Source organism: Oncorhynchus clarkii, chromosome 28, assembly GCF_045791955.1.
Source record: "Oncorhynchus clarkii lewisi isolate Uvic-CL-2024 chromosome 28, UVic_Ocla_1.0, whole genome shotgun sequence".
Taxonomy (NCBI): Eukaryota; Metazoa; Chordata; class Actinopteri; order Salmoniformes; family Salmonidae; genus Oncorhynchus; species Oncorhynchus clarkii.
The window spans coordinates 7,577,387-7,627,901 of record NC_092174.1 but is presented as its reverse complement, the minus strand read 5'-3'; the positions used below and the strand labels follow the sequence as shown (position 1 = coordinate 7,627,901).

General features: G+C 43.0%; 2 protein-coding genes across 5 annotated transcripts; both read left to right on the top strand.

Moving 5' to 3' along the window:
• The first annotated feature begins 25,186 nt into the window (after window positions 1-25,186).
• LOC139386683 (probable flap endonuclease 1 homolog) lies at window positions 25,187-32,311 on the top strand. Of its 2 annotated transcripts, none has more exons than XM_071132487.1 (11): window positions 25,187-25,375; window positions 25,704-25,779; window positions 26,098-26,200; window positions 27,562-27,616; window positions 27,706-27,767; window positions 27,904-28,040; window positions 29,931-29,991; window positions 30,195-30,326; window positions 30,613-30,758; window positions 31,023-31,167; window positions 31,592-32,311. In XM_071132487.1, the coding sequence occupies exons 1-11, from the start codon at window positions 25,294-25,296 to the stop codon at window positions 31,646-31,648; spliced, it is 1,056 nt and encodes a 351-aa protein (XP_070988588.1). In that variant the 5' UTR covers window positions 25,187-25,293; the 3' UTR covers window positions 31,649-32,311. The 2 variants fall into 2 exon arrangements, with proteins under 2 accessions (XP_070988588.1, XP_070988589.1); XM_071132488.1 differs by having other exon boundaries at window positions 25,704-25,972; window positions 31,592-32,306.
• Window positions 32,312-32,384: 73 nt separating this feature from the next.
• On the top strand, window positions 32,385-44,777 carry LOC139386681 (arf-GAP domain and FG repeat-containing protein 1-like). Of its 3 annotated transcripts, none has more exons than XM_071132485.1 (12): window positions 32,385-32,712; window positions 34,683-34,776; window positions 35,136-35,251; window positions 35,551-35,692; window positions 39,987-40,143; window positions 40,498-40,605; window positions 40,769-40,913; window positions 41,067-41,152; window positions 41,246-41,314; window positions 41,593-41,754; window positions 43,157-43,254; window positions 43,551-44,777. In XM_071132485.1, the coding sequence occupies exons 1-12, from the start codon at window positions 32,546-32,548 to the stop codon at window positions 43,608-43,610; spliced, it is 1,404 nt and encodes a 467-aa protein (XP_070988586.1). In that variant the 5' UTR covers window positions 32,385-32,545; the 3' UTR covers window positions 43,611-44,777. The 3 variants fall into 3 exon arrangements, with proteins under 3 accessions (XP_070988586.1, XP_070988585.1, XP_070988587.1); XM_071132484.1 differs by having other exon boundaries at window positions 41,246-41,332; XM_071132486.1 differs by lacking the exon at window positions 40,498-40,605 and having other exon boundaries at window positions 41,246-41,332; window positions 43,551-43,698.
• Window positions 44,778-50,515: the final 5,738 nt, after the last annotated feature.

The window sequence follows — 50,515 nt, the reverse complement described above, 5'->3', positions numbered from 1 at the left end:
GGACAATAAAAGGCCACTCTAGGGAGTATGAAACTGGCAGGTTGACTGCAGGAATGTCCACCAGAGCTGTTGCCAGAGAATTTCATGTTAATTTCTCTTGGAAGTACCATAAGCCGCCTCCAACTTAGTTTTAGAGAATTTGGAAGTACGTCCAACCGGCCTCAACCGCAGACCACGTGTAACCTTGCCAGCCCAGGACCTCCACATCCCGCTTCTTCATCTGCGAGACCAGCCACCTGGATAGCTGATGAAACTCTAGGTTTGCACAAGCAAAGAATTTCTGCATAAACTGTTTTGAACTCTTCTCAGGGAAGCTCCTCTGCATGCTCGTGGTTCTCACCGACTTCAGTAGAAAAATACTCCCCTTGGATGGCCACTGACACGCTGGAGAAGTGTACCCTTCATGGATGAATCCTGGTTTTAACTGTACCAGGCTGAATGGCTGTTACGGATTTCTTCCTGGGAAGGAGAGGAGGACCAAAATGCACCGTGGTTATGGTTGAACATCTTTAATAAAGATGATAACGTGAACAATATACATATACAAAACAAGAAACCGTGAAAAACCGAAACAGTCCTAACTGGTGCAAAACACAGACACAGGAAACAATCACCCACGAAATACCCAAAGAATATGGCTGCCTAAATATGGTTCCCAATCAGAGACAACGATAAACACCTGCCTCTGATTGAGAACCACTCTAGGCAACCATAGACTTACCTAGAATACAACACTGAACACAACCCCATCAATCTACAAAATCCCTAGACAAGCCAAACACATAATCACCCATGTCACACCCTGGCCTAACCACAAATAATAAAGAACACACAGAATACTAAGGCCAGGGCGTGACACTACCCCCCCCCCCCCCCCCCCCCCCCCCCCCCCCCCCAAAGGTGCGGACTCCCGGCAGCACACCTAAACCCATAGGGGAGGGTCTGGGTGGGCGTCTGTCCACGGTGGCGGCTCTGGCGCGGGACGTGGACCCCACTCCAACATAGTCTTAGTCCGCTTACTTAGCGTCCTTTTAGTGGCGACCCTCACCATCGACTTTGGCCTAGTAACCCTAACAAAGGGCCCCATTGGACTGAGGGGCAGCTCCGGACTGAGGGACAGCTCGGGACTGAGGGGTAGCTCGGGACTGAGGGGTAGCTCGGGACTGAGGGGTAGCTCGGGACTAAGAGATAGCTTAGGACTAAGAGATAGCTCAGGACTAAGAGATAGCCGTCAACCTGCCTGAGCTCTGGCAGATCCTGGCTGAATGGCGGCTCTGGCAGATCCTGGCTGACTGGCGGCTCTGGCAGATCCTGGCTGACTGGCGGCTCTGGCAGATCCTGGCTGACTGGCGGCTCTGGCAGATCCTGGCTGACTGGCGGCTCTGGCAGATCCTGGCTGACTGGCGGCTCTGGAAGATCCTGGCTGACTGGCGGCTCTGGCGGATCCTGGCTGACTGGCGGCTCTGGCGGATCCTGGTTGACTGGCGGCTCTGGCGGATCCTGGCTGACTGGCGGATCTGGCAGATCCTGGCTGACTGGCGGATCTGGCGGATCCTGGCTGACTGGCATCTCTGGCGGATCCTGGCTGACTGGCGGATCCTGGCTGAATGGCGGATCCTGGCTGAATGGCGGCTCTGGAAGATCCTGGCTGACTGGCGACTCTGGCTGCTCCATGCTGACTGGCGGCTCTGGCTAATCCATGCTGACTGGCGGCTCTGGCTGCTCCATGCTGACTGGCGGCTCTGGCTAATCCATGCTGACTGGCGGCTCTGGCTGCTCCATGCTGACTGGCGGCTCTGGCGGCTCTTGACAGACGGGAGACTCTGGCGGCTCTTGACAGACGGGAGACTCTGGCGGCTCTTGACAGACGGGAGACTCTGGCGGCTCTTGACAGACGGGAGACTCTGGTGGCTCTTGACAGACGGGAGACTCTGGCGGCTCTTGACAGACGGGAGACTCTGGCGGCTCTTGACAGACGAGAGACTCTGGCGGCTCTTGACAGACGGGAGACTCTGGCGGCTCTTGACAGACGGGAGACTCTGGCGGCTCTTGACAGACGGGAGACTCTGGCGGCTCTTGACAGACGGGAGACTCTGGCGGCTCTTGACAGCCGGGAGACTCTGGCGGCTCTTGACAGCCGGGAGACTCTGGCGGCTCTTGACAGACGGGAGACTCTGGCGGCTCTTGACAGACGGGAGACTCTGGCGGCTCTTGACAGACGGGAGACTCTGGCGGCTCTTGACAGATGGGAGACTCTGGCGGCTCTTGACAGATGGGAGACTCTGGCGGCTCTTGACAGACGGGAGACTCTGGCGGCTCATGACAGACGGGAGACTCTGGCGGCTCATGACAGACGGGAGACTCTGGCGGCTCATGACAGACAGGCAGCTCAGGCGGCGCTGGGCAGATGAGCAGCTCAGGCGACGCTGGAGAGGAGAAAGGCTCTGGCAGCGCTGGACAGGCGAAGCGGACTGTAGGCCTGGTGCGTGGTGCTGGCACTGGTGGTACTGGGCCGAGGACACGCACAGGAAGCCTGGTGCGGGGAGCTGCCACCGGAGGGCTGATGCGTGGAGGTGGTACTGGATAGACCGGACCGTGCAGGCGCACTGGAGCTCTTGAGCACCGAGCCTGCCCAACCTTACCTGGTTGAATGCTCCCGGTCGCCCTGCCAGTGCGGCGAGGTGGAATAGCCCGCACTGGGCTGTGCAGGCGAACCGGGGACACCATGCGTAAGGCTGGTGCCATGTACACCGGCCCAAGGAGACGCACTGGAGGCCAGATGCGTAGAGCCGGCTTCATGGCACCTGGCTCAATGCCCACTCTAGCCCGGCCGATACGAGGAGCTGGTATGTACCGCACCGGGCTATGCACCCGTACTGGGGACACCGTGCGCTCCACAGCATAACACGGTGCCTGCCCGGTCTCTCTAGCCCCCCGGTAAGCACAGGATGTTGGCGCAGGTCTCCTACCTGGTTTCGCCATACTCCCTGTGTGCCCCCCCCCAATAGATTTTTGGGGCTGACTCTCGGGCTTCCATCCACGCCGCCGTGCTGCCTCCTCATGCCAGCGCCTCTCCGCCTTCGCTGCCTCCAGCTCTTCTTTGGGGTGGTGATATTCTCCTGGCTGTGCCCAGGGTCCTTTACCGTCCAATTCGTCCTCCCATGTCCATTCCTCTTTGCGCTGCTCCTGCTGCCGCTGCCTGTCACCACGCCGCTTGGTCCTGTTGTGGTGAGTGATTCTGTTACGGATTTCTTCCTGGGAAGGAGAGGAGGACCAAAATGCAGCGTGGTTATGGTTAAACATCTTTAATAAAGATGATAACGTGAACAATATACATATACAAAACAATAAAACGTGAAAAACCGAAACAGTCCTAACTGGTGCAAAACACAGACACAGTAAACAATCACCCACGAAATACCCAAAGAATATGGCTGCCTAAATATGGTTCCCAATCAGAAACAACGATAAACACCTGCCTCTGATTGAGAACCACTCTAGGCAACCATAGACTTACCTAGAATACTACACTGAACACAACCCCATCAATCTACAAAACCCCTAGACAAGCCAAACACATAATCACCCATGTCACACCCTGGCCTAACCACAAATAATAAAGAAAACACAGAATACTAAGGCCAGGGTGTGACAATGGCATTGTGTGGGCGAGCAGATTGCTGATGTCAACGTTGTGAACAGAGTGCCCCATGGTGGCGGAGGGGTGATGGTATGGGCAGGCATAAACTACGGACAACGAACACAATTGCATTTTATTGATTGCAATTTTCACAGAGATCACGTGATGAGATCCTGAAGCCTGCTGTCGTGCCATTCATCCACGACCATCAGGTCATATTTCAGCATGATAATGCACAGCCCCAAGAATCTGTACACAATTCCTGGCAGCTGAAAATGTCACAGTTCTTCCATGGCCTGCATACTTACCAGACATATCACCCATTGAGCATGTTTGGAATGCTCTGGATTGATATCCAGCATCTTTGCACAGCCATTGAAGAGGACAGCATTCTACAGGCCACAATTAACAACTGATCATCTCTATGAAAAGGAGATGTTTCGAGTTGAACGAGAGAAATTGTGATCCCAACAGATAATTACTGGATGTCTGATCCACCCTCCTACCTTTTTTTATTCTTTATTTGTGACCAACAGATAACAGATTTGTGACCAACAGACCAACAAAAATTTCATTTTTGTATTTTTATTTAACCTTTACTTAATTAGGCAAGTCAGTTGAGAACAAATTCTTATTTTACAATGAAGGCCTACCCTGGCCAAACCTTCCCCTAACCCAGACGACGCTGGGCCAATTGTGCACCGCCCTATGGGATTAGAGCCTAATTAATTTATTACAATTGACTGATTTCCTTAAATGAACTGTAACTCAGTAAAATCTTTGAAATTGTTGCGTTTATATTTTTGTTCAGTGTAAATGAGAAGTCACACCAACTCTATTTTTGTAAGTTATGATAACAAATGAACTGTTTTTAATATCTGTGTTTTTGCATGTATGTTGAGTGACTGATTGATTAATCTTGTGGTACACAAAGCTAAATAACATACATTTTTCTAACCTAATCCAATCTTTTTTTCTTTAAAAAAAATGTTACCCCCTTTTCTCCCCAATTTCGTGGTATCCAATTATCAGTAGTTACTATCTTGTCTCATCGCTACACCTCCCGTACGGGCTCGGGAGAGACGAAGGTCGAAAGCCATGCGTCCTCCGAAACACAACCCAACCAAGCCACACTGCTTCTTAACACAGCGCGCATCCAAACCAGAAGCCAGCCGCATCGATGTGTCGGAGGAAACACTGTGCACCTGGCGACCTGGTTAGCATGCACTGTGTCCGGCCTGCCACAGGAGTCGCTAGTGCGTGATGAGACAAGGATATCCCTACCGGGCCAAGTCCTCCCTAACCCGGACGATGCTAGGCCAATTGTGCGTCACCCACGGACCTCCCGGTCGCGGCCGGCTGTGACAGAACCTGGGCGCGAACCCAGAGTCTCTGGTGGCACAGCTAGCACTGCGATGCAGTGCCATAGACCACTGCACCACCCGGGAGGCCCCTAATCCAATCTTTTAGTTAGAATTTTTGCACCCAAGAAACAAAGAGATCGTCTGTTGGATCTGACAATTAATCTTGATGGTTGTACAGTCAGCTCAAATAAAACTGTGAAGGACCTCGGCGTTACTCTGGACCCTGAGCTCTCTCTTGACGAACATATCAAGAATCTTTTAAGGACAGCTTTTTTCAATCTTGGTAACATTGCAAAAATCTGAAACTTTCTGTCCAAAAATTATTCAGAAAAATGTATCCATGCTTTTGTCACTTCTTGATTAGACTACTGCAATGCTCTACTTTCCAGCAACCGGATAAAGCACTAAATAAACTGCTAGAATCTTGACTAGAACCCCAAAATGTATCACATTACTCCAGTGTTAGCCTCTCTACATTGGCTTCCTGTTAAGGCTAGTGCTGATTTCAAGGTTTTCCTGCTACCTACAAAGCATTACATTGGCTTGCTCCTACCAATCTTTCCGATTTGATGCTGCCCTATATACCTACACATACACTATGGTCACAAGACACAGGCGTCCTTACTGTCCCTAGAATTTCTAAGCAAACAGCTGGAGGCAGGGCTTTCTCCTATAGAGCTCAATTTTTATGGAATGGTCTGCCTATCTATGTGAGAGATGCAGACTCGGTCTCAACCTTTAAGTCTTTATTGAAGACTCATCTCTTCAGTAGGTCCTATGATTGAGTGTAGTCTGGCCCAGGGGTGTGAAGGTGAACGGAAAGGCACTGGAGCGACGAACCGCCCTTGCTGTCTCTGCCTGGCCGGTTCTCCTCTCTCCACTGGGATTCTCTGCCTCTAACCCTATTACGGGGGCTGAGTCACTGGCTTACTGGTGCTCTTCCATGCCATCCCTAGGAGGGGTGAGTCACTTGAGTGGGTTGAGTCAGTGATGTGATCTTCCTGTCCAACTTATACTTACTAAGTGCCTGACTTAATATGATTATTTCATGTTCACTTCACCATATTGATTTCATTTAACTTCATTTTTTTATGTATAGAGAAATCAAAATAACTAAGTGGATTTACATGAAAGAATGTACGTATACCTTACTCAGAAATGGGCATTTGCATTAATCATATGAAGGTAGTACTGCTCACTTCAGCTAATTAAGTTTCTTAACTTTTAAGGTAATCAGTTTCCTCAATGTTGGAGAAGCCAGAACTGATCCGGTTTTACAGTGTACTCATTCTTCAGATTTGTTTCCTACTGTTGTTAAAGTATTTGTCTTTCCAAATGTAGAGAAAGAGGAATAGATTGAAGAGAGACAACCAGATAGAGAAGAGAGGGATATTTGAGGGAAATGACCAAGTGAGGTCCCTGAAAACTTTGGAGCAAGAGGTGGAGATCACTTTGGCGAATGAAGTAGAATGGAGAGAGGATAAAAAGAGAGAGAGAGAGATAGAGGGAAAGAGTGAGGGAACACTACTCCAGCAGTTTATAGAACAGCTGTGGAAGGATCTGCTGGACGAATGGAGAACATCTGGAAAGAGAGCGCCAAATATGGTGAGAAAGGAGGATGAAACAAGACATGGCACAATAGACAGAATGGGTGACACCAAACAAGTTTCAGAGATTTCAGGCAACGCAGAGAGAGATTGAAAGAGATGAGGACATACACGCTTGATGAGCATGCGGAAGCCTATGAGATTCTGTCACTCTTCGGGATGGGATAACGAAAAACAAACAGACACTGGGTAACAGTGACATTCTAATCTACATAGAACATATTCTCAGGGGATGGTTGTAGAATAGTTTTAATCGGGGGGAAAAACTGACATTTAGAATTTTTACCAATCATAATTGTTCCATATTTTTATATTCGTGAAATTGCCATACAAAACTAACTATTGCAATCTGGAGGTAATCTTGTTTTCCTTTGAATTGCTCCTTTGATTATATTACAAATCTATTTTACTGCTTACTAATATTTTCAGGGACGTATTTATTACACCAATTCTGTTTTTCAACTGTTTAAGTAATGATTACACTGCAGTTTATTACATCCACCATATGATACATTTTATCCTTGAGATGAAAGACGTGTTATTTTACTGTTGCACACCTGGATTTAGCAAAACATGGCAAGTCATGTGATACCATTAGTCCATGATACCAGTAGTTTGCCATTACGACAATGGCTGAATGACGCTACCGCTATGGGGTAGCATTAACTGGCTAGCTAGCTAGTTGACACTGTCCGCTGCCTGTCTATGACAGGTCCATGGCATGAGACACTGTCCGCTGCCTGTCTATGACAGGTCCATGGCATGAGGCACATGAGTTTGGTTGATGAACAGCACACAGAGAAGATAAACACACCTTAACTTAATTTGATCATTTAGCTTATGAAATCTGCAGTTCAAGAAAGTAATTTATCAAAAGAGTAATTTCGTATTTAGCGAAACAATGTCGTTGTGAGAAAATGTCTGTTGCTAGATAACTACACTACACAACCAAAGGTATGTGGACACCTGCTTATCGAATATCTTATTCCAAATCATGGGCATTAATATGGAGTTGGTGCCCCCTTTGCTGCTATAACATCCTCCACTATTCTGGGAAGGCATTCCACTAGATGTTGCAACATTGCTGTGGGGACTTGGTTGAGGTCAGGGCTCTGTGCTGGTCAGTCAAGTTCTTCCACACCGATTTTGACAAACCATTTCTGTAGCTAAGTACAAGAAAAATCCTAGAGGAAAACCTGGTTCAGTCTGCTTTCCACCAGACACTGTGAGACAAATTCACCTTTCAGCAGAACAATAACCTAAAAGACAAGGCCAAATCTACACTGGAGTTGCTTACCAAGAAGACAGTGAAAGTTCCAAAGTGGCGAAGTTAAAGTTTTGACTTAAATCTACCTGACAATCTATAGCAAGACCTGAACATTTTTGTTTAGCAATGATCAACAATCAATCTGACAGAGCTTGAAGAATTTTGAAAATAATAAATTGGCAAATGTTGCACAATCCAGGTGCAGAAACTTAGAGACTTACCCAGAAAGACTAACAGCTGTAATCACTGCCAGAGGTGCTTATACAAATGAATGACTCAGGGGTGTGAATACTTATGTAAACTAGACATTTCTGTATTTCATGTTCAATACATTTGCAAAAGAAAATCTATTTAATCAATTTTGAATTCAGGCTGAAACAAAATGTGGAATAAGTCAAATGGTATAAATACTTTCTGAAGGCAACACAGACATCACAACTGCTACTACCAGACTCTTGCCAAAACTGCTAAATTTAAACATTTGACTGCCAATCCCCCCTTCCTTGATACATGTGTAAATATAGTTCTATAAATTATGCTTTTGTGTATTACACAAAAATGATGCTGACTCCCTTCCAGTGTGTTCTGTGTTATCAGCCAGCCCTGGCTCCGTGGTCCCCGAGCCAGACCGACGCTCCTGCGGTGGACAAGTGGTTTAGGCATGCAGAAGAGGTCTGGAACGATGCCCACGTGACGCTCCAGCGTCACCACCAGAAGGAGCGGGTGGATCGTCACCGCAGTGAGGCTCCTGGGATTCATCCTGGCAAATCATGGCTGTCTCTCCACTAAGAACCTCCTGCTGTCACGTCTACTCCCGCTCTGGCACGCAACGTCGCCGGTTTACTAACAATCGGTCCTGGCAAATGTTGATGATTGAATTACAGGAGAGTTGAGACCAAATCACGGACACTTGACAGATTGGATTTCAGTTGTAACAAAAGGCAGTTTAAATGAGTCAAAAGATATATCTTGTCCTGCAGTTTTACGTGCACGGACCTAGTTCATATAACTCATTAAGTGAGTCAGGTGAAAAAAGGGACCTAGACATTGGTCACAGCAGATTTTATACATGGAATATGTAGGTGGAGTCTTGTCGTGTTGGTCTTCTGACTGGTCCCGAAGGGTTGGAGGCGGACCTGCTCTAGCTCTAGCACAGCAGAGTCTTGTTCTGAGCACCCGACCAGTAGAAGGGGGTGAGATGTGTGTTTATACAAGGAGATATTTGTGTGTCTGGAAATCTGATACAGGAGAGCAGAGGGGGTCGTGAAAGAAGAGAACAGAGGGGGTCAGTTTTATGGCTGGGTGTATGTGTTCTTGCGATGGAATGTCTTTGTTTCCTGGGGTGGTAAGACAACAGAGCTGAGGGGGGTAGTTTTATTGCTGGGTGAGTGAGCTGGTTCCTGTTTTAGCAGGGGTAAGTAAGATGACTTGAGTCAGGCGGTTTGGCTTGGCGCTGTATAATATATGAGCTATGTGTATGAATGTTTACATATATATATATATGACACAACCCGTCTTGAAGCACATCTGGCAACCCTCGTTACGCACACCTGCGTCTCATCAGTCACAACTGGACTTCATTACTCACCCTTTATATTGTACTCTTCTGTTAGTAGTCGTCAGGTAGTATTGTGTGTTTCCATGTCAGATGCTTCTCTTGTATCCTTCTCTTGTATGTTCATTATTAAACTCACGAACTGCACTTGTTTCCTGACTCCCTGTGCCTACATTACAGTAACTGAAGGCAGTCTTCCTTTACTCAGGACACCCATGGAAACTCTTACCAACCATTCTTAAGAGTGAGTCTTATAGTTAGATGTGGAATAATGCACATGTATATGGAGTTGTACAGGTAACTGCCAAAATAATGGAAAGACTTGAGTAAACGAGTGATACAATGTATATTGAAAGCAGGTGCTTCCACACAGGTGTGGTTCCTGAGTTAATTAAGCAATTAACATCCCATCAAGTTTCAAGATGTATTAGTCATATGTACAGGATACACATGGTATACACCACCAACAAAATGCTTACTTGAAGGTTACTTCTCAACAATGCAATAAATATAAGAAATAAAAGACAAGGATGATGTATGAACATAAAGTAAATAAATGGCTTAGCAGAATAGAATAAACATGTTAGCAAAAATATAAAACAGAGGAAGGCACAATTTCTAGTGCAATATTTACACGTGTTTTAGGTAAGGGGGTATTGGGGGGCAAGTGTTTAAACTGTGCACTATTTAGCAATCATAATAAGCCTGGTAGCAGCAGTTTTGATGTGTATGCATCGCATGTATGTCTGTGTGTGTGCGTGCGTGAGTGAGTGCATGTGTGCTAGGTTGCGGAGAATCAGAGCAGGTGGTCAGTCCAGTTCAAGTGTTCAGCAGTCTGATGGCTTGTAGATAGAAACTGTCTCTGAGCCTGTTGGTGTCAGAGCTCATGCTCCGATACCGTCTGCTCGGCGGTAAGGGAGTGAACAGCTTGTGGCTGGGATGTGTGGGGTCCTTGATGATGCTACGGGCCTTCCTTAGGCACCGTTTTGAGTAGATGTCCTGGATGGGTGGGAGCACGGTGCCAGTGAGGTACTGGGCTGTCTTCACCACCCACAGAAAGGGCCTTGCGGTCATGGATGGAGCAATTCCCTTACCAGGCCGTGAGCAATCTATTCGGTTGCTCTCAATGGTGTAGCGGTAGTATTTGGAAAAGACCCGGGGTGGTATGTCGAATTTCTTCGGCCACCTTAGGAAGTAGAGACGCTATTGCGCCTCTATTGCGCCCTCTTGACGAGTGGTAGTGTTGTTGGTCCATGTCAAGTCCTCGGTGATGTGGACGCCAAGGATCTGAAAACTACTGACTCTCTACTGCAGTCTGGATTGGGGCATCGGGGCATGTTCCCTCCTCTGCTTCCTGAAGACAACAGTCAACTCCTTTGTTTTGCTGACGTTGAGGGAGAAGTTGCTGTCCTGGCACCACAATGCCAGTTCACATACCTCCTCCCTATGAGCTGACTCGTCATTGTGGGCCTACAACCGCGGTGCCGTCAGCAAACTTGATGGAGTTGGAGTCGCACAAAGCCACGCAGACCAGACACCCCTGGGGACCCCTGTGTTAAGAGACCGTGTGGAGGAGGTGATATTGCCAGTCCTCAAAGCCTGTGATCTGCCCATGAGGAAGTCCAGGATCTAGTTGCAGAGGGTGGTGTCCAGACACAGGGCTCTGAGCTTGGTGTCGAGCCTGGATGGCACAATAGTGTTGAATGCTCAACTGTAGTCAATGAACAGAATTCTCACATTGATGTTCCTCTTGTCCAGATGTGAATAGAGATCTGTTAGAGTGGTAGGTGAATTGGAGTGGGTCCAGTGTGCCTTGCATGCTGGCCTTAATGTGGGCCATAACCAGCCTCTCTAAGCACTTCATGATGACCGGGGTGAGTGTGACAGGGCGACAGTCATTTGGGCATGTCCCTTTGTTTTTCTTGGGCACTGGGACGATCGTGATCTCCTTGAAGCAGGTGGGTACTACAGCCTGGGGCAGGGACAGTTTGAAGATGTCAGAGAAGACGCCCACCAACTGGTCAGCACACACTCTGAGGACGCGGCCAGGGATGCCATCTGGGCCGGCGGTTTTGTGAGTATTCACTCTCCTGAGAGTTTTCCTCACTTCAGCCTCGGAGAGCGAAAGCACCTGGTTGTCCAGAGAGCAGTGAGAGTCTTCCTGGATGGCTCGGTATTATCTGCTTCAATGCAAGTATAGAATGTGTTAAGCTCATCTGGAGGGAGACTTCAGTGGGCACCACACAGCTGGATTTTCCTTTGTAGTCTGAGATAGTCTGTGTTGCGAGTCTAAATGATCAAACATCAATTTAAGTTTGAGTCTTTTTGCATCCCTAATGGCTTCACGGAGCTAGTACCTGCTTGCCTTGTACACGTTGCGCGACATCTGAGCTCATTCTGCTGACATTGAATGCTGCACTACGGCCTCTCAGCATGGTACGGATATCTCCATTCATCCAGGGTTTCCGATTCATGCCCACAGCCGTTTCCCTGCCACTCAATCACAACAAACAAACCTCTTGCAGGTTGAGTTCAATAACTACAGACAGATGTATGGTGAGATGCCGGAGGAAGCTATCAATAGGTCAGTAGCCTACAGAATAATATAAGAAGATATACAGTGCATTCAGGAAGTATTCAGACTCCTTAACTTTTTTCACATTTTGTTACATTACAGCCTTATTCTGAAATTGATTAAATAACAAAATGCCATCAATCTACACACAGTGCCCCATACCGACAAAGCGAAAAACGCTTTTAAGACATTTTTGCAAATTAATCAAAAAATCTAAGTATTCAGACTCTTTGTTATGATACTTGAAATTGAGCTCAGGTGAATCCTGTTTCCATTGATCATACTTGAAATGTTTCCACGCCTTGATTGGAGTCCACCTGTGGTAAATTAAATTGATTGGACATGATTTGGAAAGACACACACCTATCTATATAAGGCTCACAGTTGACAGTGCATGTCAGAGCAAAAATCAAGGCATGAGGTCGTAGGAATTGTCCGTAGAGCTCCCAGACAGGATTGTGTCGAGGCACAGATCTGGTGAAGGGTGCCAAACATTTTCTGCAGCATTGAAAGTCCACAAGAACTCCACCAATCAGGCCTTTATGGTAGATTGGCCAGATGGAAGCCACTTCTCAGTAAAAGGCACACGACAGCCCGCTTGGAGTTTGTCAAAAGGCACCTAAAGGACGATCAGACCATAAGAAACAAGATTCTCTAGTCTGATGAAACCAAGATTGAACTCTTTGCCCTGAATGTCAAGCGTCACACCTGGAGGAAACCTGGCACCATTCCTACGGTAAAGCGTGGTGGTGGCAGCATCATGCTGTGGGGATTTTTTTCAGCGGCAGGGACTGTGGGACTAGTCAGCATCAAGGGAAAGATGAATGGAGCAAAGTACTGAGAGATCCATAAAGAAAACCTACTCCAGAGCGCTCGGGACCTCATTCTGGGGCGAAGGTTCACCTTGCAACAGGACAATGACCCTACACACGTCCAAGACAACGCAGGATTGGCTTCGGGATAAGTCTCCCGATCGAACATCTCTGGAGAGACCTGAATATAGCGGTGCAACGACGCTCACCATCCAAACTGACCGAGCTTGAGAGGATCTGCAGAGAAGAATGGGAGAAACTCCCCAAATACAGGTGTGCCAAGTTTGTAGCATCATACCCAAGATGACTCGAGACTGTAATCGCTGCCAAAGGTGCTTCAACAAAGTGCTGCGTAAAGGGTCTGAATACTTATGTAAATGTGATATTTCTGTTTTTATTTTTAAATACAGTATATTTGCAAAAAAACAAACATGTTTTTTCTTTGTCATTATAGGGATTCTGTGTACGTTGATGAGGAATAAAAACAATGTAATCAATTTTAGAATAAGGCTGTAAAGTAACAAAATGTGGAATAAGTGAAGAGGTCTGAATACTTTCCAAATGCACCGTATCATTTATGTAGATATTTTAAACTAAGTGCTTTGATAACTTTCAAATGTATTAACAGGTTCATGTAGAATAAATAAACAACCCTCTCCATAATACCATAGAAGCGGAATATAACAATGTGCACCTTTCATTGTCATTCCCAACCAATACAGATACTGCACCATTCAGTATTTTGTCTTGTGGTAATGGGGCTTGTCCTATAGTAAAAGACAATACAAGTAAAAGTTGTCTAGTGGAAATGTTATGCTGAGTGCCAGATCTCTCTCCATTCAGAACCATCAGTATCAAGCCCGTCTGTCAGTCTGGGGACTTCATTACATAATCTTGCAAGTCTCCATGTCCTGGCTCCATACACGTTTCTGTTAACACATACACACAGTCATTGTTCTATTACCAATGGCAGTAAGGCTGGGTAATATCTGACACACAAGCATACAGTATAGTATGTTAAAGTTTGAACAGCTCAGACTAAAAGTATGCAACCAACTGTGTTTTGCTATGGCCCTGGGTTGGCTTGAGTTGGTTGCTGCTAGTTAGTGCACTGTTGCATCCAATATTTATTTGTGACCTAGACATGGGATGGACATCGGAGGCTAATGTGACTGTTGTCTGAATTACACTATCTTAGAGTGGCATGGAAATACGATGTCATTGCTAAAGTATGCAAATAATTAGTAGGAAACAACTTTGTCAAATTATGAAGTTGTCAAATTTACTTTAGAGAAATGGCAATGTTACCATTATTTTTTACTAGTAAAGTTTGTTGAAAATATCAAGCAATACTAATGCTATCTAGCTAAAATGTGGTGGTTCCTTCAATTTAAGTTAGCTGGCTAATGTTAGACTGCATCTAAAGTCAATCTGGCGACATCAGAATCATGACAAAAGGTTTTCCTACTAATTATTAGCCTTTTGAAATGGTATCATGTTTCCAAGCCAAATGCGAGTTGTATTGAGGTAGGATAATGTTAGCCAAAACTAGAACTACATACTGTAAATGTGCACACATTTGCCACCAACAGTAAGTCTTGAACCATTCAAGGTAGAGACACCAAACCAACTTTTCTTCAGGAAATTTACTTTTCTAGTTTTGTACATTTTATGCATTTATTGATATTCTATGTGATTTCTTAGCTGATCATGTATTTGTGCATTTATTTATCAATCAAACAGGGAGCGGGCACAATAAATCAAATCAAATCAGTAACAGATTATCATACTTTTCAGCCACCCATAATTGATTACAGCTAAATATTTACAGATAATCCATTGATATATTAACAGCTGAATAGAACGACTCGTGTGAAGGCCAAATTACAGAGGACGAAGGGTCCAGGGTTGGATAGCATACCAAACCTTTTTGATATACTCAGAGGACCGTTATTAGCATGTTTTAACCACTCCTATATAAATGGTAGATTTGTAGACATTCAACAAGAAAGTCTGATTTCATTATTACTGAAACAGGATCCAAGTGGTAAATATAAAGATCCAGTCCATTTAAAAAATTGGAGGCCTCTTACACATCAGTGTTGTGATGCAAAAATCATATCAAAATGCTTGGCGCATAGAATTAAAAAAGTATTGTTGGATATTATTCATCCTAATCAGACAGGTTTTTTAAATGGACTATATATTGGAGATAATATAAGACAAGTACTGGAAACAATAGAACACTATGAAATATCTGGGTAACCAGGCCTGGTTTTCATAGATGACTTTGAAGTATGATAAAGTATGACTGGAGTTTGTATATAAATGCCTTGAATATTTCAATTTTGGAGAATCTCTTATGAAAAGGGTTTAAGTTATGTTTAGTAACCCTAGATGTAAAATAGTAAATAATGGCTACTTCTCCGAAAATGTTAAACTCTCAAGAAGAGGAAAACAAGGTTGTCCCCTATCGGCACATCAATTTATTATTGCCATCGAAATGTTAGCTGTTAAAATCAGGTCCAACAATAATATTAAGGGATTAGAAATGCATGGCTTAAAAACAAAGGTGTCATTGTACATTGATGATTCATGTTTTATTTTAAATCCACAATTAGAATCCCTCCACAGCCTCATAGAGGATCTAGATACTTTTTCTAACCTCTCTGGATCAAAACCAAATTAAGATAACTGTACTATATTACATATTGGATCACAAACAAATGCAACTTTTATATTACCATGTAGTTGACCAATAAACTGGTCTGACAGGGGTGTGGATATATTCGGTATAAATATTATCTCAGACCAATAAGTTTTAATAGAAAGTCAGAAAAAAATAGATGAGCTATTGCTACCATGGAAAGGAAAATACCTGTCTATTTGCAGAAAAATCACCCTGATTAACTGTTTAGTCATCTCACAGTTTAACTATTTTCTTATGGTTTTGCCTACACCTAGCGACAGAGTTTTAAAAAATTATAAGGGCAAAAAATATTCAATTTTATTTGTAATGGCAGTCCAGACAAAATTAAAAGGGCATATTTGTATAATGAATATGAATTCAGAAGGCAGAAATGATTAAATATTAAAGCATTCGACCTCTCACTAAAGGCGTCAGTCATACACAAGTTATACTTAAACCCAAACTGGTTCTCCAGAAAATTAGTAAGAAGAATGTCTCACCCCATGTTCAAGAATGACCTTTTTACCACAATTCAGATTACAACCGCTGACTTTCGGTTATTTGAAAATGAAATCAATATCAAAATAAAACTATTTTTTTAACAAGCCAGAGAAAATTGGCTGCAATTTCAGTTTAATCCACCAGAAAATACAGACCAAAATAATACAACAAAAATTGTGGTTAAACTCAAACTAATTGATAAAAAAAAACGGTATTTTTCAATATTTAAAAAATGAAAAGGTATCATCTTTGTAAATTATATCATAAATAGGACTGGTGGGGTTACAGTTGAAGTCCGAAGTTTACATACACCTTAGCCAAATACATTTAAACTCAGTTTTTCACAATTCCTGACATTTAATCCTAGAAAAAATTCCCTGTCTTAGGTGAGTTAGGATCACCACTTCATTTTAAATGTCAGAATAATAGTAGAGAGAATGATTTATTTCACCTTTTATTTCTTTTATCACATTCCAAGTGGGTCAGAAAATTGCACACACTAGATTAGTATTTGGTAGCACTGCCTTTAAATTGTTTAACTTGGGTCAAATGTTTCGGGTAGCCTTCCACAAGCTTCCTACAATTAGTTGGGTGAATTTTGGCCCATTCCTCCCGACAGAGCTGGTGTAACTGAGTCAGTTTTGTAGGCCTAGTTTTACTGTGGATATAGACACTTTTGTACCTGTTTCCTCCAGCATCTTCACAAGGTCCTTTGCTGTTGTTCTGGGATTGATGTGCACTTTTCGCACCAAAGTACGTTCATCTCTAGGAGACAGAATGCGTCTCCTTCCAGAGCGGTATGACGGCTGTGTGGTCCCATGGTGTTTATACTTGCGTACAATTGTTTGTACAGATGAATGTGGTACCTTCAGGCATTTGGAAATTGCTCCCAAGGATGAACCAGACTTGTGGAGGCCTTCAATTTTTGGCTGATTTGGCTGATTTCTTTTGATTTTCCCATGATGTCAAGCAAAGAGGCACTGAGTTTGAAGGTAGGCCTTGAAATACATCCACAGGTACACCTCCAATTGACTCAGATGATGTCAATTAGCCTATCAGAAGCTTCTAAAGCCATGACATCATTTTCTGGAATTTTCCAAGCTGTTTAAAGGCACAGTCAACTTAGTGTATGTAAACTTCTGACCCACTGGAATTGTGATATAGTGAATTAATTATACGTGAAATAATCTGTCTGTAAACAATTGTTGTAAAAATTTGTTGTGTCATGCACAAAGTAGATGTCCTAACCGATTTGCCAAAACTATAGGTTGTTAACGAGAAATTTGTGGAGTGGTTTAAAAAGAAATTTATGTCTCCAACCTAAGTGTATGTAAACTTCCGACTTCAACTGTATGACAGCATTGCACACTCTTGGCATTCTCTCACCCAGCTTCATGAGGAATGCTTTTCCAACAGTCTTGAAGGAGTTGTTGGCTGCTTTTCCTTCACTCTGCAGTCCAACTCATCCCAAACCATCTCAATTGGGTTGAGGTTGGGGGATTGTGGAGGCCAGGTCATCTCATGCAGCACTCCATTACTCTCCTTGGTAAAATAGACCTTACAAATCAAATAAAATGTTAATGGTCACATACACATGGTTAGCAGATGTTAATGCGAGTGTAGCGAAATGCTTGTGCTTCTAGTTCTAACCATGCAGTAATATCTAACAAGTTATCTAACAATTTCACAACAACTACCTTATACACACAAGTGTAAAGGAATTAATAAGAATATGTACATAAAAATATATGGATGAGTGATGGCCGAACGGCATAAGCAAGTTGCAGATGGTATAGAGTACAGTATATACGTATGAGATTAGTTTTTTATTTATTTTATTTTACCCTTATTTAACTAGGCAAGTCAGTTAAGAACAAATTCTTATTTTCAATGACGGCCTAGGAACAGTGGGTTAACTGCCTGTTCAGGGGCAGAACGACAGATTTGTACCTTGTCAGCTCGGGCAATCGAACTTGCAACCTTTCGGTTACTAGTCCAATGCTCTAACCACTAGCATTGGGCTACCCTGCCGCCTGTAGGGTATGTAAACAAAGTGGCATAGTTTAAAGTGGCTAGTGATACATGTATTACATCAAAAATTGTATTATTAAGAGGCTAGAGATTTGAGTCAGTATGTTGGCACCAGCTACTCAATGTTAGTGATGGCTGTTTAACAGTCTGATGGCATTGAGATATAAGTTTTTTTTCAGTCTCTCGGTCCCAGGTTTGATGCATCTGTACTGACCTCGCCTTCTGGATGATAGTGGGGTGAACAGGCAGTGGCTCGGGTGGTTCTTGTCCTTGATTATATTTTTGGCCTTCCTATGACATTGGGTGGTGTAGGTGTCCTAGAGGGCAGGTAGTTTGCCCCAGGTGATGCGTTGTGCAGACCTCACTACCCTCTGGAGAGCCTTACGGTTGTGGGCGGAGCAGTTGCCGTACCAGGATGCTCTTGATTGTGCATCTGTAGAAGTTTGTGAGTGCTTTTGGTGACAAGCCAAATTTCTTCAGCCTCCTGAGGATGAAGAGGCGCTGCTGCGCCTTCTTCACGATGCTGTCTGTGTGGGTGGACCAATTCAGTTTTGTCTGTGATGTGTACGCCGAGGAACTTAAAACTTACTACCCTCTCCACTACTGTTCCATCGATGTGGATAGGGGGGGGGTGTTCCCTCTGCTGTTTCCTGAAGTCCACAATCATCTCCTTAGTTTTGTTGACGTTGAGTGTGAGGTTATTTTCCTGACACCACACTCCGAGGGCCCTCACCTCCTCCCTGTAGGCCGTCTCGTCGTTGTTGGTAATCAAGCCTACCACTGTTGTGTCGTCTGCAAACTTGATGATTGAGTTGGAGGCGTGCGTGGCCACACAGTCATGGGTGAAAAGGAAGTACAGTAGAGGGCTCAGAACGCACCCTTGTGGGGAGACCCAGGGTCTCGAGCTTGATGACGAGTTTGGAGGGTACTATGGCGTTAAATGCTGAGCTGTAGTCGATGAACAGCATTCTCACATAGGTATTCCTCTTGTCCAGATGGGATAGGGCAGTGTGCAGTGTGGTTGAGATTGCATCGTCTGTGGACCAGAAGTGAGTGCTACGGGGCGATAGTCATTTAATTCCGTTACTTTAGCTTTCTTGGTAACAGGAACAATGGTGCTCCTCTTGAAGCATGTGGGAACAGCAGACTGGGATAAGGATTGATTGAATATGTCCATAAACACAACAGCCAGCTTGTCTGCGCATGCTCTGAGGACGCTGCTAACGATGTCATCTGGACTGGCAGCCTTGCGAGGGTTAACACGTTTAAATGTTTTACTCACATTGGCTGCGTTGAAGGAGAGTCCGCAGGTTTTGGTAGCGGGCCGTGTCGGTGGCACTGTATTGTCCTCAAAGCGAGCAAAGAAGCTGTTTAGTTTGTCTGGGAGCAAGGCATCGGGGTCCGCAACGGGGCTGGTTTTCTTTTTGTAGTCGTGATTGACTGTAGACCCTGCCACATACCTCTCGTGTCTGAGCCATTGAATTGTGACTCTACTTTATCTCTATACTGACGCTTAGCTTGCTTGATTGCCTTGCAGAGAGAATAGCTACATTGTTTGTATTCGGTCATGTTTCCGGTTGTCTTTCCCTGAATAAAAGCAGTGGTTCACGCTTTCAGTTTTGCGTGAATGTTACCATCAATCCACAGTTTCCGGTTGGGGAAGGTTTTAATAGTCGCCGTGGTTACAACATCACTGATGCACTTGCTAATAAACTCACTCACCGAGGCAGCGTATTCATCAATGTTGTTGTTCGACGCTATCCGGAACATATCCCAGTCCACGTGATCGAAGCAATCTTGAAGCGTGGAATCAGATTGGTCGGACCAGCATTGAACAGACCTGAGCACAGGCGTTTCCTGTTTTAGTTTCGGTCTATAGGCTGGGAGCAACAAAATGGAGTCATGGTCAGATTTGTATGCCTTGCAGAAATTAGAGTAACAATGATCCAGGATTTTCCCAGCATTCCATATGCTGATAATATTTAGGGAGCCTTGTTTTCAGATTAGCCTTGTTAAAATCTCCAGCTACAATAAATGCAGCCTCGGGATATGTGGTTTCTTTCAGGGCTGTCAAGGTGTCTGCTTGGGGGGGATATACATGACTGTGATTATAATCGAAGATTATTCTCATGGTAGATAATGCGGTCGGCATTTGATTGTAAGGAATTCTAGGTCAGGTGAACAAAAGGACTTGAGTTCATGTATGTTGTTGTCACGCGGGACTAGGTGGGTGCAGGAATCAGACGCAGAGAGAGAGAGTAACTGAGTTGAAGTGCTTTACTTTTGCACACCAAAATAATAAGCCCAACAAAATACAGGGCGCAAGACACTATACAAGACAACCCACAAACCACAGGGTGTCAAGTAAAGAAAAGAAAATACACCACTACCTAACATGCACACACGTAACATTAAGACAATCCCGCACGAAACAAGGGCGGGTCAAACTACTACAAATAGGGAAGCTAATTAAACCAAAATACAAACAGGTGAAACTAATAAGACAAAACCAACAGACAAACGAAAAAGGGATCGGTAGCGGCTAGTAGAACGGCGACGACGACCGCCGAGCACCACCCGAACAGGCAGGGGAGCCAACTTCGGCGGAAGTCGTGACAGTTGTTATGATCACACCACGACTCGTGGGTGGCATACACCCGCGCCCTTCTTCTTACCAGAGTTATGTTTGTTTCTGTCGGCGAGATGCATGAAGAAACCAGGTGGCTGTACCGATCTGATAATGTATCCCGAGTGAGCCATGTTTCCATAAAACAGAGAATGTTGCAATCTCTGATGTCTCTCTGGAAGGCAACCCATGCTCAGATTTCATCTACCTTGTTGTCAAGAGACTGGACATTGGCGTACTCAGGAGCGGTGGGCGATGTGCCCGTCTACGGAGCCTGACCAGAAGACAGAAAAGGTCTGACCCTTCTGCGGCACCATTGTTTTGGGTCGCCTGCTGGGATCCAATACATTGTACTGAGTGGTGGACCAAACAGAGGATCCGCTTCGGGAAAGTCGTATTCCTGGTCATGATGTTGGTAAGTGGACGTTGCTCTTATATCCAATAGTTCCTCCTGGATGTATGTAATAAGACTTAATATTTCCTGGGGTAACAGTGTAAGAAATAATACATAAAAAAAAAAAAAATACTGCATAGTTTCCTAAGAACGCTAAGCGAGGCGGCCATCTCTGTCGACACCGGAGGTGTGTTTTTGTTCATTGTCCTGTTGAAAAACAAATGATAGTCCCAATAAGCGCGAACCAGATGGGATGGTGATTCGCTGCAGAATGCTATGGTAGCCATGCTGGTTAAGTGTGCCTTGAATTCTTATTAAATCACAGACAGTGTCACCAGCAAAGCACCCCCACACCATCACACCTCCTCCTCCATACTTCACGGTGGGAACCACACATGCAGAGATCACCCGTTCACCTACTCTGCATCTCACAAAGACAAGGCGGTTGGACCTGAAAACCTCAAATGTGGACTAATCAGACAAAGGACAGATTTCCACCGGTCTAATGTCCATTGCTTGTGTTTCTTGAACCAAGCAAGTCTCTTATTTTTATTGGTGTCCTAAAGCAATGGTTTATTTGCAGCAATTCGACCATGAAGGCCTGATTCATGCAGTCTCCTCTGAACAGTTCATGTTGAGATTCATCTGTAACATGAACTCTGTGAAGCATTTATTTGGGCTTCAATCTGATGTGCAGTTAACTCTAATGAACTTATCCTCTGCAGCAGAGGTCACTGGGTCTTCCTTTCCTGTGGCAGTCCTCATGAGAGACAGTTTCATCCTAGCGCTTGATGGTTTGTGCAACTGCAGTTGAAGAAACTTTCAAAGTTCTTGAAATGTTCCTGATTGACTGACCTTCATGTCTTAAAAACGTCTTAAGGCTTGGTGGGACCCTAGCGCCCCATCTCGACAACATCCGGTGAAATTGCAGAGGACAAAATTCAAAAAACAAAAATCGTAATATTAAACATTCATGAAAATACAAGTGTCATACATCATTTAAAAGCTTACCTTCTTGTTAATCCAGCTGCTTTGTCAGATTTTAAAAGGCTTTACGGCGAAAGCATACCATGCGATTATCTGAGGACAGCGCCCTACATACAAAAGCATTAAAAACATTTTCCAAACCAGCACAGGTGTCACAAAAGTCAGAAATAGCGATAACATAAATCACTTACCTTTGAAAATCTTCCTCTGTTTGCAATCCCAAGGGTCCCAGCTACACAACAAATGGTTGTTTTGTTCGATAAAGTCCTTCTTTATATCCCAAAAAAGTCAGTTTAGTTGGCGCGCTTGATTCAGCAATACACCCGTTCCACTAGTTCAACATGTATACAAAGGAATCCCAAAAGATACCAATAAACTTTGTCCAAACAAGTCAAACAACATTTCTGATCAATCCTCAGGTACCCTAATATGTAAATAAACTATACAATTTAAGACGGAATGTAATATGTTAAATAAATATAAATAGATAAATAACGATGTGTGCGCCCTCATACACGCACTCCACAAGACTCCAGTCAAAATGAGAGCCACCTTGAAAAACTACTAATTCATTTTTCAAAAATCAAGCCTGAAACACTTTCTAAAGACTGTTGACATCTAGTGGAAGCCATAGGAACTGCAATATGGGAGGATTTCCTTTGAATTTCCCATAAACAAGCATTTCAATGGGTGACCTCAAAAACAAAATTCTGGATGGATTATCCTCGGGTTTTCGCCTGCCATATCAGTTCTGAAATACTCACAGACATTATTTTAACAGTTTTAGAAACTTCACATTGTTTCATATCCAATACTACCAATTATATGCCTAACCCAGCTGGGCCTGAGTAACAGGCGGTTTACTTTGGGCACGTCAGTCATCCGAACTTCCGAATACTGCCTCTTAGCCTTTTTAAAGTAATGATGGACTGTCATTTCTCTTTGCTTATTTGAGCTGTTCTTGCCATAATATGGACTTTGTCTTTAACCAAATAGGGATTTCTTCTGTATGCCACCCCTACCTTGTCACAACATAACTGATTGGCTCAAACGCACTAAGAAGGAAAGAAATTCCACATATTAACTTTTAACAAGGCGCACCTGTTAATTGAAATACATTCCAGGTGACTCTCAACTCTTGAAGCTGGTTGAGAGAAAGCCAAGAGTGTGCAAAGTTGTCATAAAGGCAAAGAGTGGCTACTTTGAAGAATCTCAAATATATTTTGATTTGTTTAACACTTTTTTGGTTACAACATGATTCCATATTTGTTATTTCATAGTTTTTATGTCTTCACTACTATTCAACAATGTAGAAAATAGTAAAAATAAAGAAAAACCCTTGAATGAGTAGGTGCTTCCAAACTTTGTCTGGTACTGTATATCAAATCAAATCAAATTTGATTTGTCTCATGCGCCAAATACAACAGGTGTAGAACTTACAGTGAAATGTTTATTTACAAGCCCTAACCAACTATAAAATGTAAAAAAAATTAAATTAAATAAAAAAAATACTTGAAAAAAAGAAAGAAATGAAAGTAACAAATAATTAAAAGGAAGCAGTAAAATAACAATAGTGAGGCTATATACAGGGGGTACCGGTTCAGAGTAAATGTGCTGGGGCACAGGTTAGTTGAGGTAATTGAGGTAATATGTACATGTAGGTAGAGTTATTAAAATGACTATGCATAGATAATAACAGAGTAAAACATTTTGGCCATTAATTAGAACATAAAATTGATCAGAAATACAGTGTAGACATTGTTAATGTTGTAAATGACTATTGTAGTTGGAAACGGCTGATTTTTAACAGAATATCTACATAGGCGTACAGAGACCCATTATCAGCAACCATCACTCCTGTGTTCCAATGGCACGTTGTGTCAGCTAATCCAAGTTTATCATTTTAAAAGGCTAACTGATCATTTGAAAACCCTTTTGCAATTGTTAGAACAGCTGAAAACTGTTGTTATAATTAAAGAAGCAATAAACCTGGCCTTCTTTAGACTAGCTGAGTATCTGGAGCATCAGCATTTGTGGGTTCGATTACAGGCTCAAAATGCACAGAAACAAAGAACTTTCTTCTGAAACTCGTCAGTCTATTCTTGTCCTGGAAAATGAAGTCCAAGCAATTGCCAAGAAACTGAAGATCTCGTACAACGCTGTGTGACATTGGAACACAGGAGTGATGGTTGCTGATAATGGGTTTCTGTACGCCTATGTAGATATTCCATAAAAAAATCTGCCGTTTTTACAATAGTAATTTACAACATTAACAATGTCTACACTGTATTTCTGATCAATTTGATGTTATTTTAATTGACAAAAAAATGTTGCTTTTCTTTCAAAAAGGACATTTCTAAGTGACCCCAAACTTTTCAAGTTCATGAGGAAATCAGGAAATTGAAATAAATTCATTAGGCCCTACTCTATGAATTTCACATGACTGGGAACACAGATAAGCATCCCTTGGTCACAGATTCCTTTAAAAAAAATGAGTCTCATAATGGGCCTCAGGATCTCGTCACGTTATTTCTGTCCATTCAAATTGCCATCGATAAAATGCAATTGTGTTTGTTGTCCCGACTGCCACCAACATCAGCAAACCGCTCACCCACACGACACCATACACGTGGTCTGCGGTTGTGAGGCCGGTTGGACGTACTGCCAAATTCTCGACATTGTGGGCTTGTGTCTGGTGGACATTTATGCAGTCAGCATGCCAATTGCATGCTCCCTCAAAACTTGAGACATTTGTGGCATTGTGATGTGTGACAAAACAGCACATTTTAGAGTGGCCTTTTGTTGTCCCCAGGACAAGGTGCACCTGCGTAATATCATGCTGTTTAATCAGCTTCTTAATATGCCAGAACTGTCAGGTAGATGGATTCGTGTGGAAAAGGAGAAATGCTCACTAACAGGGATGTAAACATAAGCTTTTTGTGCATATGGAACATTTCTGGGATCGTATATTTCATATCAGGAAAGATGGGACCATACTTTACATGTTGCGTTTATATTTTTGTTCACTGTATATCAATGGATTGTTTGTAAATTGTTTACTGTAAGAAATTACGGGTGGCTTTTTAAGGTATAGTCTCTTACTGTGCTCTCTCCATTTGTTTGATCCCTCCTGCCCCTATTGGTAGATTCGTGTAGCAACAACAAAGCAGGCTTCCGGGTGCACAGCATCACCAAAACTGTGTATCTAATTTGTTGGCTTTATAACTAACTGTCAGACAAGCACAATGGGTATTACAAAACTGGCAGATTTGATTCGTAGCGATGCACCTGGTGCCATTTCTTACAAAGAGATCTGCGACTACACAGGTAAGTTTGCATGCTTAGCTACTTAAGGCTAACGTTAGCTAGCTAGCATGCAGTTTGCTACTAGTATCAACATTGACCTCCTTCGTATGCTCTTTATCTCATCCTAGCATGTATAATGTTATGGAGCATCAGTGTGCCCCACCCAATAATTGACATGACGTCTCCCCAACATTGACTCTACCAGACAGGGCAGGCATTATTCACGTTATCAAAGTAGCTTGGTCAAGTTTAATCCAGTACTAGAAATGGGCACAATTGGATGTTTCCTACTCATTGAGTTCACTCAAAGATTTTACAAATGCAGTCATTTGTTTTGTCTCAATTTTAGGAAAGGTCATTGCGTTGGACACCTCCATTGTTCTGAACCAGTTCCGCACTGCAGTACCAAATCTTCGGTTACTGGGGTGAGCTGTCATTTCTAACTTCTAAATTGAGAAGCTTACCCAACCGTTGGCATTGTTGACCGCACCTCAAATGTGGCTTCTTCCTCCTTCATCGGCACTGATCTAAAATCACAGGATAGGGGAAAGCAGATGGCGAATGTCTACCAGTTATTTACTGTCATCTGTCCAATTCTTTCCAGCCAATGCAGATGAAGTAAGTAGCTAGAGGAAGAGAGGGAGTCACTTTAGACTATTGGGATGTGTAGACCTGTGTAAACTAACTCTGAATTCTGGGCCATGTTTCTGTTTCTAACCCATGTTCCCATCCTTTCACTCTAGTCCCTTGACAGGTTTGTTCTTTCGAACGCTAACCTTCCTGGAGCATGACATCAAACCATTGTTTGTGTTCGATGGGAAGCCTCCTGGAGAGAAAAGGGCTGTGGTTAGTGGTGCTCTTAGAATTACAGCTGAGACCATAGATACCTACGGTGCCTTCAGAAAGTATTCATACCCCTTGACTTTTCCCCCATTTTGTTGTTAGAGCCTGAATTCAAAATGGATTAAATTGAGATTTGTTTGTCACTGGCCTACACACAATACCCCATAAGGTTAAAAAAAATGTTTTAAAAAAAATCCAAATTAATAAAAAATGAAAGCTGAAATGTCTTGTGATTACACTTTGGATGGTGTAGTCATCCCAGTCACTGCAAAGATACAGGCATCCTTCCTAGCTCAGTTGCCAGAAAATGCTCAGGGATTTCACCACGAGATCAATGGTGACTTTTAAACAGTTACAGAGTTTAATGGCTGTGTTAGAAGAAAACTTAGGATGGATCAACAACATTGTAGTTACTCTAAAATACTAACTTAATTGTCAGAGTGGGAAGCTCGGAATAAAAATATTCCAAAATATGCATCCTGTTTACGACAAGACACTAAAGTAATGCTGCAAAGAACGTGGCGAAGCAATTCACCTTTTGTCCTGTATAGAAGGTGTTGTGTTTGGGGCAAATCCAATACAGCACATTACTGAGTACCACTCTCCAAATTTTCAAAGATAATGGTGGCTGCATCATGTTATGGGTATGCTTGTAATCGTTAAGGACTGGGGAGTTTTTCAGGATAAAAAAACAAACTGAATGGAGCTAAGCACAGCCAACATCCTAGAGGAAAACCTGGTTTAGTCTGCTTTCCACCAGACACTGGGAGATTAATTCACCTTTCAGCAGGATAATAACCTACAACACCAGGCCAAATCTACACTGGAACTGCTTACCAAGAAGACAGTTAATGTTACTGAGTGGCCGAGTTACAATTTTGACTTAAATCTACTTAAATATATGGCATGACCTGAAAATGGTTGTCTAGCAATAATTACCAACCCATTTGATAGAGCTTGAAGAATTTTTTAAATAATAATGGCAAATGTTGCACAATTCAGGTGTGGAAAGTTCTGAGACGTACCCAGAAAGACTCACAGTTGTAATCACTGGTAAAGGTGCTTCTACAGAGTATTGACTCAGTGGTGTCATTTTCAAAAAATTTGCTGGCATTTCGAAAAACATGTTTTCCCTTTGTCATTATGGGGTATTGGGTGAGGAAAAAAATATATTTAATCAATTTCTGGCTGTGACAACAAAATGTGGAATAAGTCAAGGGCTATGAATACTTTCTGAAGGCACTGTACCTCAAAAAATTATACCCTCACAAGTAGTGCACTACACTAAATAGGGAATAGGGTACAATTTGCTACAGTCCATGTCAATACGATTTAATTTAATTGTATTCTCTGTTTTCTTTCAGTTGGAGAAGAGGGCACAGGTTGCAGGCTGGAGCTCCCCCAGTCATTCAGGAGCAGGTAAGAGAAACATTGGAATTCAATCACAGCGCATACCAGTTTTCCATCTTCCTGTATTTTACTTTTGACCTCTCTGTGGGCACCTGTAGTGTCCCCTCAGACACGGGACTGTCTCCACCTTCTGAAGCTTATGGGTGTGCCCATCATCCAGGTCAGTGTGCGAGTGCTCTATGTAGCATGCTAACCCTGAACACATACCCTAATTATACCAAGTTGTCTTGAACAAAAACCAACCACCATAACCATAACATATGAACCCTCTCCTTCCACTCTCTTGCTCTCTCCAGGCTCCAGGAGATGGCGAGGCACTATGTGCCCACCTGGTGAAACAGGGCACAGTAGACGCGGTAGCATCAGAAGACATGGACACTTTGCCCTTTGGTGGAAACATTCTGATCCGCCAGCTCAATGCCAAGAAAAACAGGTGAGAGTGCACCTTTGAGTCCATAACCATGTCTATACAGCCTGGTCTCATAGACTAGACGTAATATAGTAAATGTACTTCAGGGACACTCAAATTAGTATGATATGTTAGGTTTGGTATTTCTTTTACCTTTTTTTAACTAAGAAAGTAAGTAAATAACAAATTCTTATTTTCAATGATGGTCTAGGTACAGTGGGTTAACTGCCTTGTTCAGGGGCAGAAAGACAGATTTTTACCTTGTCAGCTCGGGGATTAGATCTTGCAACCTTTCTGCTACTAGTCCAACACTCTAACCACTAAGCTACCTGCCGCCCCAGTGGTTACATAAGACAATGATTTGGTATGGGTGAGTGTATAACATGAATGTCTAGCAACCCAAATAACACGAATGTCAAGAAACTACAAGGTTGCATGTTCGAATCTCATCACATTTTAGCTAATTATCAACGTTGTAACTACTTACTACTTTTTAGCTACTTTGCAACTACTTAGCATGCTAGCTAACAATTCCCCTAAACCTAACTTTAACCCTTTAACATCACTCATAAAAAGCTCAAGACACCAGCAGGATAGTGAAACGTTTGCCTGCCGACAGTACTTAGCACCTCTGAACAGGGGGTCTGCAGTCAATGTCTTTTTTATTCACACAGCAAAGACCTTGGAAGTCGTCAGGCCTTGTTAAAATACTCCAAACCAGAATGTGGCAGTTGCGTTGTTTGGCTTTGCATATCTGTGCATATTACTTATGGTCTACATTCCAAGCTGTCAAATCGAATAGGTCGCATACACATATTTAGAAGTTGTTATACATGTGTAGCGAATTGGATGGAGACATGGACACTGGCTAATGTTGCTATTTTATAGAAAGCCCTTGTTGATACTAACCAGATGACCACAGCTAGATAACTACCTAGCAAGATGACGAAGAAACAATTTAATTCACTCTCCATAATCCCATACTGTCAGTGCCAGCCCATAGCCAAATGTTTAGCTAGCTAGCTAAAGTTAGCATATTTGCTAGCTAGAGCAACATAGCCAGCTAAGGACACTGCACTAACTCAGTAGCTAACACAGGCAGCTGTTTAATGGAAACTAGCAAATCCATTGTGATTGAATTATAATGCCAATACTAGCTACAGTGGTTAGATAGTTTGGAGGAAGTGTTTAGTGTTGTGTGTATTGCATCTGTGCACTTAGCTAGCTACTATTCAATAGCCAACATTGCATATGAAGTGTTGGCTCCCCCACGTGGGGGTTCGTGCTCTCTGATTGGCTCAAAGTGAAGTAGTTGGCCACTGACACGAGCATTAGGGTCTGGGTCGCTACCGGGTCTGCAAGCAGCGAGTACTGCTTTTGTTCTAGCAAGAGAAGGAACACTCCCACTGTGATAAATACCTATCGGCACAGAGATTGTTGGTGTGTTTCATGCATAACATTGACCCTAACCTTAACCCCTAACACGTAGGTTAGCTAACGTTAGCCACCTAGCTAATGTTAGCCACAATAAATTGGAAAAAAAAACAACATATCATACGTTTTTGAGAATTCGTAGCATGATGTACTAATTGTGATTCACAACATATTGTACAAATTGCAATTCATAACATATCATATGAATTGTAATTTGTTACAAATCATACAAAATAGATAATGGACATCTACAAAGTAATACATATCATATGAAACATATCATACTAATTGAAGTGTACAGGATTTATGTTTCATATATTTACAGTTTGTTTATACTGCTGTGGTTTCCCCCAATAGAAAAGGTTTTAGGCCATGGTTACTTCTAAGCACTTTGTGGCAAAGTATTAGCAAAAAAAAAATGTTGTAATTGTAATGACCAGTTCTCTGGGTCTCTAAATCGAATGATTCTTCTCCTCGCAGCGAAGTCATTGAGTACTCTCTGCCCAAGCTGCTAGACATTTTGAAGATAACACATGATGAGGTAAGATACCTCCTCCACCCAAAGCATTTGTATTGAATGAGGCAAAGGCCTTCATTACATGTTCATAGGCATCATGTGTACAAGCATACTACATTCTTGTAAGGCATAAACATCATGTACCTTTCTCTCAAGTGTAATCTCTCAACTGTCTCTCAATCCTCAAAATGCTAACACCCCTTGTCTTTCCTCCTAATGTATGTCAGTTTGTGGACCTGTGTATCTTGTTGGGCTGTGACTACTGTGACAAAATCACAGGCCTTGGACCTAAGAGAGCTCTGACTCTGATCCAGCAGCACCGGAACATAGAGAACGTGGTGCTGAACATCAACAGAAAGGTACATGTTCCCTCCCTGACAACTGTTCATATTACTGCAATGCAATTGTCTTGGAGATTTTGGTTCCAATGTGTTTGCTGAAGTCTTATCTATAAGTCTGGATAAAATATACTAGTAAACCAAGAAAATATTAAATTATCTATGTCATTTGTTACCACTCCACATATGAATAACATATATGAACGAATGATTATTTCATTTTTCATCTCAGACCTCACCTTCTATGCTATGTTCCTGTCCATGTAATTAGACTAACACCCAACCCCTTTTCTCCCTCCTCCTTCAGACCCACCCTGTCCCACTGTTCTGGCAGTATCAGGATGCCCGCAAGCTGTTTTTGGATGCCCCCCTGACCGAGCTCCCGAACCTGGTCTGGACTGAGCCAGATGAGGAGGCCCTGGTCCACTTTCTGTGCCATGAGAAACACGTCAAGTACTGTTCTGGTCCTGTATGACCGACCACCTTTGGAATTAGACCAGGGGCCATATGTATCAAGCATCTCAGAGTAGGATCAGGTTCCCCTTGACCATGTAATCTTATTAATTGTGTTCGAAAAAGTCAAACTGAGGCGCTTGATATATGAGACCCCTGGTGTGCACAAATCGAGTCCTCTATATCTGCAGTGCATGGTTGTTTTATGTCCTTGCCCAGTAATCTAAAACGGAATTATTCCATATATGTGTGTGTGTTATGTAGGGAGCAAAGAGTACGAGGTCGAATGCAGAAGTTCAGTGAGAAGCGTGAACGCCTGAGGAAGGAGAGGGAGGAGGACAAGGCAGCAGGACAGAGCCGACAAACTCGCATGGAGGACTTCTTCCGTGTTACACGGAAAAGGCAACAGGTAATATAACCCCACTATGACACTTATGACACCTCACCATTTTATGGTGGGAGTACCTGCTAAACTCTATATCTCAAGGCCCAGAGCCTGGTATAGAGATGGCTATATATCAGACTTTATTAGCCTGTTCATTGATGCCAAATGTTTCATATCTACGGTATTTATGGCTTTGGAGATCCCCATACTGTATCAACCCTTTACATTGGTCCACTATATCCAATACAGCTAAGGTTAACTTGTCACATTGTTGTAACAATGTCACATTGTTGCCTTGCCTTGTTTGGCAATATAACATTTCATGATTACAGGTTAGCTAAAGCAGAAACAGACTGGAATCTAGACTAAAGGGATGTGACACTTAAATTAGCCTGTGTATTTCTGGTATGTATTCAGTTAGTGTGTTGTGCCTTATCTCCACTTGTAGCCGTCTGAAACTGGGGATTCCATTGGCACCAAAGAAAAGAGAGCGAGGCCAAAGTGACACTGCCCTCCGACGGAGTCTGGTGGTACTGCAAATGCATCCTTACCAACCAGCTGTCTGACAGTTAAAAGGATGTGCTTGTTCATGAGGGTCTACCTGAGAAAGGAGCTGTGCAGATCAACTGATCTATACATTTCATTAACTTCTTAACGATTGAGCATAAACCAATTCTTATTATGTAAAGATTTGTGACAGCAAGTACCTCGGGGTCGTGTTCATTAGGCACCACCTTGAAACAGGGGGCAGACTACCTGGGCATATCCAATAAGTAATGCTCATATTCGTTTTCTGTTTTAAAAACGTGCCCCTAATGAACATGACCAGGGCAACTCCTAGGGAGCAAGTAAACAGGATGAGCAGAGGCGGAGACTCATTGGCGAGAACAGTGCAACCACTGTCTGTGGGGCCTTGGCTTGCTTGTTCCCTCATCCAAAACAGGAGCCGATTGATTTCTATGGAGGAAGGTCAGATGGGCTCATGGCTTATTTGGTGGACACCTGCTACCCTCAACAGTGCCAAATTTGAGGCAAAGGACTTTCTTATCTTGATAAACATGATCATGTCAAAGTAGAGACCAAAATATGATAATCTCTTGTATCTGTGTTTTTACACAAGATGTCAGTATGATGGTATTTACTATTAAACTTGTATTCATCAATGTAATTTGTTGTCGAATTGCTGCCCACCAGATCTTCCCACCGGTAGGTGTCAGTCACTCTCCGGTTAGCTGTCTGGTACACCTCCTGTATGCCAACGAAGAAGGAACGTGTCCGTCCCACTAGACCTCTCAGCAAGGTGTCTGAACCACCACCGCTGTCGAGGCAAGCCTCCCCGAAGACATCCTCTCCCTAGGCCTCGATAAACTTCTCCCACCGTTAGTAGCCCTATTTCTCAACCATGGCGACGAGTGCGAAGCGAAAGCAAGAGGAGACGCATCTCAAGATGCTTCGGGAAATGACTAGCCAACCTCCGAATAGGAAGTGCTTTGATTGCGACCAGCGCGGCCCGACTTATGCCAACATGACAGTGGGTTCCTTCGTCTGTACCACCTGTTCTGGCATCTTGTAAGTACTGTGTTGATTCTATGGTTGTGTTTTTATGTGGGCTTGTTTTTAAAGCAAAATTACGCTCTTTATTATGTGTTTTGGTGGTTTAGCCTAACGTTGGCAAGCTCCCCAACACAGCAGGTAACGCTATCCGACGTTAGCTCGAGGCCATTGGTTGGGCTGGGTCGCAAGCCCATGCTTTGTTGTAAGGAGGGGTCTCAATTCCCAATCTTTAGAAGGTCAATATTCAGTTCCATACCTAGCTTGGCAACTAACTAAAGGATTGTTTGTGCCGAAAGTACTTGTCTGATAAAAGGCAAATATTTGACCAGTGTGTCAAAAAGGCACGTCACGGCACCGGCGAACCTATTTCCCAATCATCTCGTCTATACCGTAGGCGTAGTTTGGGACATCCGTTGCTCACGCCTATATGTGTATAGATCGAGCAGGGATGGGCAAGTCCTCGGGGGGCCTGATTGTTGACACACTTTTTGCTCCAGCTCCTGCTAAAACACCTTACTCCAATAATCAACTAGTCAAGGTATTCAGTTTAGAATGCAATTCCGTTTAATCATGTGTGTTAGTTATAGGGCTGGGGGGAAAGTGACACAAATCAGGCCCCCATGGATTGGCGTTTTCCATCCCTGAGATAGAGGAAGTGTATAAGTGCCAGACAGACACTGTCTTGTAGAATACATGAAATGGGGCAGTAGGTCAAGTAATGCAAATGATATGGTTCAGAGACCACAATAGGAAAGGACTTCTGACAAGACCACAATTGATGCCACAAGTGATCATCTCACGTCATATGTGAAGGCTAGGCACATGAATGCATAGCCTTATGAATCATATAATGACTTTCACTGGTGGTTTTCACTTTTGGGATGTGCCATCTGATTTCAATCACTTTTTGACCTCTTTTTGGACATGAATGCCATAACATATAGGAGATGTCTTCATCACTGGACAATATACCTTTTTGAGTTTGATATAATTCAAAAGCTCACAAACAGGGTTGTCAAACTTTTATATATCTATATATATATATTTTTTTTTTACATAAATTATCTAAATGCATAAACTATTTTTTTCCCCACGTGTAGCTTAGACCTTATTTGACATCATCTGATGTGTTTGTTAGGCCTGCTATCGGTTGAAACAGCATGCTATTGGGTGTCATGGTTTGCCAGATAAATGTACTAAAATGTGAATAAAATTGAAATTTCATCTTTGAAATGGTAGCACAAAGATGGTTTGGAGGTCCACACCTCAGAGAATGTTGACTTGAATGGGAATATCAGTTTTCAATTATACTGTCAATCTTCCATAGGAAACCTATTGAAATCATAGAAATGTAGATAAAATAATAGATATTTCAATTTAAGTTGTCATTCTACGCTGGGTGGACTGGTGGCCATATTTGTGGTAGTAATTGGAAGTAAACATTAGAATTTCAATTATGTACCAGCTAATTTGCAGTGGTCTGAAGAGAGAAATCCATTCTATGAATGTCTATGATTGAAATTACACCCGCCCTGTATTCAACAGTATGCTGTGTCTCAACAGATAGCGGGCACAATACAAACACCTCAGCTTATGTAAAATATGGTTAAAGCATATGCAAAAATGAGTTGTTTTTGATAATTGCTGCTAAAGGATAAATAGTTTGACATCCCTGTTTATATTTTCCAGTGTTAAAGACATTGATGCAAAATGGGGCAACTTTGAGCACCTCTGTCTCCTAAATGTTTTGGCATTCAGGTTCAAAAAGTCACTCTCTGGCCACTTCTACCATGGGCAAATATATATGACAAGTTTTGTTCAAATATAAAGGGGTGTGGTCAAAAAGTGATTGAAATCAAATGGAACAACCCTTTTGACAGTGAATGTCAGTAAATGCACAGTTTAGCTGTGAGTGTGCAGTCATGTTGTGCCTGGTCTTTGTAAACTGAATGACACCGAATACATACCCCTCCACTCCCAACTAGACGAGGGCTGAATCCCCCCCACAGAGTGAAGTCCATCTCTATGACCACCTTCACGCAACAGGAAATCGAATTCCTACAGAAACACACCAACGAGGTAATGACATGAGGTCAAGTAATGTACTAAGAAATGTGTACTTCAACCCTAGTGATCTGCAGGGAGTGCAGGCTTTTATTCCAGTTTAGCACTAACAAATCCAATTCATTCAAAGGTATTGATGATTAGTTGAGTCAGATGTGTTTGAATTGGGCTAGAACAAAATCCTGCTTACCCTGTGGGCCCCTAGGACCAGCATTGGAAAAACACTGGATTAGTGTCTTTATGCATGTCTGTCTCCTCATGTCTGCTTTCTTTATTTGAGGTTTTTTTGTTTCTCTCTAGGGAGTTTATTGGCATTCCTTTTTCTCTCGCGCTCTCTCGCCACACCCTCTCCCCAAACATTTTCTCTACTCTAGGTTTGTAAACACATCTGGTTGGGGCTGTACAATGACCGGACATTGGTTGTTCCAGACTTCCACGAACCACAGAAAGTAAAAGAATTCCTCCAGGAAAAGTACGAGAAAAAAAGATGGTGAGATGCTTCTTTTTGGTTCATTCATCTGTTCACTGAACTTCACTCACTTGCTTTCTATTGTGTTGTGTGAACTGAACATCTTCAAAAGCAGAATCATTTGATTTGCAGATCCCACAGTTTCTATTGTGATGTATTAATGTAAAATCACACTCAGAGCTCTCAATGTAAAATCTTATGAATTCACTTTAAAAAAACAAGTAACAACCCATTTTTACATGTGAAAATGATTTCACCTTGGGAACTCCCCATCGATTCCACCCCTGGATGTATTTTTATTCATGGTTGTGTGCACACAGGTACGTCTCTCCAGACCAGGCTAGAACGGTAGCCACAGCCCAGGCTTCCAAGTCGGGCACCTCAGCCAGCAGCACAGGCAGCACCCCGGAGGTCCAGCCCCTGAGAACCCTGCAGCTTAACAAGACCCCCCCAACGCGTCAGGTATTTCCCCATCTTCTTTCCTAACATATGACGTAGTACATTTCAGGCTAATGTGCTTTTGAGTCATTTCCTAACATATGGGGAAATCCATTTTAGGCTGATGCAAAAAAAAAAAAAAAAAATCATAACTTTGTCTAGGGTAAATTCAATAACTTTTTAAACTCAATCCCTTTTTCACTTCCATAGGTATTTGTAGAAGTGCACAGAAAGTGGCTTTTTAGAACTGAATGCCAAAACATTCAAGAGATAATGGTGCTCAAAGTTGACCCATTTTGCATACCCCACCATACATCCATGTCCTCATCACTGGAAAATACACTGCTCAAAAAAATAAAGGGAACACTTAAACAACACAATGTAACTCCAAGTCAATCACACTTCTGTGAAATCAAACTGTCCACTTAGGAAGCAACACTGATTGACAATACATTTCACATGCTGTTGTGCAAATGTAATAGACAACAGGTGGAAATTATAGGCAATTAGCAAGACACCCCCAATAAAGGAGTGGTTCTGCAGGTGGGGACCACAGACCACTTCTCAGTTCCTATGCTTCCTGGCTGATGTTTTGGTCACTTTTGAATGCTGGCGGTGCTTTCACTCTAGTGGTAGCATGAGACAGAGTCTACAACCCACACAAGTGGCTCAGGTAGTGCAGCTCATCCAGGATGGAACATCAATGCAAGCTGTGGCAAGAAGGTTTGCTGTGTCTGTCAGTGTAGTGTCCAGAGCATGGAGGCGCTACCAGGAGACAGGTCAGTACATCAGGAGACGTGGAGGAGGCCGTAGGAGGGCAACAACCCAGCAGCAGGACCGCTACCTCCGCCTTTGTGCAAGGAGTAGCAGGAGGAGCACTGCCAGAGCACTGCAAAATGACCTCCAGCAGGCCACAAATGTGCATGTGTCTGCTCAAACGTGTGCATGTGTCTGCTCAGAAACAGACTCCATGAGGGTGGTATGAGAACCCGACGTCCACAGGTGGGGGTTGTGCTTACAGCCCAACACCATGCAGGACGTTTTTAATTTGCCAGAGAACACCAAGATTGGCAAATTCGCCACTGGCGCCCTGTGCTCTTCACAGATGAAAGCAGGTTCACACTGAGCACATGTGACAGTCTGGAGACGCCGTGGAGAACGTTCTGCTGCCTGCAACATCCTCCAGCATGACCGGTTTGGCGGAGGGTCAGTTATGGTGTGGGGTGGCATTTCTTTGGGGGGCCGCACAGCCCTCCATGTGCTCGCCAGAGGTAGCCTGACTGCCATTAGGTACCGAGATGAGATCCTCAGACCCCTTGTGAGACCATATGCACATCTGGGAAATCATGTCTCGCTCCATCCACCAACGCCACGTTGCACCACAGACTGTCCAGGAGTTGGCGGATGCTTTAGTCCAGGTCTGGGAGGAGATCCCTCGGGAGACCATCCGCCACGTCATCAGGAGCATGCCCAGGCGTTGTAGGGAGGTCATACAGGCACGTGGAGGCCACACACGCTACTGAGCCTCATTTTGACTTGTTTTAAGGACATGACATCAAAGTTGGATCAGCCTGTAGTGTGGTTTTCAACTTTAAGTTTGAGTGTGACTCCAAATCCAGACCTCAATGGGTTTGATTTCCATTTTGTTGTCAGCACATTCAACTATGTAAAGAAAAAAGTATTTAATAACAATATTCCATTCATTCAGATCTAGGATGTTATTTTAGTGTTCCCTTTATTTTTTTGAGCAGTGTATAATGTAAAAGAAGGATAGGAACCCTCAGGGTGCCACAGTCAAATTATTTAGTATAAGCATAAGTGCCAGTGCTGATAAATAGGCATAAGACAAATGTAAATAATTAATTGCATAAAATATTTATGAAAATATATATTCATGACAAGATATGAAAACAAGGAGGCATTTATCGATTGTATCGGGCCCTGTGGGCCCTTAACCGTGCCTTTACGCGTGAATCAATCTCGTCATCTCATATCTATGCTCCCAATTTTACACTAATCTAAATTAATTCAACCTCTTGTCTTCACCCTCCTTATCATTCAGTTAGGCCTAATTTGAATTCAGTTGAAGTAATGTGCACAATTATCAGTTTCGGTCACCCACGCATCCATTTAACCTACGTCATTCATTCGGTGAGGAGAGAGAGAGAGAGAGAGAGAGAGACATTAGTGCCTGGCTAGGTACCAACGTCCTACAGCGCATTTACCTTGGAGAGTGGAGGTGTGGAGAGAGAACAACTGGTATAAAGCTTAAAGTACTGTACTTCTGTTTGTTTTAATCACATTCTGACAACTGAGCAATGTAAAATACAGACATTTAGGAAAAGGGAAGGAGCAGTACGTTGCTTTTTTTCTACCCCAATTGGTTTTATTTATTTACAAAATCAATCATCTGTGGCCGTTGGCATTAGCAGTTCTAGTGTTGACATTCGACGGTGGTCGGACCGGTGGTCATCTTTTGTTGTAGTGATTGAAATGATACTTGTACCAGCTAATTTGCAGTGGTCTGAAGGGATGGGTCCATTCTATTATTTCTGTGATTGAAATGAAACCCACCCCATATTTAAGAGCAAGTTTCAACTGATGGTGGGTACAACACAACGTCAGATGATGTGAAATAGGGTCTAAGCTACAGAACAACATTAGCAATTTTAGATACTTTATTAAAGGTCTAAAATGTTGCTTATTTTCAAACCCTCTGGTCATTATAAACTCTGGGAAAAAAGAAACGTCCCTTTTTCAGGGCCCTGTCTTTCAAAGATCATTCGTAAAAATCCAAATAACTTCACAGATCTTCATTGTAAAGGGTTTACACACTGTTTCCCATGCTTGTTCAATGAACCATGAACAATTAATGAACATGCACTTGTGGAACGGTCGTTAAGACACTAACAGCTCACAGACGGTAGGCAATTAATGTCACAGTTATGAAAACTTAGGACGCTAAAGAGGCCTTTCTACTGACTCTGAAAAACACTAAAAGAAAGATGCCCAGGGTCCCTGCTCATCTGTGTGAACGTGCCTTACGCATGCGGCAAGGAGGCACGAGGACTGCAGATGTGGCCAGGGCAATACATTGCAATGTTCGTACTGTGAGACGTCTAAGACAGAGCTTCAGGGAGACAGGGCGGACATCTGATCGTCCTCGCAGTGGCAGACCACGTATAACAACACCTGCACAGGATCGGTACATCCAAACATCACACCAGCGGGTAAGGGACAGGATGGCAACAACAACTGCCCGAGTTACACCAGGAACGCACAATCCCTCCATCAGTGTTCAGACTGTCCGCAATAGGCTGAGAGAGGCTGGACTGAGGGCTTGTAGGCCTATTGTAAGGCAAGTCCTCACCAGACATCACCGGCAACAACGTCGCATATGGGCACAAACCCACCGTCTCTGGACCAGACAGGACTGGCAAAAAGTGGCAGCCACTGACGAGTCACGGTTTTGTCTCACCGTGGGTGATGGTCCGATTTGCGTTTATCATTGAAGGAATGAGCCTTACACTGAGGCCTGTACTCTGGAGCGGGATCGAGGTGGAGGGTCCATCATGGTCTGGGGCGGTGTGTCACAGCCTCATCGGACTGAGCTTGTTGTCATTGCAGGCAATCTCAACACTGCGTTACAGGGAAGACATCCTCCTCCCTCATGTGGTACCCTTCCTGCAGGCTCATCCTGACATGAACCTCCAGCTTGACAATGCCACCAGCCATACTGCTAGTTTTGTGTGTGATTTCCTACAAGACAGGAATGTCAGTGTTCTGCCATGACCAGCGAAGACCCCGGATCTCAATCCCATTGAGCATGTCTGGGACCTGTTGGATCGGAGGCTGAGGGCTAGTGCCATTCCCCCCAGAAATGTCCGGGAACTTGCAGGTGCCTTGGTGGAAGAGTGGGGTAACATCTCACAGCAAGAACTGGCAAACCTGGTGTAGTCCATGAGGAGGAGATAAACTGCAGTACTTAATGCAGCTGGTGGCCACACCAGATACTGACTGTTACTTTTGATTTTGAACCCCCCCCCTTTGTTCAGGGACACACTATTAAATTCCTGCTAGTCACATGTCTGTGGAACTTGTTCAGTTTATGCCTCAGTTGTTGAATCTTGTTATGTTCATAAAAATATTTACACATGTTAAGTTTGCTGAAAATAAACGCAGTTGACAGTGAGAGGCCGTTGCTTTTTTTTTTGAGTTTAAAAGTCAATGGGTGCTACCCCATGTCCCCAGTTATTTTTCTTTAAAGCATGCTGTCATTCTTCATGCCCTTCCATCTCTCTCTCCCTCCCTCTGCCAGTCGCCGGTGGTGGTTCGCTCCCAGGCCTATCCTATAGTTCAGGAGAAGAAGTTTGACCTCCTATCTGACCTGGGTGGAGACATCTTTGCCACTCCGCCCTCTCAGGCTGCCAGCAACTCCAACTTTGCCAACTTTGCACATTTCCCGAGCCAGTCAGGTAATGAGTGGGAATGGCCTTCACTCAAACTAACTTCAGTTTCAGCCAAATTTCCACTTAGTCGTGCAATAATGTCAATGGGTGACTAAGTGAAAATTTTACTTAAATGGCAGTTCAGGAGTTTCCCAGTATTGAGTTGATTCGAAATGTTTGTCTTCAATGAGACAACATCATATCTTGAGGGCTTGGAAATGATCAGTTATAAAGAGTAGTGTAAGAAGACTTAACACGTAATTATAATGTGTTTGTGTTAAATCATTGTCATCTGCCCCTCCTCCCATGTACCATAATGCCATTATGATTTCCACATTCCTCACGTTGTCAGTGTTTTGTTTCCTCCTCTGTGGTTTGCAGCGACTCAGGTTAGCTCAAACGCCGACTTTGCCAACTTTGAGGCGTTTGGCAACTCTGGAGTACCTTCACATTTCAGCACCTCACCCCCCTCACAGTCCTTTGCATCAGGTACCCCTGGGTCCCATTCTCATACATTCCCTCTTATTTACATTATATCTGTTCCAAGCCCAACAGGGGCACAGCATGTTATCTTATTTTTGTGTGTTAGTGTCCATGTCCATTGACATGTGTGTATATTGACCCCTGTGTATGTCTCTCTCGCTCTCTGTAGGGCGAGGTGTCCCAGTGCCGTCGGTGGCCGGTGCTGTACCGGCTCCGTCCCAGCTGGGCATTTCAGCAGAGGACCGCTACGCTGCTCTTGCTGAGCTGGACAACGAGCTGAGCTCTTCGGCCCCCACAGGGAGCAGTGTCCAGGGGTGAGAGACAGACGCCACTTCAAAACTTGGCACTAAAAATAGGTTTTAGATATGCACAAACTAACACTGCCTCTGGATCTTGCTAAAAAAAAGTTTTTTTATGATTCAATGAGGTAACAAATTGATTCATGTTATGTATTTATGTGAATCTAGGAATATGTTTGGAGCTGTGTTGGGAACCTCGCCTGCCCAGACTCAGTCAGTATTACCCAGCATGCATGTGCAGCAAGGCTTTGGAGGTGAGTGGATTGTGTTACATATTCCTGAACATTGAGTTCTGAAATGGGTGACCCTCAAATGTAATGAAAACATGATGTAATGTCCTGTTTCAGCCATCCCGTCCAATAATCCATTTGTTGCCGCCGCCCCGGATATGGCCACCAACCCCTTCCAGACTAATGGTATAGCACCGGCCGCAGGTGTGTGTGTGTGTGTGAGAGAGAGAGAGAGAGCACGTGAAAGTACATAAACACATGCATAACGTGTGTGTGGTTGAAGTCAGAAGTATGAACACAAGCATGCTTAAAGGACATGTTTGGGCCTCTGCCAGTGAATGCGTGTCAATTTGTCTGAAATAGCATTGTTTGATATCAGTAGATACTGTACATTGAAAGGTACGGTTGTGTACCACTGTGTTTGTGGTACTCACTCCGCCCTCCCCTCCATCTGTGTTTCGTAGCCTCGTTTGGCACAGGCTCTATGAGTATGCCTGCTGGCTTTGGGAACCCCTCCTCTTACTGCCTCCCGACCAGTTTCAGTGGGACATTCCAGCAGCCCTTCCCTGGCCAGGCCCCTTGCCCTTACACCCAGCCGGGGGCCTACCACCCCCAGCAACCCAACGGTAAGTAGTGTGCCCTCTTCTCCTTAGTAGTCTCACCCATAACACAATATAGTTTGGACTTTACTTCAAAGCTGTGATTTCCCCCCTCCCTCCCTCCCCCCACCAAATATTGTGTTTTGACTCACCAAATGTTTCACATTTTCTTGTGGCCCTCCACTATAAACAAAGGTCGTTTTTCTGGCAGGTATCCCTGTAACAACGGTAAATGTAATAACTTTTCTGTTTGAAATAACTTTTAGATTTTTTTCTTATGTAATAAAACCAGTAAATGTTAAAGCTTGCTGGTAATCGTAATACATTGTGGAATGATAAGAGAACTTTTGCTGCTAAATCTAAACATGTCATCTACAATAGTTCCCTGCTAATAATTAGTCCCCAGGACGTCACAAAATGGTCGCCAGGACGTTGTCATAGTCCCCTGGTGGTCTTGTATGGTTCCTTTTTTTGTCTAGTTCCTGGTTTGTCCGGGGAACGTCACCTGATTCTCAAATAAACATATATATTCACAAATAAAAATTATATTTTGTTCAGTATAGTTTGTAATGAGCTGCATGGTTGCTGGTGTTACTGACCGTGTTAGTTCTGTGCAGCACATGACTTTGATAGCCTCTACTGAACTGAAGCCAAGGTTGTTAGCTTGTGTTACCTTGCAATGGCAGTCTTCAGGTTTCATGCAAGGTTACTCAGCATGTTCATTTGACACCCAATTGCCCTGGTGCCATCCAGATCGGCCAAACCGATTTTGAAATCGTTCGAATACTTTGGGTGTTTGCTTGAGCCTTCCTGGAGTGCCGGATTAATGGTTTTAGCACTAGTCCATGTCCATTAAAAACAAGGGAAATAACACAGACATTGTTATTACATGACCAGTTGAAGTTATGCTTAATGAAATAAAGTTGCTACTGTCCTGGTGACCTGACATAATAACCACCGGATAACATAATAAGCTTGATTTAATAAGGATCAAATGAAGTGGTGTGTGAGTGAGTGAGTGAGTGAGACTATGCATGTGGGTAGATTTCAATGTGTGCTTGTGAGTGTCTATGTATTCCTGTATGAGTTGTTTGTGTTGTGATTGGCACTAGGTGGTGGTATGTACATCAAAATGAGGGTAGTAGTACAAAACATTGATTTTGATATGTTATTACATGTTTGGTTGAAGTTATTACATTATTCATGAAGTTGTTACTCACCGGTTAATGTAATAACCACCGGTTAACGTAATAACTTTACAATTTAGCAGAAAAAGTCAACTTTACCGTTCAACATTTTATTACGTTTACCAGCAAGTTATTACATTTACCAGGTTTATAAAAAAAAAAATACAAAATGGAAAAAGTTATTACTAAGGTTAAATGGTAAATAGACCATTCAGCCAGATTTGTTTTCTCTGCATGGACAGGCCCTGGTGGATACCCAGTCTACGGGCAGACCAAGCCCTCCATGACCCCCTTTGGGCAGCCCATGGCTGGGCCGGGGATGACCAATAACCCATTCATGGTGAGCAGCTCGAAACTTGTGGTTGCGTTTCCAGATCATGTTGTGGGACCGAAGGATGCATTGTGGTCTTTAACAGTAATACTTGTAATACCAGTGTGAAACACTTTGTGACATAACACATACAAGTCTGTATTAACATACACATGCAACTTCTGCATGGGTCCAATGTAAAAACACCTATGTGGGCGGTCACCCATGCAGCTGCGCTCTCTCTGCTAACTTCATGGATGAGTTTGGAAGTCATGCTGATGGTGATGTTATTTTACGATATTGATGAACCATTTGTTTTGAACCAGGCGGGAGCCCTGGCTGGATCCTACCCCGCTGGAGGCTCTTCCACCAACCCCTTCCTGTAGTGCGCCTATCTCCTCGTCAGCACCACCAGAGGGCAGCATGCAGCACCTATTCAATGCACCGGCTCCGTCATGTGAACGTACAGTTCTGAAACTCTGAATTCAAGGTTTTATTAAAAGCTTAGTTTATGACACTATAAAGGACTATGGGATTTGGGACTGCCATGGAATGATGCCCTTGGAGTAAATACATTCTCTATACATTTATTTTTTTTGTTCATTTGACAGCTCTTTATTGTGCATATCGGCATTTGTAATCACATTAAAATACAAGGTATAATAAGGACTTGACATGGTTGGGCAACATTATGGATGTGCCACTATGTTTTTACCAGTGTGTTTATAGGATAACAATCAGGGTTGTATACAAGTCTAGGAGGGAACTGAGGTGACATGAAGAGTTTTTGCCTCGAATTATGTGAATTATCAGGCTGGCAGAGGAGATATGCACCTAATTCTATTTGAGGGGCTACTGGTAGTCAAATTCAGTATAATTTAATTCCGTGTAAAATAAACTATGTAATGTGTAACGGTTTCAATGGGCATGACGCCTCTGCCTGTAGGTATGGCATCCGGGAAAGGGACTTTTATTTGGTCCATAATTAATACCACTATTACTGAACGTGGCCCTGTTCTTATTAGGCTCAAAACACCATATAGTCCTATCCCAAGGCGTTGCAACAGCATTTTGCCTAGCGGTTTACAAAACCGTTGAATAACCTTGAATACAACCCAGGTCTTTTACCCTTACTCTTTTTTTTATTTGTTACTAGGATAAGTCCCAAGTGTAACAACAGCCCAAACACACTAACTTTAGCTAGTTTTGAGTCCGTTTGGAAAGGAACAAATGCCTGGTAAAAAAAAAACATGAGACCCCAGACTCCAGCACTGGCTGTTTGGATGACAGGCTACTGCAGCACAAAAAGAGTGGGAAGGAGAGTAGGGAATAGAGAGAAAAGGTTCTTGTGCTCTCAGCGAGCCCTCTCCATGTAACCTGACCCGCATGTGTGTAAAAACACCTGAGAAGTTTGTTTTTATTTGGAGAGATGGTTACTTGTGGCACCCAATCACTTTTAATGAATTTAAACGTTACTTGCCATTACAGGAATATGTAAGTCAATGTGTACATATATAAATATATGTATAAATATTAAAGATTTTTAACTACAATATGCTTTTGATTCAAATGTTTTCATTTAGAATTCCCTATCCCCATTATGTAACGATGCGGGGGTAAAATCACAGGGGTTGCCAAAAAAAAAGCTACATTACAAATGATGTGTTGTGATAATTGCGTTGTTTGCTTTATAACCTGTTAGTTCATATGCCTTGTGACAGTGATAGGCCTATATGCAGGGCATTTGGAAAGTATTCAGACCCCTTGACTTCTTCCACATTTTATTACCTTTATTGCCTTATTCTAAAATGAATTACATTTTTCCCTCAATCTACGCGCAATACACCATAATGACAAAGCAAAAACAGGTTTGTAGACATTTGTGAAAATGTATAAGTATTCAGACCCCTATGTTGAAGCACCTTTTGGCAGGGATTACAGCCTATTGTCTTCTTGTGTATGATGCTGCAAGCTTGGCACACCTGTATTTGGTGAGTTCCTTCCATTCTCTGCAGATCCTCTCAAGCTCTGTCAGGTTGGATGGGGAGTGTCGCTGCGCAGCTATTTTCAGGTCTCCAGAGATATTCGATCGGGTTGAAGTCCGGGCTCTGGTTGGGCCACTCAAGGATGTTCAGAGATTGTCCCTAAGCCACTCCTGTGTTGTCTTGGCGTGTGCTTGTGGTTGTTGTTCTGTTGGAAGGTGAACCTTCGCCCCAATCTGAGGCCCTGAGTGCTCTGGTGCACAAGGATCTCTCTTTACTTGGCTCCGTTCATCTTTCCCTCAATCCTGACTAGTCTCTCAATCTCTTCCACTGGAAAAACATACCCACAGCATGATGCTGCCACCACCATGCTTCACCATAGGGATGGTACCAGGTTTCCTCCAGACGTAACACTTGCCATTCAGGCCAAAGAGTTTCATCTATGTTTCATCAGACCAGAGAATCTTGTTTCTCATGGTCTGAGAGTCCTTTTACTGAGGAGTGGCTTCCGTCTGGCCACTCTACTATAAATGCCTGATTTAGTTGTCCTTCTGGAACGTTCTCCCATCTCCACAGAGGAACTCTGGAGCTCTAATTTGTGGTCACCTCCCTGACCCATCTCCCATGATTGTTAAGTTTAGGACAACAGCTCTAGGAAGATGTCTTGGTGGTTCCAAACTTCTTCCATTTAAGAATGATGGAGGCCACTGTGTTCTTGGGGACCTTCAATGCTGCAGAAATGTTTTGGCACCCTTCTCCAGATCTGTGCTTTGACACAATCCTGTCTCGGAGCTCTCCGGACAATTCCTTCGACCTCGTGGCTTGGTTTTTGCTCTGACGTGCACTTTGGGACTTTATATAGACAGGTGTTGCCTTTCCAAATCCTGTCTAATCAATTGAATTTACCACAGGTGAACTCCAAGTTGTAGAAACATATCAAGGATAATCAATGGAAACAGGATGTTCCTGTGCTCAATTTCGAATCTCATTGCAAAGGGTCTGAATACTTATGTAAATAAGGTAATTCTGTTTTTATATATATATATACATTTCTAAAAACCTGTTCACTTTGTTATTATATTGTGTGTAAATTGATAGACATTTTTTTTATTTAGTCAATTTTAGAATAAGGCTGTAACGTAACAAAATGTGAAAAAGTCAAGGGGTCTAAACTTTCCGAATGCTGTGTGTGTGTGTATACATACAGTATCTACTCATTCAAGTTATTATATATATTTTTTACCATTTTCTACATTGTAGAGTAATAGTGAAGACATCAAAACTATGAAATAACACATGGCATCATGTAGTAACCAAAAAAAGTGTTAAGAAATAAATATATTTTAGGTTTTAGATTCTTCAAAATAGTCACCCTTTCCCTTGATGGCAGCTTTGCACACTCTTGGAACACTCCTCTACTCTCCAAATTCATCAAAGGAATGTGCTTTGTCTCTTTTTTCCCACTGAAACTCTAACACGTTCAAAAGTGAATACTGGAACACTAAAATGTAGAATATGGGGAATGGTCAATCTATAGAACACTGTTTTGTGATGTCATTAAAAATGTTACAAAGGAAATACTGTAACTTGGACAGTATACCCACTACATAGATGAAGTTTCCATACTGTGTGTTGTGCATGTAATATGAAAATTATGAAAGTGTTTTTAACTTTTTATGGCTGCAGGGGCAGTATTGAGTAGCTTGGATGAAAGGTGCCCATATCAAACGACCTGCTCCTCAGTCATAGTTGCTAATATTTGCATATTATTATTAGTATTGGATAGAACACTCTGATGTTTATAAAACTGTTTGAATGATGTCTGTGAGTATAACAGAACTCATATTGGCAAAGCTCTAGGAAACGCAAAATCCTGAGTTGAAATCAAAACAGGAAGTCAGAAATCTGAGCTTGTATGTATTAACCAGAGTCCCCAATGAAATCCCCTTCAGATATGAATGATGTTGCACTGCCTAGGGGTTCCACTAGATGTCAACCATCAATAGAAATTATAATGAGGCTTCTATGTTGTTGTGGGAGTGAATGAGAGCAGAATATATCAGATGTCCATCAAGCAGCCATTTTGTGATCGCGCTTTTTCCTCATGGTAGTCACTTTCGTTCCATTGCTCACGAAGACAAGAAGGAATACTCCGGTTGGAACTTTATAAACGCTATATGTTAAAAACATCCTAATGATTGATTCTGTACTTAGTTTGAAATGTTTCTTCGACCGGTAATATCACTTTTTTTTTATTTTAATTTTACCCCCTTTTTCTCCCCAATTTCGTAGTATCCAATTGTTGTAGTAGCTACTATCTTGTCTCATCGCTACAACTCCCGTACGGGCTCGGGAGAGACGAAGGTTGAAAGTCATGCGTCCTCCGATACACAACCAACCAAGCCGCTGCTTCTTTAACACAGCGCACATCCAACCCGGAAGCCAGCCGCACCAATGCGCCGGAGGAAACACCGTGCACCTGGCCACCTTGGCTAGCGTACACTGCGCCCAGCCCGCCACAGGAGTCGCTGGTGCGCGATGAGACAAGGACACCCCTACCGACCAAGCCCTCCCTAACCCGGGCGACGCTAGGCCAATTGTGCGTCGCCCCACGGACCTCCCGGTCGCGGCCGGTTACGACAGAGCCTGGGCGCGAACCCAGGACTCTGATGGCACAGCTGGCGCTGCAGTACAGCGCCCTTAACCACTGGGTAATATCACTTTTTTAAGTTTTTGTCCGGTATAACGCTGACCAGAATTAGCGTTTGGATACGTATACCAAACGCGCTAACAAAAGAAGGTATTTGGACATAAATAACGGACATTTTCGAACTGGGATTCCTGGAGTGCTTTCTGATGTAGATCATCAAAGGAAAGGGAATATTTATCATGTAATTTCTTGTTTATGTTGACGCCATCTTTGCGGCTGTGGTGTTTTTACTTTTGAGCGCGGTCTCAGATTATTGCATGCGTTTCTTTTTCCGTAAAGTTTTTTTGAAATCTGACACAGCGGTTGCATTAAGGAGAGGTATATCTATAATTCCATGTGTATAACTTGTATTATCATCTACATTTATGATGAGTATTTCTGTTGAATGATGTGGCTATGCAAAATCACTTGATGTTTTTGGAACTAGTGAATCTAACACGCCAATGTAAACTCAGATTTGTGTAACATGAAGTCCTATGAGTGTCATCTGATGAAGATAATTCAAGGTTAGTGTTTAAAGATAAAATTATTTCTGGTTTTTGTGAATGCTATATTTTACTGGAAAATGGCTGTGCTTATTGTGGTTTGGTGGAGACCTAACATAAGCGTTTGTAGTGCTTTCGCTGAAAAGCCTATTTGGAATTGGACACTTTGGTGGGATTAACAACGAGAATAGCTTAAAATGATATAAGGCACATGTATGTTTTAGGAATTGTAATTATGAGATTTCTGTGGTTTGAATTTGGCGCCCTCTATTTTCACTGGTAGTTGTCATATCGATCCCGGTTTTGGGATTGCAGCCATAACAGGTTTTTAAGAGAGGGATGTGATTTGAGAAGTTATAAGAGAGAGAACTTTGCACAGTGAGTAATCCCCATGCCCGAAGTGAGGTCCGGGAGCGTGCCAGTCTGCCAGTCCCACCCCTTTCGAGAAAAATGCAGTGGTGGAAAATGTACCCAATTTCCATACTTGAGTAAAAGTAAAGATTTCTTAATAGAAAATGACTCAATTGAAAGTCACCCAGTAATACTACTTGAGTAAAAGTTTAAAAGTATTTGGTTTTAAATCTACTTTAGTATCAATAGTAAAAGTATAAATCATTTAAAATGTCTGATATTAAGCAAACCAGACGGCATAATTTTCTTGTTTTTTAAATTTACGGAAAGCCAGGGCACACTTCATCAGTCAGACATAATTTACAAAGTGAGCCCGCCAGATCAGAGGCAGTAGGGATGACCATAGATGTTGTCTTGATAAGTGTGTGAATTAGACACTTTTCCTGTCCTGCTAAGCATTCAAAATGTAAAGAGTACCTTTGGGTGTCAGGGAAAATGTATGGAGTAAAAAGTACATCATTTTCTTTGAGAATGTAGTAAAGTAAAAGTTGTCAAATATAAATAGTAAAGTAGTTATGTAGTACTTTAAAGTATTTTTACTTAAGTACTTTACACAACTGGAAAAATGTATAAATGATGGGTTATGAATTAACACTGCAGACCAAAAAAGTCTGCAGCTCCAGCTGTGTGTTTTAAAATGGTTAGAACTTTGAATCTCAGATGATAAACTCACCTCCCGGACAATCAATGGTACGGCTGATTAGCTGTCCTAAGTAAAGTATCTTTGAAAGCGAATTTAAGTAGGACCATCCTGTTACTCTGCTCAAACCATTGTATTACACTACTCTCATCACCCCACTGGGAAACCATCGATACGGCTGTCTCAGAGATGGAAACTCGACTCTGTGATTCGGACTCGAGTTGCACTTAAGTTGCAAAGAAAATGACTTACGACTTGACTTAGACTCGGGATCAATTGACTTGACTTGGACTCTAGATGAAAGACTCATGAACAATGCAAGTCAGTACTGGGATAAGTTTTAGTTGTGCGTCCTGTCAGATAACATGGAACAGGCTGCGTTGTAACACAGAAAGTAGTTTAATACAGAGGGCTGAAAAACGTTCTAGAACGTCTGTGTCATTTCTACGTCACTAGTACTACAGCTTAACAGTTGTAATCAGCAACAATGTCATCATGTGGGGAAGCTTTTGTTCTTAAATTTGGGTACAAGAACCTGCAGTATAATGCCAGTACTGTACTGTCACTCAACTATCATCTGCAAAGTATACTGAGCACAAGTAGTCACCTAGTCCAGTAAAAGCACTGCATCAGTCACTCAAACGCCGATTCCAGGGGGTGTTTGTGAATGTCAGAATGGGCACTCGGATGAACAGGCAACACAACTTCCATTTGGTGACAATGTACACTACCGTTCAAAAGTTTAGGGTCACTTAGAAATGTCCTTGCTTTCCATGAAAACATACATGAAATGAATTGGAAATAATATAGTCAAGAACTTGACATGGTTATACATAATGACTTTTAATTGAAATAATAATTGCGACCTTCAAACTTTGCTTTCGTCAAAGAATCCTCCATCTGCAGCAATTACAGCCCTACAGACCTTTGGCATTCTAGTTGTCAATTTGTTGAGGTAATCTGAAGAATACCAGCTGACTGCTTCTTCCCTAAATAGTTATTGCATAGTTTGGAGCTGTGCTCTGGGTCATTGTCCTGTTGTAGGAGGAAATTGTCTCCAATT

Excerpts from the sequence above, each read along its gene's own strand:
- LOC139386683 (XM_071132487.1), top strand. The coding sequence starts at position 25,294 with ATGGGTATTACAAAACTGGCAGATTTGATTCGTAGCGATGCACCTGGT. Across the intron at positions 26,201-27,561 it reads CTGGAGAGAAAAGGGCTGTG|TTGGAGAAGAGGGCACAGGT; the intron begins GTTAGTGGTGCT and ends GTTTTCTTTCAG. Across the intron at positions 31,168-31,591 it reads TTACACGGAAAAGGCAACAG|CCGTCTGAAACTGGGGATTC; the intron begins GTAATATAACCC and ends CTCCACTTGTAG.
- LOC139386681 (XM_071132484.1), top strand. The coding sequence starts at position 32,546 with ATGGCGACGAGTGCGAAGCGAAAGCAAGAGGAGACGCATCTCAAGATG. Across the intron at positions 32,713-34,682 it reads ACCACCTGTTCTGGCATCTT|ACGAGGGCTGAATCCCCCCC; the intron begins GTAAGTACTGTG and ends ACTCCCAACTAG. Across the intron at positions 41,153-41,245 it reads TGTGCAGCAAGGCTTTGGAG|CCATCCCGTCCAATAATCCA; the intron begins GTGAGTGGATTG and ends GTCCTGTTTCAG.